The sequence below is a fragment of the Adiantum capillus-veneris genome, chromosome 6 (genome assembly GCF_014529385.1).
Source record: "Adiantum capillus-veneris isolate H3 chromosome 6, ASM1452938v2, whole genome shotgun sequence".
In the NCBI taxonomy this organism is placed as follows: Eukaryota; Viridiplantae; Streptophyta; class Polypodiopsida; order Polypodiales; family Pteridaceae; genus Adiantum; species Adiantum capillus-veneris.
The window spans coordinates 172,107,903-172,179,991 of NC_140936.1; the positions used below are offsets into that span (position 1 = coordinate 172,107,903).

At 41.7% G+C, this 72,089-nt stretch overlaps 1 protein-coding gene and 2 non-coding genes across 3 annotated transcripts; all 3 read left to right on the forward strand.

The window, feature by feature from the left end:
- The first annotated feature begins 36,878 nt into the window (after positions 1 to 36,878).
- On the forward strand, positions 36,879 to 38,716 carry LOC147456713 (protein trichome berefringence-like 7). The gene is made up of 3 exons (XM_086513881.1): positions 36,879 to 37,011; positions 37,568 to 37,775; positions 37,849 to 38,716. Exons 1-3 carry the CDS (start codon positions 36,879 to 36,881, stop codon positions 38,297 to 38,299), a joined length of 792 nt encoding a protein of 263 aa, XP_086370007.1. The 3' UTR covers positions 38,300 to 38,716.
- LOC147456714 (small nucleolar RNA Z157/R69/R10) lies at positions 37,155 to 37,255 on the forward strand. The gene has a single exon (XR_015188529.1). It is a non-coding gene; the product is annotated as a small nucleolar RNA Z157/R69/R10 (small nucleolar RNA).
- Positions 37,303 to 37,431, forward strand: LOC147456715 (small nucleolar RNA snoR80). The gene has a single exon (XR_015188527.1). It is a non-coding gene; the product is annotated as a small nucleolar RNA snoR80 (small nucleolar RNA).
- Positions 38,717 to 72,089: the final 33,373 nt, after the last annotated feature.

The following is a 72,089-nucleotide window of genomic DNA, read 5'->3' on the forward strand; positions in this document are numbered from 1 at the left end:
TGATGTTGTTGTAGGCCTCTGTTGATCGTTGACATTTGACTTGACTAGGAGCATTGGAAGACTTATGAATCCAAATCTCTTGATGACCTTTGTATTTCCTTTGTTGACTTTGTTGAGATTTAGGTTTTGTTGAGCTCTTGAGATCCTCATGCAGGTTTGGTGTAGTTGCATTTGTCTTGTGGTTGACTGGTAGCCAAATCTTTGTATACCTTGCATAAAATCCTTGTCGAAGAGGAACATTCTTTGAGATCCATTTTTGTTCTATATCCTCTTGAAAGTTGTGGTAGACTTTAGTATCTTTCAATATTGTTTTGTTGCATACCTACTTCTTAGGTATCTTAGGATATTGTCGAGGTTGATACCTTGTGGGACTTCTTTCTTGGGAGGGACTTGAAGTTTCTTCATATGCTCTAACCTGCAGTTTTGGCACCCATATCTATCTATTACCTCCATAGTACTTCTGTTCTTTTAAGCTCCATTGTGATGCTATCCATCCCATGTGTTTGTCTTTCTGTGTTGATTTCCTATCTTTAATCCAAACCGGATCATTGACTTTAACTAAACTGCTCGGAACAAGCACTTGCTTGACTTTCCTTTGCTTTCGTGAGTACTTTGGTTGATATATCTTTGCTTTTCTCGGTGTCTCCTTAGAGGTTTCAATTTGGTAAGCAATGGATTTAAAGCTTTGAAAGCCTGACTTACTTGAAGAAGCTGATCCATGAGGGTTCTTTGATGTAGAGGCATATAATGTCACACCTTCTTTTCTAGTTGGTGAAAGTTCCACTTTAGCTTTACCTTTGTCTGCAAAATTTTTCTTCTTTACCTCTTGTCTCGGTGGCATTCTATGCTCAATAGCTTTCGTGGTTGCTCTTTGCTCTGTTTAATCTACACTTGCTATTGCCTGATTTGCTTTAAGCTCTTTTGAAGTTCTGATTGATGGAGAAGAATCATCTTCAATAAGATCTGCTTTGACATAAGTCTCCATTTGAACTATGCTTGAGAACCTTGTGATGTCGTCCGCGGGTGGCCAGTCTTGGTCTCTATTGTTTGTTGTCTGTGAAGACTGCATCTTGTTTGATTTCTGTATCTCTGACATCTTTTGAGCCATTGGCATTCCCATTATGATGTCGTCTAGCATATCTTTTGCTGTGATCACATAGAATTGAGCTGTGATAATTTGTGAACCTAATTCAATGGTGGTGGAGATGATTCCCCAGCATTCAGTTCGTTTGTCTCGTGATATTTTCACAAATTCAGGAGCATCTTCCAGTTGTGGTTGGCCACATCTTTTCCAAGTGCGAAAGGACATGAGGTTTTTGTCTAGTTAAAAATCTAACTTTACTTCTCTTGACATCTTTTCTTCGTTTTCACCAAAAATGTTGCACTTGATTGTCTTAGGATTTGTGTCTGAATTGAGTGTTTTTGTTGTGGCAGTGTCCTTTGGTTGAACTTTATCTACATTTTCTTTGCTTTGATCACATGCTTCAATTGATGTTTGTTGACTCGTATGACTGTGATACTGCACTTTTTTGCAATTGTTGAGCATTGTCCTCCTGCATCTGAGTAACCTTTGATCTTAGAAGATCCATTCTACTTTTTGGCAGAATCTGTCTCTTCGGAGGAGATTTTGGTGGTGACCTTTGTGTAGCTTTCTAGACTTTAGCTCCCATTGACTTTGACTTTTCTGTCACTTCTTCTGGTAGCTTGAGGCTTTGCATCATCTTCAGATAGTCTTTGACTCCAGTCGTACCATCCATAGGGGTTTGTACAAGGTCATGGCCTTGATGATATTCGTTACCATGTGCATCTTGATAAGCATATGTGAGCTTGATCCCATGTAACTGTTTGAACACTATTGGATGTCCGCTTTTGGCTTTGACTTGTGGAGATCAACTAAAACTTTTGTCCCTGATAATCTTCATATAAGCATTTGTCTTCAGATTCTGATGGAATCTGGGTCAATTGGAAACTTCCAACGACCATATGATCTTTCAGTGGTTTTTGTCTTGAAGAGGTCTGTTGGTTGGAAGCTCTAGGACTTCTAATTGGTGTAGCATTTCCTGGTAAGAGCTGATTTTGATGGATTTATAGCGCCCCCCTTCCTAGGGTGATCAGTATAGCCTGCTTCATTGTAAGAGTTTAAAACTTTTTGGCTCTGGTTTAGTCTCACCTTTTTGGATTGTGAAGGTACACTTTGGCTAGCATTGTTGACATTTGGTATCTGTAAACCTTCTGCATAGTTTCGTAAGTATCTCCTTGAAACATGACAAATTATTCCCCAAGTTAAGCTGTAGATAGCATTATCTTTGCCCTGATATTGTCTTTTCCATGGGTCTCCTATGATATGATCTTATGTGGTTTCAGGACCCAAGGTATCATAGATGCTAGACTCTCATCTATATCTACGACTATTTTGGTCAAAGTATATGTTCGTTTGGTCACAACATCGAAGCTTCATTTTCGATGGAGGAGAGTTTGGTTCTAAATAGATTTTTGGGTTCACTCGGGTAATATCCTTTAGCTCTAGAGAGGATGGGCTATAATAGATTATTTCCTTTGAAGTGAACCATCCTTTTTGATCTATCATTGCATGTACTTCTATAAGCTAGTAGGTGGGCCGTTCAAACACTGGCTGATCTTTTTTGTACAATTTTCCTTTTTGGTCTACATAGTGTGCATATGAATTATGTGTACCATACAATACTAACATCATTCTGTTTGATGTTTCCTTTAAACTCGTGAATGATTGCACACTTGTGGCAGTGGATGCAGAATCATTTGCAAACCGAACAGTCTTTTCAACCTTTGGTGAATATCTCCACACCTTGACTAAATTCATGCAAGAATTTGTTGTTCAAAGAATCAATTTTAAGCTTTTCAGGTGCCTGTGCATCTTTATGCTCATTTCGAACTTGCAGTGCTTTTACTGGTGCTTCTAATAGTAATGCAAAATCATCCGATTGCATTAAAAGCGATGAGTTAAATGCACTTATATTGAGATTTACCTTTCCAATTTTCTCTGTACCTTGCTTGGCAGTTGATGTGTCCCTGTTGTCAGGATTTCTCTGGACAATCTTCAGCAAAATTTGAGCAATATGCCATGACTGGTGGTATTTCATCTGGCTCTGTCATGTCAAGCTCTGGCTGAGAAGTTTCAGCTTCTGTACTTGTCGAGTTGTCGGCATCTTCATTTAAGACACAAATCATCAAGCTATAAACTGCTCCATCTTGACTTTTGTACCGTCTTTGGCTTGGTTCTCCAATTAGATTTGCTTCTATTGGTTGATCTGTTGAATCTTCCATCTCTGGCTCTCGATTATAGATCTGACCACTGTAATCCATGTACAATGACCCTGATTGCATATGCACTAAATGTATGTTTTGCAGACTTGTGCAGGTCTCTGGATAAACACTTGGGTTGACTGTTTGAACTTCTATCTGCACCTCATCTTTGAGCTTGCAATACCTGACTCCACTGAAGTCAGTGAACATATGGGAGTTCTCTAAATGTTGGTTTACTCTGATCAATAAGATCTTGGCTCCTGTGTTGCTTTTACTACTCATAAGATACCTATGGCCTTCTGAATCTGCATATAAGACTTTATCTCCATTGTAGCCATATAGCTGCAAAATTTGCTCTGTTGTAGTTGTGCATGTGTTGCCACTGCTAGTTGCTTGCTCTACTGTACGTGAATTCTTGGCTCGATTTGAGTCCATGTTGAAGGGTTTTGTAAAAACTATCCCCCTAGCAAATGCTAGTGTTGATTAGCAGAATTTCTCCTGCTCAGTTTTGATAAAACTGCTTGTGATAAAGCACCTTTCCAGTTGACTGCTCTTCAATCTCACAAGAGTTGATTAACTCTAGCTCGGTTGTGTCAGAATTGATTTGGTCTTTGAACTGATGAAAATCTAGGCCAACTTAATATGTAATCCACTATGATTTGTTCCTGTTCGTCCAATTGGAAGCTGATTTGTAGCGCAATTACTTGCACTAGTCAATTTCTAGCATGCAAACTTTTTGAAATTTATTTGCCTGACGCTCCACTGCTTGGAGTTGGTCTTTTTGCTCGTTTTTTTCGGCTGAACTCTGATTCGCATTTGAGCAGTTTGCCTGGTGTGATTTTCGGCTTACGGTGTTTGCTCGGTGTGCGGTACTCTTTTCCAGCTTTGTTTTTTGCTTTTTTGACGCTTTTTGGCTCGTTATGATTTTTTTGTCTTTTTCTAGCACTTTTGACGACTTTCTTTTTATTTTTTCTAATTATGTGTGAAATTTTAAATTTTCTAAATTTGTTTTGGTCTTTTTATGATTTTTTAACAATTTTTTGAGATTTTTTTTTGCGATCAATTTTGGAAATTTTAATGAATTTTTTGAGTTTTTACGGTTTATTGGATTTTTTCCAATCAGTTTTTGATTTTTTATGATTTATTTGTGAATTTTTTATTTTTTATGATTTTTATATGTGTTGTTTTATTTTTTTGTGAATTTTTTAATCCCTTTTATTGTTTTTTAATGAGTTTCTTAATTCTTTGTGAATTTTTTATTTAATTTTTAAAAAGAAATTTCTATGTTTTTTATGAAATTTTAGTTTCTTTTTTTGAATTTTTTTAAATGTTTTTTTTTCAAAAAAAATCTTTTATATTGAATTTTATTGATCTTTTATTTTATTTATTTATTTTTTTTAAATTTGATTTATTGGATTTTTTGAGAGCTTTTTATTGTTTTTTAAATTTTTTGATTTTTAAATGAAAATTGAAATTAACTAAAATAATACAAAAAATTAAATACAACTTACCTGGCTTACCTGCCGCCGCTGCGGGTTGACTTGCGTTGATGGCTCGTAGGAGAAGACGGGAGTCATGGGACTGCACTGATTGTGGGGAAGAGCACACGAGGCAGGGGCATCGGCGCAGTGCGTCAACAGGCGCGCAGAGTACGAGAGAGAGAAGGAGAGGCTGCCTGTTGCCGACTGGAGAGGGAGAATGGGTTAAAGGGAGTTAAGAGAGAGAGAGAGAATAAGACAAAGGAGAGAGTGGAAGCGTGGAGAGAGAGAAAGGAAGTGAGAGAGATGGTGTTCTCACCGGGCTAGAAAAAAACATTTTCCCTAACCAAAGAAAATAAGGGCAAACTTGAAACTCTCCCGGTTTTCAGGTCAAAATTTGAAGCTTTTGCCGGTAATTACACTAAAACTTGTGAAAATTTCTTCAAGGCAAGCTCAAAATCTAACCAGGATTTTATGAATTCGGTCGGTTAAAATACATTGTACCCCGGGAAGAGAGAATAAGAGAGAGAGAGAGTGAGTGGATGGCAATGTGGGCGAGAGAGTTCACACGGAGCGGGAAGAAGAAGAAGAGAAGTATTTTATGCATCGCAAGGCACGGTACCGAAGCCCGAAACCCGCTTTTTATTAATTTTGTATTTTCAAATATCCAAAAATGACAAAAATTAGCTCGAACATTAACCGAAAACGCTAAAATTCACCAAAAATTTCCAAAATTTGCCAAAAAAGTCCAGAAAATTCTAAGAATCTTAAAAAATCATCGTCATTCACAACCGAGCATTTTCGGCATGCAAAAGCACACAAAAATAGCAGATTTTACCCAAAAATTATAATTCTGACAAAATTGTCCACCCGGTCCCCGAAAATAGCAAAACGCTCAAAACTCGACCACGGAGGGTACGAATGCGAACAAAATGATGGCGTAAATACGCACACACAAAATAGCTCGTAAAGATCGCAAAATCAAAACTTTTATGGAATTATCCAAAAATTAATGAAAAAATTGCAAAAATTATCTGAAAAATACCCAAAAATTTCTAGAAATTCTCCACAGATTGGGGAATAGAGCAGCTAGATAAAATTTCAGAAATCACATCAATTCAATTGCCAATAATTTTATCGATAAAATCAAGACTAGGCAATTAAATCGACAAAATTATCGATAAAATTAGGTAAAAAATTGACGCAATTAGAGTGTGTAAATCCCCGTTTTGAGCACAAAAACGCAGCATTGAATCATTACACACATCATTTATAAAACCAAAACATTGAATTAACCATGTAAATGAAACACTTTAGGCACACACACACTAAAAAATTGGCAGTTTTTACCAATCTTTAAGTGCGCACACAAAAGGGTTAAATTTGTCGGATTTGCAATGTGACTTCACAAATCATTAGTTGGGCATGGGCACTACACAAATCAATCATCAAAATTCAATAATCATAACGCACACATTAATTTTTAGGTGCTCAAACATGGGCAAAATAGTGCACACACCTAAAATTGGCATACACACACTCAATTAGAATGCACACACACTTGATTTTAGTGCACACATACTTGAAATTGACCATCCTAGCATGCAATTAACTCAATTAGGCACCCAATTAGCAATCCCCAATCACCAATTAGCAATTGAAACTTATCAAATTCATGCACCATCAATTCTTCAAAATTTCGGCATTACGACGGCGTGAAAATGAATAATCGCAAAATTTTCCATCCAACATTGCATTACATTGCATCACCATAGCATTACATTGCATCATGGTGGGATTTCTACACAATTCTACAGATCTCTAGATTCTAGGGAGGTTGAGAATACCACCTTGATTATCTTTCATGAAGATCAATTGAATGGTCAAATGCTCTAATCCTTCATAGCAAATTAGTAAATTAAAAAAAGTTAGTCAAATTAGCAAAGGGTTAGTGTCAATTTAGAGTGTGTAAACACACAATTGGTAAGATATGGTCACACATTAGGGAATTATGAACACAATGCTTCATGCACACACATTCAAAATCCACAAAAACATAAACACACAAGTGAAATTAGTGAGGGAACGCATTCGTTTATGCCACAATTACACTAGCGTAGGCCATCGTCCCCGGAAACAGCGCCAAATGTTGGAGATCCCATCGATGCAATGCTCCAATGAGCAACAAAATTTTCAATACGAAGGGATGAGCTACTCGGCTAGGGCATGGGAACACTCACAGGGTTAATGAGCTAATCGTGGCAACACAAATGGTGAACTCTACGAGGTGAGCTTCTCGGCCTATGGAGGAGCTAAGCCGCAATGAAGGGCAATCTCCATATCCACTTCTCTTCACCTCTAATCAATCCAATCACACACACTACGGTTGCAAGACGCACACAACACTAATCCTATCATGTAACACACTAATTGCAAGCACACACACATAGATCTATTGAGCACCACACTCCAATCAAACCTACATGCAAGACGCACACAACACTAATCCTATCATGTAACGCACTAATTGCAAGCACACACACATAGATCTATTGAGCACCACACTCCAATCAAATCTACATGCACATACAAGCAAAAGAGGGCAATCACACAAGATAAGTGAGGGATTAACCACTAATTAGCTAAGATCTAGTTAATCTAAGCATCATAGGTAATCATAAGAAGTAAGAGAGAATGAATCATTGATTAGTGTTAATCAAGTCTCATGAGCAAGGAGAAGCTCAAGGACTCCATAGCCACACACCTCAAGAGCTCTCACCAAAGAGCGCTCTCCACAAATGACTTGAGAACCCTAATTTCCTTTACACACTGCCTTATACACCTAAGTTAAAAATATGCAATGTCTGGCCGCCCAAGGCCTTTAGGGCTCACCACTTACTGAATCTGCAACCTAGTCACAGTAAGTGATCTATTATTTACAACTTGGAACTCCCATTGAGCCCGTAACACATTAAAATATTACAATGGCTTGAAATAATTCGAGAATTTACAATACGTGACCATTTTGGGAAAACGTGAAAAATGTGTAACTCCAATCTTTACTACTTCTTCACTTTGATCTTCGATGTGCATTTGTACATCTTCGGTCTTTAGCAGCTTTCGTTAATTGACGTTGACTCAGTTAACATTCCCCCCTAGTTGACTCAGTTAACAGAAGGTGTGTGAGGTTTTGGATCTGAGACCGTATGGGAATTGATGTTGTGTTTTCAAGTGTAAGCTTGGTACTTGAAGCTTCCGTCTTCATTGCACCAACAAGTTATTGAAGGAACACAAAGTATTGTATTGTAAAATGTCTCCCTTGATGGGGGAAACCTATAATACAAAGCCTTTTGGAGGGGGGACTGGATCCATGTAAATATGGTCCTCAACTGTTGTCAATAGCTTAATTTCTCTCTCTTTTTGAAGTATTGTTTATGCCTATCTAACGACGTGTTATGATTTTGTTACTCTCTCCAACCAAGCACTCTTGCTATGCTCATTAGAAATCTATTCTTAATGAAATGCTCACTATGTCTATATTATAGTCCGCTACACACAAGTTACTAGACCATTAAATGTTACATTGGTATCATAGCTATTGGTTTCTCTTTTCTTGCTCAAGAAGAGAGATCCTCAATCTAACTATAAATGGTTGGTATTATTAATCGCAATTGAGTAAGTAGAATAGGGATTTTTCAGCCTTGTAGTACGCCTGCTTCGTGCAGATAACGGGCATCACCGTCGAGAGCTATGGTCTTAATAGTGGAGTCCTACGGGGCTTTAGCCACTCTTGAGCTATTAGAAGCTTGACAGGAGCCGATGTTGTTTTGGTGTTGAAAGACCCTCTCTTCTATTCCTTGCAATTAATGATATTCAAGCCACGGATACAGGAGCTTGAGTTCTTTTCTAAAGGGTTAAGAGGAGTAGCAACTAGGGCTTGAAGTGCCAAAGTAGACTTAAAAAATTTTCACCTAAAATTTGTTAGAATGGTTGACAATAGGAAAGAGAGTGATATTAATGTTGATAGCTTTGATTTTGCTAATGAACAGGCTACTAATGATGTCCCTATGCTTGTTAATTACCTTGTTACTAGGCTTCAACAAGCCATGGGCAATCCATTCCTCCAACGTGAAGTGCAACGACAACTACGTACTCATGGGATTCTCCAAACTCCCCACCAAGAAGAGAGAGTACCTAGGAAGCCTCCTTGTGAGACTTCCAAAAGAGGACTCTCTCCAATAAGGGAAGAAGAAGAGGATCCATACGAAGGGCTCAAAAATCTACTAGTCGATGAAGCATCTCCTTCCCAAAGGAGAACTCAAGTTTCAACGGTAGAGCCCCAACTGAAAGAATGAGAAATAAGTGAGTCTCCTGCCACATGGTGGAGATGGCTCCATGAAGACGGCATGCAAACTCTCTCCAACACCCCCTAAACGGAGAAGACCATCACATACTTCTCTACACCATAATTCAGAGAGGGACGAGAGAAAACAAGAGAAGAAAAAGGCAAGAAAGAGGTCACCCTCTTCTCCATCTTCTTCATCCTCTTCCTCTTCTGAAGAAAGTGATGGTGCAGACAAGGAAGAACAAGGGAAGAAAAAAGTGAGAAAGAGGTCACCCTCTTCTCCATCCTCCTCATACTCTTCCTCTTCTGAAGAAAGTGATGGTGCAGCTCCTGAACCACCTAAAATAAGAGGCCATAGGAAATCCTATGCCGCATGGAAGAGGTCATCCAAGCTCAAAAATTTCAAAGAGGGAGGAAAGAACATCTCTTTCCTTACCTACGATGGCACTTTTGGTGCTACAGACAAAGTCTTGGCCTTTATCCAACAATTCGATGTGGCGTTTGGAGACGAGGGCTTCATGGAGTCCTCTAAGCTACGTCATGTAGCCATGCATTTTCAAAAGTCCGCCAGGCAATGGTGGTCTAGCCTACGAGCAAACGGTGAAGCTCCACAAACATGGAAATCTTTAAGAGCTTCCATCATGAAGCAGCTTTTGGCTTGGCCTTTATCCAACAATTCGATGTGGCGTTTGGAGACGAGGGCTTCATGGAGTCCTCTAAGCTACGTCATGTAGCCATGCATTTTCAAAAGTCCGCCAGGCAATGGTGGTCTAGCCTACGAGCAAACGGTGAAGCTCCACAAACATGGAAATCTTTAAGAGCTTCCATCATGAAGCAGCTTTTGGCTATCGATGCCAAAGACAAAGTACTCACCGAATGGTGAAGCTTGAAGCTCTCTCCCAACAAATCTATTCACAAATATATAGACAAGTTTTGGGACTTACATCTCAAAGCCAATGTCTTCAAAAAGATGGATTTTAAAGAGCAAAAACAAAAATTTTGTGCGGGTTAACTGAGGATATGGCAGAGTATGCTAACTCCCAAAGGCCACGCACCATATCTGCAGTCATACACCATACCATGGTGGCTTCACGAATCAATTTCCAACAAGGGGCTAAGAGAAATCCTAAGCCCACAGAAAACAAGGACCGTAACCAGCCTAAGGGGATGGACAATGCCCAAAAGTCTCCTAAAGGCAATGCCAACAACAACAAAGCTAAGGAGAAGGGAGTTTCTAAAGGCAAAAATAAACTCTCTCTTGAAGAGCTAGAGTGTTATCATAAAGATAACCGCTGTTTCAAGTGTGGGGAGCAAGAGCATGCCTATCGTGCTTGTCCCCACAAGAATACACAAAATGAGCCTCCTAGAGCAACCTTGGTCGAATCCAAGAAGAGGATGCTCACCACAAAGGATCTCCTCAATGATGCCATGCTTGGGGAAAGGTAAGAGAACATGATGCTTTCATTCTCGTTCTACTCACGATTTCATATCCACAATGTTGGCCACCAAGCTAGACATCCAAGCCTACGAGATGGGAGATGTCCTATCTGTCGATGGTGCTTTCAAGGGGCAAGAAGCCTGAGTCACTCCCTTAATTGGGAAATTGAGGCTCCATGTCCAAATATATGTGAACAAGGAGGAAATTCTTTATCTCTCCTCTCAAGCACAAGGATATAATCCTAGGGGCACCATGGTTTGATTGCATGGCTGCCAATGTTAAATTCCCTGAAAGGCAAATCTACTTTAGGTTTAGGGAAAAAGATATGTACATAGATGCTAAGGAGTTGGGTAACACCATACCCATTGCACTAAGCAAGCTTTCAATAAGTCAATAAAGAGCTCTATTTCCATGTACATGATTTTTGTTAAAGATTCTCAAAATGAACCTAATGCTTTAGCAAAAGAAAATATAAACAATCACAAGGAATTAGAGTTATCAAATTTTCTCAAGGGATTTCAAGACGTTTTTATTGACAACATCCCTTGTGAACTACCTCCTAAACGAGGCAATGATGAGCATGCAATTGAACTTCTTCCAGGAAGTTCACCACCTAATAAACCTCTTTATAGAGTTTCCCAAGCTCAATAAGAGGAGATTATGTGGCAAGTGCATGAGTTAGTTGAGAAGTCCATGGTTAGGCCTAGCTCATCTCCATTTTGTTCACCGGTGTTATTAGTGAAAAAGAAAGACGGCACATATCATATGTGTGTCGACTATAGAGTGCTAAATAGGATCATTATCAAAAATAGGTTTTCCGTTCCACGGGTAGAAGACCTATTTGATAAGCTATAGGGGTCGACCTACTTTAGTAGGATTGACCTAAAAAGTGGCTACCATCAAATAAGGATAGTTGATCAAGACATTGTAAAGACCACATTTTGTATTACGTTTGGTCTTTACGAGTACATTGTCATGCCTTTTGGCTTGACCAATGCACCAGCCACATTTAACCACTTGATGGAGAAGCTATTCAGGCCTCACCAAACCTATATTGGAGTGTTCTTTGATGATATAATCATCTACTCTAATTTGCTAGACGAACACAAGCAACATCTCTAGGTTATATTTCAAGTTTTACAAGAGAATAAACTTTATATTAATCAAAAGAAAAGTGAGTTTTTCTTACAAGAGATTCAATATTTAGGTCACATTATCTCTCAAGATGGCATCCAAATGGATACATCAAAACTAGAGGTAATAAAAGGATGGCCTAATCCAAGAAATCTACATGAGCTAAGAAGCTTTATAGGGATGTGTGCATACTATAGATGCTTCATAGAAAAGTTCTCAAAAATCACGGGACCATTACATGACCTAACAAAGAAAAACATTAGGTATATATGGTCCACCAAGGAGAACAATGCTTTCAAAAAGCTTATCTCTCAAGTTGTGCTTACACTTCCGGATCTCTCAAAGCCATTTGAGTTTCAATGCGATGCTTGTGGTGATTGCCTTGGAGCTGTTTTGCTCCAAGAAGGGCACGCCATAGCCTACAAAAGTTGAAGGCTTGAACCTGTTGAGCAAGCTCTAGGCATATATGAGAAGGAACTCTTAGCAGTTCTACATGCTCTAGACTCATGGAAGCACTACTTATTGGGGACTCCTTTCATTCTGCGGACGGATCACCAAAGCCTTAAGTACATCATGACGCAGACCAAGCTCTTCGATAAACAAATGAGGTGGGAAAATTTCCTTTTGCAATTTCATTTTCATATTTCTGGCAAGCATAATCAAGTAGCCGATGCACTCTCAAGATGACCAAGAGTGAATGCGTTTTCCATAGCAACTCACAATGATCTATCTTCTATAATAGGTGAGTACGCTATTGATCCCAATTTTAGAGATGTTATTTCAACCTTTGCACTAGGGAAGAAAGAAGAACCATTTACCCTACAAGATGGTTATCTTCTCTATGCAATAGACTATGCGTTACTTAACTCACTATGTGAGAAAGTAATGTATGAATCTCATGCTCCTCCTTATGCGGGGCATAGAGGGATTTAGTCTACCCCAAAAGGGATAGAAACATATTTCTATTGGCCTACCATGAAAGCAAACATACAAGAGTATGTTTCAAAATGTGTGGTATGCCAAAAGACAAAGTTTGATAGAGGGAAGCAACTTGGATTTTTTTGACCCTTGCCAATCCCTAATTCACCATGGGAGAGCATATCCATGGATTTTATCTTTGGATTGTCTAAGTCTATCCATGGGAATACAGGAATATGGACGATAGTAGACAGGTTTAGCAAACAAACACATTTCATACTTGTCAAAAAGACTATCAAAGCCCATCAAATGGCAACCCTCTTTATATCACAAATATTCAAGTACCATGGCTTGCCAATGTCCATAGTGTCGGATAGAGATCCTAGAATTAATAAGCACAGAAGAGCTCAAGGCTTTAAACAAAATGATCGGGTCTTGCTTAAATTTCCAAAGGCTCGATTAAGACACACAACGGGCAAGAATCCTACTGGACACCAAAAGTAGTATGCTAAGTTAGCAAAAAGGTACTATGGTCCCTTCCAGATTCTTAGACCAATCAATGAGATGACCTATCAACTCAAACTGCACAGTCATTGGCTCATACACAATGCTTTCCATGTGAGCCTACTAAAGCCTTACAAAGGAGAGCCACCTTAAGAACCAACTATTGAAGACCCACCGGAGATCGAGGACCAAGAAGAGGTACTGCAGCCCGAGTCCATTCTCCGACATGAAGACAAGGTATTGAGAGGCGGTAAGATTATCCGACGGTATCTTATTAAGTCTAAGAACTATCCTTTTGAAGATGCTAGATGGATGCAAGGCATACAATTAAAGGATAACCTAAACCTTGTCAATGCTTAAAATGCTTCCCTAAAGTAAGCAAATGTAAAAATGTTTTAATGAACATAGTTTTTGTCTTATAAGACTCTCTTTTTCTTTATTGTGCACAAATGTTAGAAGTATGCATGCTTAGGATCATGTTTGCGGAGACGACGTCTCCCGAACACCAAGTAGAGCTTGTCACTCTACTATGGAAGATTGATAGGATTGATGTGCAGACATGATTGCGGCAGCTTAGGCCCTCAAGTGCCAAATGGATTAGTCATCCATTATGGAAGGATGTCGTAGGGTAAAATAGGGATCCTCTACCCGCTAGAAAAAGGACTAATGACTAGGCTTTTCGTCTCTACTCCATAGTCGAGGATGACTATGATTTCAAGAGAGAGGTAATGTCATCATAACTAATATCTTATTCTCCTAAATGATTTTTTCATGTTAAACTGATCATTTAATATGGGGAAGTACGAGGAGAGAAAAAGTTAGAATATTGGTAAGGCTGGCAGACTGGTCATAGTAGGGATCCAAAGGGGGGCCATCTGCAAAAGAGCAATCTGTATGAATGGTGCTTCAAAGACCTTAGGGTTAAGACTTCCAAAATGCTAAGGTTCCAAAATTCAAAGGTAAAGTCCAAATGGTCAAGCTTAGCAGAATTGGATGCTTTTGTGAAGACCATAAAGTCTTCACATATCCCTAGATGGGAGGGGGCAAGCCCTAAAGGTAGGGGAATAGAGAGAAGCACACACTCAAGGCTTCCCTTTACACAAAGGGCATAGTGGACACATGTCAGGTTCCTAGCCCAGTTGCCCCCAAGGTGCATGAAGATCCTATTGGATGGCCATAGAGGTGGACCAATGATAATTAGGCTAGATTAAATTTAGTTTAATTCATTTCAAAACACTTGATAAAAGAACCAATAGAAATTAAGGGGCCATCAAGAGGAATAGAAAGAGGGGTCAACCAAGAGAGAGAGGGGCTGATTTTTGCAAGGCATTATTGCACACACACTCACACAAACTCATGTGTGAAGTAAATTAAGAAGACTATCTCCTTCTCAAGCTTTAATGGAAAGCTCATCATCTACTCCAAGCTTGTGAGAAGGGAGGCCTACACCAACAACTCTTGGCTTTGTGATGCAAATCCAACCAAGAGCCAAGCTCCAATACATGCTCATCTCCTCTACCATGCTAATTACTAAGCTATGCTAAGCTATTAAGAGTGATTATGTGAGGAGAAATACTTCTTTCTCGTAAGAATACTTCTTATTCCTCTAGATCTACTCTCATACCCCGCTAACTCTCACCATCTTCAAAGGTGTGTGAGGTCTTGGGTGTGAAACCGTGAGGAAATTGATGTGTTTTCAAGTGTAAGCTTGGTACTTGAAGCTTCCATCTTCATTGCACCAGCAAGTTATTAAAGGAACACAAAGTATTGTATTGTAAAATGTCCCCCTTGATGGGGGAAACCTATAATACAAAGCCTTTTGGAGGGGAGACTAGCTCCATGTAAATCCGGTCCTCAATTGTTGTCAATAGCTTAATTTCTCTCTCTTTTTGAAGTATTGTTTATGCCTATCTAACGAGGTGTTATGCTTTTGTTGCTCTCTCCAACCAAGCACTCTTGCTATGCTCATTAGGAATAGATTCTTAATGAAATGCTCACTATGTCTATATTATTTTCCGCTACACACAAGTTACAAGACCATTAAATGTTACAGGGGGGAAAGCATTGAGTACCCCAATGGCTGCATACAAAAAGCTCAGCAAGCATGATTGTCACTAATCGGATGCTCAAAAGGCAGAAATGGAAAAGGTGCCATATTTCTTAACAATTGCAGTCTTATGTTCGCCATGGTTAGCACACGGCTAGACATTGCATATGCAGTGGGAGTGGTCAACAAGTTTATGGAAAATCAAGGTAGAAAGCATTGGGAAGCAGTGAAGCACATCTTGAGATACATCAAGGGCTCAACTAGCAAGTGCTTATGCTTTGGAAACAATGACGCATCCATAGTTGGATACACTGATTCGGATTATGCGGGTTGTGTGGACATTAGGCGATCCACATCTGGCTACATTTTCTTGTTTGCTGGAGCGGCAGTTTCTTGGAGATCATGTATCCATAACTGCACTTTGTCTTCCACCATTGAGGCAGAGCATGTTGCAGTTTCTAGTTCCAGTAAGGAAGTTGTGTGGTTATCTCGTCTAGTGGGAGACCTTGGTATACACCAGACTCTAGGGCTACATTGCAACAATCAGAGTGCAATTGCATTAGCAAAGAACCCCATGTTTCACTCTAAGTCAAAACACATAGAGGTCATGTATCATGTGGTACGAGATATTTTGAGTTAGTCAAAGTTCACACGGATGAAAACCTAGCGGATGCTCTTATGAAGAGCCTAGCCTCAGAGCGGTTTGCACAATGCATAGAGATGATGGGTGTAGGGCAAAGCTGCAATCATGCTTCACGGTGTTGTACATTTGTACATAATAGCCCCTACATTCTTTAGCCACGTGGGCCACATTTGCCTTCAAGTGGGAGATTGTTAGGTTTCAGGCACGAGGCCGGGCGCCCACCCATTACTATTGGTTATAATGAAGAATATGGAGAAGAGAGGAGACTCTCAATAGATCCACCAAACACCTCTGTGTCATGCTCATCCCCTTCCTCCTTTCTCTCCATCCCTCTCTTGCACGCCGCATCCGCATCTACAAGCATCTTAAGCAATGGTGTCCCATAACTATGATGTCTGTGGCATAGAAAATCATTGGTGAGGGAGTCACTCTTAGAATTTCCCCGCTCGTGGACAGAGTCATCTCTCCTCATTAGCACGGGTTTATGAAGGGAAGGTCAATATATGACAACATCTTGGCAGCAATGGTTGGAATCGAGTATGGAAGCAAGAGTGTATTTTCTTCAGCTAGACCTGGACAAGGCATATGATAGGATTAAGTGGTGGTCCTTTATTGAAGATTTCATGAAAGCATTAGGCTTTGGGCCCAACCTTTGTTATCTTATACACACTCTGGGTGCAGGCAGTCAATCTAAGCTCTTGTTCAATGATAGAATTGTGGGCTCCTTTGAAGCTAGAAGATCTATAAAAACAAGGATGCCCCCTGGACCCTCTTCTCTTTGCCATTGCAAATGACTCCCTCCTCTTTTTGAAAGATTGCCCTTAGGTGCTCAGGAAGGCGTTAGAGATTTTGCAAACATTTGTTGTGGCTTTGGGAGTATTGAGAAGTCTAGATTAATCTCCTTGATGAAAAAACAACTCGTTTGACCTATCAGTCTGGTCTGGGGAGATTGTATCTAAAGGAAGGGTATTTCGGTATCTAGGCGTCCCCTTGGAGGTGGATCTAACACACAAGCAAAGGTTTTCGTGGGTCTTGGAAAATATCTAGAGAAAAACAAGAAGGTGGGAGTATGTGTTTCTTCCCTTCCCAAGTCGGGTAAAAGTGATCAACTCATTTTTGCTTCCTTATATTGCCTTCACTAGCCTGCTCCTCAAAATAGCCAAGTGTAACTGGAAGGAGTTTGTGAAACCTGTCAAAAGATTTCTACAGAGAAACAACACCAAAGCCTCGTCTCCATGGCAATGGGCAAAGTGGAAAGTTATCGCTTGTTCGATACTCCAAGGTGGCCTCGGAATTCTCAACCCTGTTGTTCATGATGAGGCTTGTGTGCCATGTTTGTGGTTGCATTTGCGAAACAAGACTAGTCTTGGGCTATCATGACCAAGGATGCGATGGAAAAGGAAACACTTTTCTCTGAAGGTGGTTAGTGGAATGGGATAGAGGTGCACGACAAGCTACTTGCCTTGTGGTGGTCTTGGTTGAGGCTGGGTGGTATCACGGGTGAGTTGGTGCGAAAGTGCAATAGAGAAACAAGGGTACTGGAATGGGGTGAACTAACGATATACTTCTAGAACTTCATTTTGCATTGGTCCCCTTGGCTGTCCAAAGATGCTGATGTAATTTCGAATCCTTACTAGAGAGAAATTACAAGGAAGATGAACAATAAAGGAATCTAGCGGTTGATTCACTTCTGGGATAAAAGTGTTGGAAATCCTCTGACCAATTGGCTGACCAATTTCAACTCAATGGCATTGAGAAGCTACTTGTTAAACAAAGTAGTAGAAGGCTTGGACAATATTTTGATATGGATGTTGGAATCTATTTTTGAATGGAAAGCTTGGATAGCCAATTCTTTAAACCTCACAAGTAAAACGGCGCCGCCTTCGGCAGCGGCATGGCTCCTCTTTACCCCCTTGTCGGTGAGTCGCACTCGCCACCAACTTACTCCTAAAAGCCTCCCAAATTGGATTTTGCTACTCTGTAGGGATTTACAGCTCCCAGAAAGCTACACTAATAATTAATATCCCCAGAGAGAGAGAGAGAGAGAGAGAGAGAGAGAGAGAGAGAGAGAGAGAGAGAGAGAGAGAGAGAGAGAGAGAGAGAGAGAGAGAGAGAGAGAGGTATATGCACTACCACCAGCCAGCTCTCAGCAAGCTTGCTTTGCGGCTTGTTAGCGCCATGGCTACCCTTCGTAAGCTCAACATTCTACATTGCCTCCTAGCCACCCACTTAGTCTTGGCACCTAATATGGTGGCTCTCATGCGTGTAGCCAAGGCTGCAAGCTTGTCCTACTTCTAGCACCTTGAGCTCCCTCACACCAGCATACCAGATGTCCTCTAGAAGCTGGTTGCCCCCTTTCCAGCCTGCCGCATGCACCATTACGTTACTTAGCTCAAAGCAGGTCCTCTACAGGCATCCAAAGTGGGCTTCTCTTTGCATATTTACCTCTCTGGCTCTTGATACCCACCTTTTAAAACTCTAGTAGTCTCACGTCTGCAATAAGCAAGATAGTGCTCTCTCTCTCTCTCTCTCTCTCTCTCTCTCTCTCTCTCTCTCTCTCTCTCTCTCTCTCTCTCTCTCTCTCTCTCTCTCTCTCTCTCTCTCTCGCGCTCTCTAACTGTGTTTGCGCTAACTCTTGCGAGCGGCTAGCAGAGAGCGAAGGCGAGGCGGGAGAGAATACTGGTAGGGCATAGCGAGCGAGCACGCCAGGGGATCTCTCTCTCTCTCTCTTTCTCTTTTTAGGTCAATACAGCATTTAGAAGAGGTTAACATAACATTTCATTTCAATTCAATTCTTTCTCTCTCTACCCTCCTGCGAGATTTCTCTCTCTCTCTCTCTCTCTCTCTCTCTCTCTCTCTCTCTCTCTCTCTCTCTCTCTCTCTCTCTCTCTCTCTGTGTGTGTGTCTCTCTCTCTCTCTGTGCGACGAAGGTGAAGGCGAGGCGAGCAGGTCATCGAATTCAGTGGCTGGTTGGGGCTCTCTTTCTCTCTCTCTCTCTCTCTCTCTCTCTCTCTCTCTCTCTCTCTGTGCATAGACCGGCTGCCACCATTCCATTACTCATTGGATGCACCATCTCTCACCCTTACACAGTCAGAGATCACCAAGCTCATACGCCAAGACCTGACCCAGCTAGACACCAGAAGGACATGGATACAACCAGCACAGGAATTGTGCACGAAGATGGCTTTTTACAAAGATCACCTTCTCCAGCTTACAGAAGATGGTTTTGTGGCGAGACCCAGATACATGGATACCCACTTGTCTCATGGGATACGATGTGCTATTGGCCAGTTACGCACATCTTCTCACCAGTTGCGGATTGAGACTAGGAGATACAGCGGAGTACCAGCAGAGGACAGGACATGCCCCTTGTGTAACATGGAACCTGAGACAAAGCTACACTATACATGTCACTGCCCCATCTACTACGAGATACGAGGCCGCTTCCATTGCTTGTTCAGAGAGGGGTTTGGACCACTCTCAAGAGTCATGGGATACGAAGATCAGAGATGTCTGGGTTTGTTCTTGCTCGAGCTGCGCAGACACAGAGATAGCCTGATGAATGGCGAGGCTAGCCAGTCTCAAAGACGGATCACAGACTTCTTTAGAGCAGACACGAGACAGCTGCAAGAGCCACTCCCACAGCAGAGCTCCCCCTTGTCTCACACCAGAGGCACACTGATTGATCGAACGATTGAACTGGGGAAATCCAGGTGCCTGCGACTGCGAAGAACTACACAGCATCGACGGAGGCTAAGCCAGAAAATTCGGAGCACGCTGGCCAGGCATGCATGACGCGCGGTCAGACTACTAACCATGGAGGAAATTGATGAGATTCGCCAAGGACCGATGCTAGATCTCTTGTGATTCAGCTATCCCAACAAGCCGCCCATTTTTTGCTTAGTCTTTTGCTTGGTTCACATAGATCAACTTAGGACCCCAGGGTATATATCTTTGTTTTGTACTGCTCTTAGGTTTAGGTTATTTTGTTACTCTAACTTTGTATCAGATCCACCACTTTGTAACTTTCGGGTCTCATAGGTCATTATGGCCTTTTGAAGACGTTAATATAACATTTCATTTCATTTCATTTCTGCGGCGAAGGCGAAGGCTAGCAAGGTAGCGAAGGTGAAGGCGAGGCGAGCAGGTCATCGGATTGGCTGGTTGGGGCTCTCTCTCTCTCTCTCTCTCTCTCTCTCTCTCTCTCTCTCTCTCTCTCCCCCCCCCCCCCCCCCCCCCCCCCTCTCTCCGGTCGTTCGAGGCAGGCTGCACTTGCATCCGCGATTTTGTGCACTTGGCTGTTGTGCGACATAAAGGCAGAAGGCCATCTACAGCGACGGCAACCAATCCCCCCACCCCCCCCCCCCAACCTGGGATCTCCTCGCCAGTGCTCGAAAAAAACTTTTTTCCAAAAACTTGGCAAACCTACACATGTGAAACAACAAAGGTAAATTGACAAAATTTGAAGGTTTTCTTACCTTCAAATAAAACATTTAGAGGTAAATTTCAAAATTTGTAGGTGGGACTACACTACACCTAGGTTTTTTCGAGCACTGTTCCTCGCTCTCTCTCTCTCTCTCTCTCTCTCTCTCTCTCTCTCTCTCTCTCTCTCTCTCTCTCTGTCCAAGTCGTTCGAGGCAGGTTGCACTTGCATCCGTGATTTTGTTCACTGGCCGCCGTGCACCTTGGTTGTTGTGTGGCATAAAGGCAGAAGGCCATCTCTAGCAACGACAACCCCCCCCCCCCCCCGGGGCCTCCTCGCCAGTGCTCGAAAAAAACTCTGTGTGTGTGTGTGTGTGTGTGTGTGTGTGTGTGTGTGTGTGTGTGTGTGTGTGGCGAGGTAACGAAGACGAAGGCGAGGTGAGCAGGCCATCGGATTTAGTGGTACTCTCTCTATAGCTACGTTTGCGCTAACGATTGCGAGCGGACAACATGTAGCGAAGGCGAGGGGGGAGAGAATACTGGTCGAACATAGCGAGCGAGCAAGGTTGGGGCTCTCTCTCTCTCTCTCTCTCTCTAGATCAATATGGCATTTAGAAGAGGTTAACGTAACTCTCAAACAGCTTGAACTCATTCGGAGTCATCCCCTAACTTAAATGCAGGCTGTTTCACTTCAATTCAATTCTCTCTCTCTCTCTCTCTCTCTCTCTCTCTCTCTCTCTCTCTCTCGCATAAAGAGTTTTATGTTTGGTCAATGGACCCCGGAATCCGACCATCGCACCTTATGTATTGACCTTTCATGTGGAGAAGCAACTAAGCATGATAATCTCAGCCAAAGGAAAGAGAAGTTATCACTATGTATGGATTTCAAACGGGCACCAATGTACATTGAAATGGTTGAGCAAAAATTATGGATGACAAAGCTTCAATGTGATGCACCATTGGAAACTAAATGGGAAGCTTTCAAAAAAGCTATTTGTTCTTGTGCGGAAGAATGCTTTGCCATAAAGCATCTCCATGGTATCAACAAAGATAGATCACGCAAAAGGTGGTTTGATAAAGAATGTCAAGATGCTCGAAAGTCCTTGATAAAGCTTGATGCAACTATGGACAAAGACAACTATCAAAGTCATTTGCATACATACAAGGCATTGATTCAAAAGAAGAGAAGAAGATGGGAAGTAAAGCAACAAGAATTTCAAGTCCAAGAAAAGGCACATGCATGTGGAAGATTTTGGAGAAACTTGAGAGGCAAGCGGATTGAGAATTTTGGTAACTTGAGTCTAGTGGATATGTACACACATTGTAGGCAATTATATGAGCAAGAAAATACTGAAAAAATGCCATTTTATGGTTCACTCCCATGTATGCCGTCTTTTTTTACTATTGAGGATGTATGCGGTGGGCTTGAAAAGTTGGCCACTCGCAAAGCGGGAGATCTTCAAGGTATCAAGCCGGAGATGATCAAATGGACGGGAGATTTTACCCATGAGTGGATGTGTGATATGTTCAACCTTGCACTTCAACATGCTATGCCTTATGATTGGAGTACTAATTGGGTTAAGCCTTTGCATAAAGGAGGGGATGTAAAGAATGTAAGCAACTACCGGACTATAATGATTGGGTCTCTTATGGCAAAGTTGTTTGGGTGCATAATGGAAATGAAATTGAGTGATTGGGCTGAAGAGAATGACAAGCGTGCAAAGGGACAAGCGGGTTTTCGTCGATGCCATAGCACCATTGATCATCTTGTCACTCTTCGTGTTCTCATGGAGGAAAGTCGGTTGAAAGGCAAGCGATTGTATTGTTGTTTTGTGGACTTTAAGAAAGCCTTTGATATGATTCCACGTAACAATTTGTGGAGAAGGATGGAAGAACTCCAAGTGCCAAGTGAGTTTATGCTTGCAGTTTTTCGAATCTATGAGAAGGTGATTTGTCAATTGCGCATGGGAAGAGAAATTTCAGAAATTTTTGTAAGCACTATTGGGGTTAAACAAGGATGTCCATTGTCACCAACTCTCTTTGGTCTATGCATCGATCAATTGGAACAAATGGTACTTGACTTTATGCAAGAAGAAGGCATTGAAGAGGTCACTATTTGCAATGCGGTAATCATGCTTTTGTTGTATGCGGATGATGTAGTGCTTCTAGCACACACTTTAGAAGATGCACAAAAGCTTATGGTTGTCCTTGAGAACTTTTGCTTGCATAGTGGGCTGATTGTAAATGAATCCAAAACAAAGGTTATGCTTGTGAAAACCAACCATAAGGAGAAGCCATGCATTGTGTACAACAACGAGACACTTGAAGTTGTTGAGAGCTTTAAGTACCTTGGCCTTGAGGTTCCATCCAATCACAAGTGGCATGAATGTGCTATGCGTCGTTTGGAAGCGGGAAAGAGAGCATATTATGCATTTGAGAACATGTGTAATGCGGGAAACATCAAGTGTTGGGTTCTCAAGAAGTTTCTTTTTGATGCATTGGTGACACCGGTTCTTCTTTATGGAGTTGAAGTGTGGGGCGGGAGCATCTCAAAGTCTACTTGGAAAGAGTTTGAGAATGTCCAAAAGCGTTTTCTTACAAACTTTCTCCAAGTTAAGACACAAACACCATATATGCTCCTACTTCTTGAGTCGGGATCTCTTCCAATTGAGGTTATGGGCATGGAAAGGGTTGTGGAGTACATGATAAAGATGCGTCAAAACCCCTCACATCGACTTCCTACAATTGCATGGGAAGCAAGCAAAAAAGTTCAAAAGACGCATAAAAGCAAGATCTTGAGCACGGGATGGATGCAAGACATAAAGAAGTGGTTTGGGAGATGGGATGCATTACACTTGCTACATGATGCTTCAATTGACTCTCAAGTGAATGAAGCTTTTCTACAACGCCAATGTATTACAGCTTGGGAGAAATCCGGTGGGTCACGCTTCATACATTACACCACCTATATTGCCCCCAACTACAAAACCATGTTCTTCGCTGAGAGAGGAAATCGTACTCACACTTACATGCTTGAGCCTATTCCCTTGTCCGCGATACGCACTATCGCAGCAATTCGGCTTAGCTCCCATTTCCTTCGATGCGAGATAGGGCGTTGGGGCAATGGAGAAGAGTCAAATCGATTGTGCACATTATGCTCACTGCAAGTTCGAGAGTCTGAGTACCACACACTACTAGAGTGCTCAGCTTTTGATCACATCCGAACTTGCTTCTCTCACATTTTCAGCCATAACTTAGACCTACACACTTTCCTCTCCCAGCCAAAGTGTGGGCTCTCCATTGCGACTCTCATCACTACAATTTTGGAGCATCGAGAGTCACTCATCAGCCATACACATACTACATCACATGTAACTTTGGTCCCATAGGTCATATTTGACCTCCGAGGACGATAATAAAATCTATCTATCTCTCTCTCTCTCTCTCTCTCTCTCTCTCTCTCTCTCTCTCTCTCTCTCTCTCTCTCTCTCTCTCTCTCTCTCTCTCTCTCTCTCTCTCTCTCTCTCTCTCGACGTGGCGAAGGCGAAGGCGAGCAAGGTAGCGAAGGTGAAGGCGAGGCGTGCAGGTCATTGGATTCATTGGCTGGCTGTGTCTCTCCCTCTCTCTCTCTCTCTCTTTCTCTTTCTGTCCCTCTCTCTCTCTCTCTCTTTCTCTCTGTCGTTTTCTTTCTTGCTGTGTAGAGAACACCACCGGAATTCGACCTCTGAGTCTGCTCTCTCTCTCTCTCTCTCTCTCTCTCTCTCTCTCTCTCTCTCTCTCTCTCTCTCTCTCTCTCTCTCTCTCTCTCCATCTCCCCACGCTCAGAGAGCACTGTCCGGAAGCTCAGCTGTCAACAGCCGGCCGTCTCTCTCTCTCTCTCCTCTCTCTCTCTCTCTCTCTCTCTCTCTCTTCTCTCTCTCTCTCTCTCTCTCTCTCTCTCTCTCTCTCTCTCTCTCTCTTTCTGAGCGCGTAGGTGCAGGAAATCCCTGTGACCTGTCTCTCTCTTTCCGAGCGCGCAAGTGTAGGATACACTGAGTTTGCTCTCTCTCTCTCTCTCTCTCTCTCTCTCTCTCTCTCTCTCTCTCTCTCTCTCTCTCTCTCTCTCTCTCTCTTCTCTCTCTCTCTCTCTCTCTCTCTCTCTCTCTCTCTCTCTCTCTCTCTCTCTCTCTGCGCGCAGCCCACCTCTGAGTCTGTCGGATGAACGTCGTGCTGCCATATGTCAGGGCCCCCCAGAATTCCCTCCCCCATTATCCTTAGTGTATATATATATATAGCTCTCTTTCTCGCTCTCTCTCTCTCTCACACACACACACACAACCGCCTCTCTCTTCTTTCTCTCTCCCCCTTTATCAGGTGCACCTACACCCCCCGCCTCGCTTTTGGCTCTTGTTGTGTGTCGTTGTTTCACAGTGCTACAGAGGAGATCCCCATACTTTTCTCTTTTGGGAGGCAGGTGCAAGGAGTTGCTTTGAGCCTTTGAGGCCTTAAATGCTCCCCCCCCCCCCCCCCCCCCCCCCTCTCTCTCTCTCTCTCTCTCTCTCTCTCTTTTTGTGGACCTCCCCATCGCCAACTGTCAACAGGGCAGCGTGCGCTCTTGCCTGGTGTGCTTCCCACCGAGTGCCACACCGATGTCTTGTACCATGATGGCTTCTCTGTAATGCCCTGCTTGCTGCGTGTTGTCCATCGACAAATCACAACCTCGTGCCCATGTGGAAATTGGATGCCCTCTTCGGCTTGCACCTATGCGGGACGTCTCTCTCTCCCCTTCCTTGTTTTCCCTATATTTATCCCCTCCTCGATCCTTGCGCATTTTGGAGTTTGATCTCCACTCTGTAGTGCTTGGTGCTCTTTGCTCTGGGCTCTTTGCACTTGCTACTGCGACGACCACTCTTTGGCTACCTATGATCTGCATGCACGGCTACCCAATCCTCCTTGCTCAAGCTACCAAAACTACACAGGTTGTCATGCCGACAACAATCCGACCCTGCTCGGTGCCAATCTGCTGAAATCATTCGAGTGGCCCGATAGCATCTTCCTCAAAGACCCCATGAAGTCATGCTTAATGTCTATCTCTTCTTAGCACAACGATAACAGCTTGCTCGGTTGCACCTTGATAAGTGTCACACAATGCTCGAAAAAAACCTAGGTTTAGTGAAATCCCATCTACAAATTTTGAGATTTACCTCTAAATTTTAAATGTAAAGGTGGGAACGCAGAAATCTTGCAAAATTTAGAGAAATCTAGTGTAAAAACCCTTTCAATAATCAAATTACGTCTGCATTATTTCTCACCTTGCCAAGTTTTCCCCTCTCTCTCTCTCTCTCTCTCTCACAGACACACACATCGACCTCACTCCCTCTCTCTCTCTCTCTCTCTCTCTCTCTCTCTCTCACACACACACACACACACACACACACACACACACACACACACACACACACACACACACACACACACACACACACACACACACACACACACACACACACACACACACACACACACACACACACACACAGGTGGTTGCATTCGAATATCCAGGATTCGACTTTGTGCAGTCCGTGGCAGTGTCCAAAGATAGACTTCCACTCCTCTCTTTCTCGCCTGCAAACCCAATCAGGCTGCGTAGATTGAGGCCATAGCAAGGGCCTGGAGGTGGGTGGCACTACGTGCTCTAAGTGTTACCATATACATGTGGTAGTGATGTGTGTGAACACACTAGGACCGCCAGGGCATTTTTTCCCTCTTTAGGAGGTTTTTTCCCCCGTGCATTATATATACGCCCATCACTCTAGGGCTATCTATCTTTCCATTGCACACTAAGTAACACTCTCTCTATAGTGTGCCTTGAGCTCCTTCGTCTTCTCCAAGCTGTGTGTGTTTCTCTGCAACCCTAATTCCAACAATTGGTATCAGAGCAGGTCACGTCCTCCCGGGCTTAGTCGCCAGCTGCTCCAGCACACGCCTACTCACTTTCTCCGATTTCAGTGAGCTTTGGCTAGTGTTCGCAGGTCGACAAAAATTTTGGGAGAACTCGAAGAGCTCGGTCTGCTCAGAATTTTGATTTGGGCTCATTTCGGCCTCCGATTCCACTACAGGCTACTAGTACTGCACAGGCTATTTCGTCATTTTGTGCAGAATTTCTGTCAGTGCCGTTTTCTGCATAACAGGTGCCTTATAGTCTTCTACGGTTTATGCTATATAGCACAGGTTGTTCCCGCTCCATTTCTCCTATTTTCGGGCAGTTTTCACATCAGGTGCAGCATTCACCATGGATGACAACAACAACATAGATGTGTTCAAGATGTTTGCTGCTGAGGATAGGTTGGATGGGGACAACTACCCTATGTGGGCTTATATGATGCAACATGTTCTTGTGTCAAAGGGTGTCTGGAATATTGTGCAGGGCATTGATGTACGTCCTGGTTCTAAGGATGTAGGCGATGTTGAGGATGTTGCAGGTCTTGCTGCAAGGATTGCAGCTGTTAGAGTTGTTTTGCCTACGGCATAACAAGCGCGTTGGGATGTTAAGGATGCGCAGGCTCATGCATTGATTGCGTTGTCTATGAAGCGCACCATTGTTCCTCACATCCGTTCAGCAAAATTTGCAAAACATGCTTGGGATATTTTAGCAGATCTTTATGCAAGCCGCAATGAGGCTAAAATTGCTTTGCTACGTAAAGAGCTGGAGTCGAAGATTATGCATGAGGAAGATGATATGGACACTTTCCTTGCTAGTGTCAAGGATATCAATGAGTAGCTTATTTCTGCAGGTGAAGTCATTTCAGACAGTTACCTTGTGCAGACTGTTCTTGATGCCTTACCAGATTCCTACCAGACTTTTGCTAGTACTTGGAGACTGATGACCCAAGGAAATCCAGAAGTTGTCAAGTTTGATGCATTATGCACATTGCTATTGCAAGAGTCACTGTCCAGAAAAAACAGGACTAGACAGCGTGCAGTTGAAGAGGCTTTTATTGCTTCTCAAAGAAAGGGTGGTAACAGCAATGCAGCCACTTCTTATGGTTCTGCTGCGAGTGGCAAAAATTATGTTCCTAATGCTTCTGCTGGCAGTACTTCGTCTGGTAATTCTGGTGATAAGGGCAAAAAGAAGATGCGTTGCCATTATTGTAAAGCCAATGATCACTTGATCAAGTCGTGTCCTAAGTTGAAGGCCAAAGAGGCTAAGAAGAAGGAGGGTGGTTCCACTGCAATAGCTGGTTCCACTACAAATGCAGCCATTGTGTTGCTGATGTTGATGCAGAATGGGCTTTTAGCGCAGAGTGCACTTACAATCCTGCTGTCCATGATGCATGCTTGTCAGTTGCTGCAGATTCACATGTGTGGTATTTCGACAGTGGTGCTACAAAGCACATTACCTCACATCGTGAATTGTTTACTTCTCTCGAGTCAGTCCCTCATGGGAATTCAGTCACTTGTGCCAACAACGCCTCTTATCCAGTTCAGGGAGTTGGAAAGATTGTGCTCACTGCTGCTAATGGAAGTTCCTTCACACTTGTTGATGCACTTTATGTACCTGGGATCAAGAAGAATCTCTTGTCTGTATCCGCACTTGCTAGACTTGGACTTGTAGTCAAATTTGTGGATGACAGATGTACAGTTCATGATCTCAGTTTTGGTGATGAAATTGTTGCATCCAGGCTTTTGTGCCATGGGCTATATAAGCTCACTTTGTATGACAAGTGTGGAAAAATTTTTGCAAATGCTGTTGCAGATTCAAGGGCTATTTAAGATGCAAAACTTTGGCATGCACGTTTTGGTCATCTGAATTTTGCCAGTTTGCTGCGTTTGCAGAAATCTGATATGGTTGCTTCTTTGCCACCTCTTGAAGCACCTGTCAAACATGTTTGTGAAGGCTGTATTTTGGGTAATATGCAGCGTTCTAAGTTTCCAAAGGATGGTTTAGTTCGGGCCACATGTAGGTTGCAACTTGTGCATAGTGATGTTTATGGGCCCATGCAAACTCCGTCCTTGGGCAATTACCTGTACTTCGTGACTTTCATTGATGATTACTCCAGGCATGCATGGGTATTTCCGCTTAAAGCGAATTCCGAAGTTTTTATGTGCTTCAAACAATTTCTTGCTATGGCTGAAAATGTCTCGAAATGTACTATGGGCACCCTCCATTCCGATCGAGGGGGGGAGTATATGTCTCATGAATTTAATGCATTTCTGGCTAGTCGTGGGATAAAACACCAATGTACAGTGCCTTATACGCCTCAGCAAAATGGTGTTGCTGAGAGAAAAAACAGGTCACTGACGGAAATGGCACGATGTATGGTCAAAAGTCAAGCTTTACCACATTCTTTTTGGCTTGAGGCCATCATGTGTGCCACTTATGTACTTAATAGGTGTCCTACGAAAGCTTTGCAGTCTATTACTCCATATGAAGCATGGCATGATAGAAAGCCTTCTATTGAGCACATGCTTGTTTTTGGATGTTTGGCATATGCTTTGGTGCCACAAGTGCAGCGCAGAAAATTGGATGATAAGGCTGTCAAATGTATTTTTGTTGGTTATAGTGATGAAAGAAAAGGTTACAGGTTGTATCATCCGCAAACAAAACGTATTCTGGTTTCTCGGGATGTAGTGTTTGTGGAAGATTCTGTTCAGCCCTTGCTGTCATGTACTAGAGACAATAATGTAAGCTCACAGGACATTTATGACACATTGTTGCCTCTTTTCAGTGGTGGAAATACGAATGTAAGTTCCAATGAGGCAAATGTACAGCCTATGGGGGTTTCTGAAAATGTTTTAGATCAGCCTATTACTGATGCAGATGTACATGATGTACTTGATGAGGAAAGGGCTGAAAATGAGCAGGCTAGAGGTATGCCAAAATGGCTGGTGTACACTTTGCGTGACAGTAAATTGGATGCACCTTTGTCTAGTCGTACTTGTTCAGGCTGTCGCCATGCATCTTATGCATCAGATTGTTATGCTTTGGCTGTGTCTAGTTTACATGATGTTGAGGAGCCTCTGTCTTTTGATGAAGCACAGAATTCAGAAAATTGGATGGCTGCCATGCAATCAGAATATGATGCACTCATAGAAAATGACACATGGACTTTATGTGATTTGCCTCCTGGCAAAAAGGCCATTGGTACGAAGTGGGTTTACAAGTTAAAATGCAAGCCAGATGGTGAGATCGATCGCCATAAGGCTCAACTTGTTGCAAAGGGTTATGCACAACAAAAAGGCATAGATTATGAAGAGACTTTTTCTCCCACTTGTCGTATGACTACTGTGCGTTTTCTATGTGCATTGGCAGCTCATTTTGGTTGGGATATACATCAATCAGACATTGTTACTGCTTTCTTGAATGGTGACATATTTGAGGAAGTTTATGTAACGCAGCCTCGCGGTTTTGTCATAAAAGGACAAGAGGACAAAGTGTGCAAATGTAACAAGGCTTTGTATGGGTTGAAGCAATCTCCTCGTGCTTGGTATGAGAAAGATGACACTCATTTGGTCAAACAAGGCTTTCGTAACAGTCCAACAGAAAGCACATTGTATGTAAAGCGTGAGGGTGATGTATTTCTCATCGTGGTTCTTTATGTTGATGATTTGCTGATCACTGGACCAAATGAGAGACATATTGCTGAATTTAAGGCTGATTTGAATGCTACTTTCAAGATGAAAGATTTGGGGCTGTTGCATCATTACTTGGGTATACAGTTTAAGCACTTTGATGGTGGTATTGCCTTGTGTCAGAAAAGTTACATAGAGACATTGCTATGTAAGTTTGGACTTGAGGATTGCAAACCTATTGCCACTCCCATGGAAACAGGTTTGAAGTTGAGTCTACATGATGCTGGTGATCCTGCTGATGTCACTCTTTACCAAACTGCTATTGGCTGCCTCATTTATGTATGCAACACGAGGCCGGATATTCAGTTTGCAGTCTCATAGGTCAGCAGATTTATGCATAGCCCAGGGTCTAAGCATTGGCAGGCTGTTAAGAGGATTTTCCGCTACCTTAGTGGCACTTTACATCTTGGCTTGTTTTATCCCAAGAGGGGATCATTGCCGCCAGACTTACATGCTTTTTCGGACTCAGATTGGGCTGGTTGTTTTGACACGCGAGTGTCCACATAAGGTTTTTGTTTCATGCTTGGAAGTTCATGTATATCATGGTTGAGCAAGAAGCAACCCAATGTGGCCACTTCGAGTTGTGAGGCTGAGTACAGGGCAGTCTTCACAGCTACGGTTGAGTGTGTATGGCTCAGACGCCTTATGGCTGATTTGGGTGTTGGACAGGACACTGCCAACACTATCTACATTGACAGTCAGAGCGCATTGGCAGTTGCGAGGAACCTAGTTTTTCATGCTCGCACAAAGCACATTGAGGTGCATTACCACTATGTCAGGGAGAGGCTCTCAGTAGGAGAGATCAGCTTGGCTTATGTGCCAACACAGGACAACCTTGGAGATCTTTTCACAAAGGCATTGTCTCGTGAGAAGCTTGAAGCTTTCCGCAAAGCTTTGGGCTTACTCCCCTTTGTGGACTGATCCTGTCCTCAGGGCATGGCACTTCCCTTTACTCATGTGCCAGCTCTCGTTCACCGCATCACTCCAGGGGGGATTTGTTACCATATACATGTGGTAGTGATGTGTGTGAACACACTAGCACCGCCGGGGCATTTTTTCCCTCTTTAGGAGGTTTTTTCCCACGTGCATTGTATATACGCCCATCACTCTAGGGCTATCTATCTTTCCATTGCACACTAAGTAACACTCTCTCTATAGTGTTCCTTGAGCTTCCTTCGTCTTCTCCAAGCTGTGTGTTTTTCTCTGCAACCCTAATTCCAACACTAAGGAGAAATATCAAGGGCGAGGAGGGGCAAGAACGCGGCGACACAGGGCCTGAAAGGGGTTGGCGTTCTACATTTCTCTCTCTCTCTCTCTCTCTCTCTCTATATATATATATATATATATATATATAAATATATATATATATATGTGTGTGTGTGTGTGTGTGTGTCTGCGTTGTCTTCTGCTATGAGGCTGGACTGCTGCAGAGCACACTCATTAAGGGCTATCGGACGCTGTCTCCTGTGTCCTGTGTTCCTGTTTTGCTCAGTCCACACCAACCGGATGAATTTCCTTCAGACACGTGTGAGGGGGAGGGGGGGGGGCGGAATTCCCTCCCCCATTATCCTTAGTATAGATTAAGATCCGGATTTGAGTGCTTAGCATGTAAATAGTCACAAATTACCTCGCAAAAAAGGGTGAATATCTATGTCTAAAAATAATAAACAATTCATCTCCAAAGAGACTCAAATTCTAGCTTTAGCATCTTGTATTCTAGTTTTAGTTTTAGCTACAAAAGTTTTTTAATTTAATCTCACGACCACGGGTATTTTGGGAATTGAAGGATCAAAATATTGGGGGTGTTTTGGGAATTTTTGAAATTTGAAGGGTATTTTGGGAATTTCCACGAACATTGCAGGTCGCAGAGAGGCCACGATGGCGAGCAATGCGAGGTTAGGCTGCAGATTCGGACCGATTTGTCTGCGCATGAGAGAGAGACAATGGAGAGAGAGAATGCTTCGATGGAGAGGGAGATCCGATGGCGAGTCCTTCTCCTTCTGAGGAGGGTAGCCCTACCCACCTTGCCTGCCTTTCAACCCGCCATCGCCCCTTTTTTGTAGGGCAAGGGTGAGCTGAGGATGGGAGCGCGCGACAGAGAGGCTCTCTCTCTCTCTCTCTCTCTCTCTCTCTCTCTCTCTCTGTGTGTGTGTGTGTGTGTGTGTGTGCGAGGAAGCTGGGGTGTGCGCGCGCGACAAAGAGGGACTCTCTCTCTCTTACTGTGTGAGTTGTGACTACTCTTCAGTGTCACCTGCACATTGTGTCGCGTCGTGCACATTGGCCTGACACTGCCGGATCAACCTTGTGTTGACACGTGTGTCCTGGGGAGGGGACTGGAATCCCTTCCCCCATTATCTATTAGTATAGATACCAAGGATGTCACCAAAAGTTATTTCACGAGGATGATTGGTTCACCCCTTTAAACAAACAATGGAAAAAAATTTGGCCAGACGGTGGATGGGTTGAGGTTACAAAGAACATTGGGAAACCGCATTGGCCTCATTTTATGAAGATATTTTTGTGGAAGGTACTCTAGCCTCGTTAATAGGTGACACGGGGTTGATTCAAGGGATCAACGGCGAGCAACGGATCCATCGTCGATTCATTTCGAGGAAGCGCAAAAGGGAATGGTCCCCCTCCGTCGTCGGGGTTCAACCCTGCAACCTGTCCCTTCACACACCCACGCTCAATCCATCTCGCCTAGCGCGCCACGTTGAAAGCTATGCGAGGCCTGCGCTATATAAGTCTAGCCCCCCCCTTTGCGTTGATCCGACGGCCCAAAGTTCTCCGCCTCGCCGAAAATACGCCCCTGCCGTTGATCCCTTGAGTGACACCCCGTGTCACTTATAAACGAGGGTACTCTAGGGGGGCTTTTGCCAACATGCGTAAAGATTCAGGCCCACCTACAAAATGGGACGCCATGGAGCTCTCACGACCATCACACATGCATGCACTTGCTGACCTCAACCATCACCATCGACACACAGGTGCCTGCCCGTTGCACTTGTGAATGCTCCCCACCCTTGCAGAGTACGTCCATCTTCTCGCTTCTATTCGTTCGTGCTATACGCCTTGTATGCTGCTTCACGTGTCCTCATTTCCTATTGGGCCATGTTTCTTCCCTTCAGTAGACGGTCTTCGATGGCCTAGACGTGTATCAGAGAGAAAGAGAGACACAGAGAGAGTTGCTGCATCCTAGCCTTGCCCTACACAATCGCTGCCCTACCCTCCTCAGATCTCTGCCTACCTCTCTCGCCCAATCCACCCTTACTCTGCCCATTTCCCTTGATTCATCTTTACCTCCAACATGCAAGAGCGAGACTCTGCCCATTTCCCTCTTTTCCTCCCATGCTGCCTCTTGGCATTCGCATCGTTCTGCGCCTCATTGCTTTCCATTTAAACTCAAGGCAAATCTGTGCATCGTGTCAGTTCCGAAATCAAAGACAGAGACCGATCCTGTTAAAACACAGACAATGGTTCAGCCAAGAATTCAGGAGGCTGCCGCAGAAGCCCCTTCACGCACATGATGTACGTCGACTCCATGGAAATCACTCTCTCCGTATGTTGCTTAGCGACTAAGAGCGCCTTCTCATAGACCCTCTCAAAAAGGGCCTTTGAGAGCGCCTCCCAATCAAAAAGCCATGTCCGTAGGGCTGTGGTTGCACTGCCGAAACGAAAAGTGCCCCTCTTTTGGCGGGTGGTTGAACCACCCTCGAGAAGGGCCTTCCACCTCCGAAACGGGCAGCTGCCAGTGCACAAAGCCAACTCACCGAGCGACAAGCCCTGGAAATGGCAGCGCCTATACATATCGCCATTTCTCCCTCTCAACCCTCTTGCAAAAATGGCATTGCCATGCCACCTGGGATGCTGAAATGCAAGCGACTGCTTCTCTCCCCTGCCATCATCTGCATATCCTTACTCATTAAAAACCTGCGAGGACTATTGGGAGAGTGGGAGAGAACGAGGACAAAAGAGATGGGCAGAGGAGGCTGATGAGCATGCAGGAGGTGCGGAAGGGGGGACTTGATGGAGCTAACGCTGGCTGCAGCTGGTTAAAATGAGTGGTATGGGACCGCTACGTTGACTCGAGAGGGCCTTCCAGCTCGATAGGCCAGCCACCCAAAAGGCATCTTTAGAAGGAGGCGCTCTAAATTTCCCAGGCCGCAGCGGCTAACTGTGTAGCAAGCCCTACTTAAACGCATTTGACGTAGCGGTGTTAAGATTCCTGCCACGTCACTGTTTTTAGCCGCAGCGGTGGACTTTGAGGCTCATGTGCGCACCTAGAGAGAGAGAGAGAGAGAGAGAGAGAGAGAGAGAGAGAGAGAGAGAGAGAGAGAGAGTTGCTAATATGGCACTTCCTCTCACTTAACTTATCAAAAAGCATACTCACTAAAGAAACTGCACTCTCTCATCCCTACGCAGTGCGCACCCTCTTAAAAATTCCTTCATCAATGCGTCCTAATTTCTAAGGTCTCTCTGACTATCCTGTGTTGGCATCGTCCCCCTGCTTGCTTCCTCACCTCCCACACAGAGAGACATAGAGAGTGAGAGATAGGCTACATGTCTTCCTCTCCTAATGTGAGAGAGAGAGAGAGAGAGAGAGAGAGAGAGAGAGAGAAACAAAGGGAGAAACGGACTGCTCCGAGGTTCATACACAAGAGACATAGATAGCCTGCGCACATGCATCACCACGGTGGCTACTCCCGGCAAAAAAGGCTTGAGAGCCCGCCAATGGCCCGCCACGCCCTTGTAGCTAAGCACCGAGAGAGTCACCGGCAGTGTACCGGCAGCATCGGAACTTCAACAGCTCTGCGTAAACAGTAACCCCCGGTGCTAACCGTTCACATGGAGGGAGCAAGCCTCATTGGCCGTGACATAGGGACAGTGTGCCAGGAGAGGTTGACTTTTGACTTGAATGGCCCATCGACGGTAGTGCTGCAGCATGTGCGCAAGGTGCCGATTGGTAGTGCAGCTGGGGTGTCAACCGGCCAGCCATCGGAGACCACTGCATGTGCGCAGGCTAAGAGAGACCTGCCTCACCTTCGCGACACAAAAAGAGCGGGCAAAAATTGGGTCCCCCCCCTTTTCTGCTTGCGCGAATCTTCCAGCTAGCCTTGGCTCATTGCCGCCATCTGCGGAGCCCCTGCTTCCTCCACATACGGACTTTGTTTTCCTTCCCTAGCACAAGAACTTTTAGACAATTCTTGTGTCTAAAAAAAGCACACATTTTTTCCAACATTTAAGCAAAGAAAAATAGAGAGAAAAAACAACGTTGTAATTTACGTGAGAATAGTTCCTTAGATAAGAAAAATTTTGTCCTTTTTCCAACATTTGAAAACTAGTATGAATCTTTTTCGTATATGAGAATAAAAGACTCTCACAGTATTTCTTTTCTCATATGGGATATATTCCGGTTTTCACATGTTAGAGAAAATTCTGATGTAAATTTTTTTTAACCCTAGAGATTTCTTCGTTAATATAATAAACTTTACCCTTTGTACACTCTATAATATGATAGTCTTTCTTTTAGTTAATCGTTTGTTTTGGTCTTGCATGCATTTAGTTTGTTCTGATAAGTGCACATTTTCACAAACCCCTTTCAATTTCCTCTTCTAATGTATAACCTATGACACATTCTTAATCTCTTGGATTTACACATAAGCATTCTATATCCAAGATGGAGGCAATGTGGCATATTCACGACAACACGGAGTGTACCGATCTTGTAAGCATAGCAAGAACAGAGCCCAAGCTCATCCCTTGTTTCAAGCCAAGGTGTGAAGTGGTGGGTATCTAGCACTGGGTGGTGGAGTATTGGAAGGTGGATCGTGGTAGAGCAAGAAAGGGACTTATGGAAAATACTGATTACTATACAAGAACTAGTCACAAGAAGCTATGGTAAGTCTATTTTTTGCAGCTTAGATCAAGATTTTGATTAGGTCGTCTCTCTCTCTCTCTCTCTCTCTCTCTCTCTCTCTCACACACACACACACACACACACACACACACACACACACACACACACTCCCTCTAGTAGCAAGTGTGTGTGTGTGTGTGTGTGAGAGAGAGAGAGAGAGAGAGAGAGAGAGAGAGAGAGAGATTTAATTATCGTCCGCGAAGGTCAGATATGACCTATGGGACCAAAACAAAACATTACATCAATTCTGTGAGGTGCAGGCAATAGATACATATCTGTTAGGGACTAAGGGTCTATCAAGGGGTAGAAGGAAGAAGGGAAAGAATAAGAAACAAAATCTATGGGGGGTCAGGTGCAGGGGGAGTTGGTTATCAACTCATATATATATTCTCTCCCTTGATCAAAACATTTTTGCAACAACTCGTTTATGTAGAGTCTCTCTCTCTCTCTCTCTCTCTCTCTCTCTCTCTCTCTCTCTCTAGCAACACGCTTCCCGTGTTCCAATACCATCGAGTTGTGATTCAAAATGTGATACTTTTCACACACAAATTCAAAACCAATACAAACTAGGCTACTTCTAGGTCACGGTTACGAACAACCCATGTGACATAACATTGTAAAAGATAAGCAGGGTATGATTTCAAAGAGCACTCTTTAAAGAGTGTCTTATTTGTACTTTTCACTTCCCTCCATACATCTAGTCCACATCATGTATATACATAGCCTCCAGAGCAATAGCTTCCATTCCATCGATCTCTTTTTCCACCAATGTGATCTCCTACAAACATAAGTGCGGTTTTTACATGATTGCAAACATAAAAAATGATCAAATTTAGTAACATAAAAAAAAACCACAAAAATAGCACAATTGTTCTTGTATCCATATTCTAATGAGAATTGAAGATGAATTGAGCTCTACTTATAAAAAAATTTGCATAATGATGTGGAATTGGCAATAGATAGGCACAATATCTACTTTTTCCCAAGCTTTTATATGTTAGGCACACACATAGAAACGTGGAGGCAACCTTTCTCTGTTTTTGTCCATCCAATAGCCCCAATCTGAAACCGTAAACGCTAGGGTTGGTTTTTGTTTTTTTGGCGTTTATTGCAGAGCATGCGAGTCTGAGAAATTGGCATGTCGAGGAGGCGGATGAGGCCGGGGAAACCAAGTGATGAAGCTGAAGAAGGCTTGTTTCTCAAAACATTCGCAGTGGCCGCCCAAGAGCTTTCGCCCACCGTCGCTTTGCCTTCGCTGGGCTTGAGAGCTGGTGCTGTTTTTTCTTGCTTGGATATCTGATGGTTTCCCCTCGCCTTTTCTTATGTCGTCATGGTCATTTTGAGAGAGAGAGAGAGAGAGAGAGAGAGAGAGAGAGAGAGAGAGAGAGAGAGAGAGAGAGAGAGAGAGAGAGACGGTGGTGCAGTGATGAGAGTATATTTGGACTAGAGTTTCTGAACAACGGCTCGTCTTGGGCTGTTGCTTTGAAGATAACCCTTGGCTGTCTGAGCACCATCCATCATGTATATAGACCCGGAAGACTCATCTTATTTGTGCGCCAGTTACCAATGTCTTAGGCTTGGATATGCAGTGCCTGGCATGATAATGGCTTTGGCGCTACAGTGCCATGTGGTTATTTTGATCGAGAGAATTTTTCGTCGTATCTTGCGATCGGGAAACGCTACAGACATCTAGATTTCTACACTTTCTCTTGAGTGGTGAATGTAGTTTTGGATAGCGTTTACGCGAATGACTTGAATCAAACGGTGGCAAGCTTTAAGTATCCTTCAATGGTTAAGAGCTCTAGTCGTAGTTATAGTAAAGGTAAGTTCTCCCCAAAGGCTCCAACAGTAGGCGATCTCTGGCTGCTTGTGACATCTACACAGGAACATGGATTCCTCATAATACCTCTTCTGTCTATAATTCGACTACTTGCCCATATGCGGAGGCTGGATTCAGCTGTCAAGAAGATAATGGGCGGCCTGATTCAGACTACTTAAAGTGGAGATGGCAGCCGACAGGATGTGACATTCCGAAGTCAGTTTAGTTAACTTGATTGTAATGCAAGCAATGGTTTTCTGTCGGAATCTTACACAACTGAATTCTGCAGGTTCAATGCAGAAGAAATTCGACAAAGGCTCCGGGGACTTCGCATTGCTACTCTTATGGGAAGAACACAATGGGAATCATTCATTTGCCTTCTCATGGCAGACATCAGAAATAACAGTTCTGTTTATGAAGTGCATGGGAACACTATAACCAAGCAAAGGCCTTACTTAGCTGTGAGGGTTAGTGCTTCAAATTTTATAGTAGAGTATAACCGCTCACCATACCTAGTACAGGAGGGGCCACCTCCTAAACCTGCTCCCAAAAGAACCAAAGAGTCAAATTGTCAAAGCAACGAGTTAAATCATATAAACCACGGTCTCAGAGAATCAAATTGTCAAAGCAGCGAGTTAAATCATCTTGGGTGTGGAAAACAGTCAAATTGTCAAAGCAACAAGTTAAATCATATAAACCACGGTCTGTCGGAAAATCAAATTGTCAAAGCAGCGAGATAAATCATCTTGGGTGTGGAAAACATTAACGGTTTAGGGTTCAATAAACATCATGGCCATAAGCTCACTAGCAATTGACTCACGTTTGAGCTAAGGTATGCAGTACTTATAGCTTGGGTGTGACATTTTAACTTTGTACTTAAGCAAGACACAAACAATCCATTCAAAAATAAAAGAACCCAACTTAGTGCTAAGACGCAAACAATCCATTTAAAAATAGAATAGCTCGACGTAAGTGCTCAAAACACATCACCAGAAACATGCTGTTCAAAACAGAGAGTTTACAATCTTCTTTGTTTTTAGCAAAACTCATAGAATGTGAGTGAGATTTTCTTCTAGGGAATTCACAATCTTAGCCATTAGATGGAATATTACAAGTTATGCTTTTTTATATCTTCCCTTGTAGACAAAATAGCACAAGCTATGCTTTTTTTTAACATCCAATATACCCACTGACTTAGTCTTCATAGGAATGGCCTTGGACTTTTTGTAGAGATTCACTTGATTTTCCTCAAGTAAGAAACCAAAGCACAACAAAGGTAACTTTCTTAAACAAGTAAATTTGAAAACATTACACATTACACCTAATTTATATTTAATACCTTGTTGAAAGTACTTTCAATGTACCGCTTGGGTCTCTTTATGACTCTAGAAGACCTTGAGAATAAGAGAGTCTATGAACCCACTAAAACATTAGATAATGACAACATGGCACATATCAAGAAGTGCTAGCATAAATCTCTAATAGTTTGGTAACTACTTAAACATTCTACTTATTGTCATTTTATTAAAAAAAGGGGCCTCACAAGGTTAGAAGCATCTTTTGTTGTAGTTGTGGCCGATTTTCTCTCATTAAGCACATCTATCAAAGCCTCTAAACAATAAAAAATAGTGCCATCAGGACATAGCTACCTACTTAAACAAGAGAATGTGTAAATAAACGAGAAAGATAGGATGCAATACCATTCTTTTGTTTGGCTTTCCTCTCTTGTAGCACTTTCCCATATTTGGTTCTTTTTCCATATTCTACAACTCAAAGCATAGACAAAAGGGTAAATAGTTTAAAATATTACTTGAGTCTCCTTACCATCATCTTATTTAGGCTAACATATTTCTTTGTCTTGTCGCTTCTTAGAAAAGAGTTCTTCACCATATCCTCCTATACATAACACCATTAATTCATACCATTTGTTTACAAAAGCGGACTATCCATATCAAACATGAGTAAAAAATGTGGTATTCATAGGTATACATTTTTCACTACTTCAAAATGACAATGGGTGGGACATGTTGTTGTAGATATGTTATTATTGGTGGAGAGGTCCAATGTATATTCTTTATCGTTTATGTTCCTATCAACATGTAAATCCTACTCTTGACCAACATAAAGCAAAGAGTTATCGAAAATCTCATTGAAGATAAAAGAAACCTGAAAGAACACCATATTAGAGAGTTTGAGACTTTAGAGCTAATTTGGGAATCACCAATGTATTAAAGATTTGGCCATATGGCCAAACTCCTTTCACAAGGTAGTACTTGAAGAGTTCTTTCGAGCCATGCTCTCAAAACTTTGGCTAAGATTTAGCCATGTGGTCAAATCTTAAATTCATTTTGAAAGTGGTAATTGAGAAATTCACTAATATGGTGTTAAAGAGAAAATAACATTTACCACCATAGGTGGCAGTGTCACTCCCTCTGTGATAAACTCTACCAAGGAACCCGTGCCAAGGGAAATGGCTTCATCTTCTTCCTCTTGGTCCAAAGATTCATTTTTGACGTAATTTGGGCTCTTAGAGAAATGGAAGCAATGTATTATTAAATTCGAGCATGTAATGCTAAAGACTAATAGTAAATATATAAGAATGCGAGAAATAAACTTGTATAAGTATTTATTATAACGACCTCCTTACCACATGATAGCTTGTCTCTATTGTCTCTACTTGAAAATAGTTGTCCTCGTAGATCTGAAAATAAAGAAGGTTAGAAAAACACCAATTTAGGCTAATGGATATTGGCCAATGCATGCAAAGTGTCTTTTTACCCCATGACCTAATTTGGAGTTACAAGCACTTATGCTGGAATAGTTTTGCTTGGCAATATTTGAAAGTATATTTTTCTAATTAAAACATAAGAAAACCTTCTTATCCATGCAAATAGAGGTAGGTTTATGATTATTACTTCATTGTTTTTAACAATAGAGGAAGTTGAGTCTCCTTGTGGATTTGGGTATTGTGTCATGTATTCCCTGTTCTAAGAAACACACACACACACACACACACACACACACACACACACACACACACACGAATGCAATTGCGAGATAAAAAAGAAAGATACATCATTACTATATAAAAATGATGTTTACAATGCAATATAAAAATTACATGGTATTGAGTGCCTTCTTCTTGAGCATGATGGTCTTTCACAGTGTGGTCCTCTTGGCTTTGATAGCCTCTTTGAACAAAAAATCTCCCTCCATATACTCTTCATCCTATAAAGCAACACATAAATATAATAGTCAACAAAGAGATAACCCATTCAATAAAAAAGACAATGAAGAAAGCTTCATGCAATTATAAAGTACTCACATGATGTGAAATGTCCACTTCTTGAATCATGTGGTCTGCCACCACCACAAAGCTTTTATCCTAAAAACCAAACATATGTTAGAAGCTCACTAATAACTTCAAAAACATATTGTATATGGGCATAACATGTTTTGTGGTGACTCACATGATTTTGAGTAATGATTTCTTCAATGGCATAGCATCTATGTCGCATTGCATTGATTTTTGGTTCTTCTTCATGAGAATCCCCAAGAGCCTTGGGAGATTTGTACCTTTTGTAATTTTGCCAACCTATGATCTTTAAGTATCTATCTCAAACTTTCCAATGAATGGGTGGGATATTCGCAAAATGCAATGAGGGTAAGCTAGATATATTTGACTCTATCAACACCTCAAGTTCTCTTTTAGCTTGCTTTTCTTTCCGTAGATTTAGCCGTGAGAACTCCATTACCCCCATCTCTTTAAAGGGACATTCTTTGATCCATTTTTCTAATTTTATCCATGTCCTTACAATAAGTCGCATGTTAAACACTGTAGAAATTTTTCAAAAAGGGCTTTCCCACTATAGGAAACAAATGCTTAGTTTCATTGGGTTTGAAAATCTGCTCATACGTGACTGGAAGAGCATCGACGGGAGTATGGACGTCATTGTTTACATCAATGTTGTGTATTTCAATTAAAGCGTAATCGATATTTGTAGATGTGTGATTACAAAGATTTTCTAATAAAGCAAAGGGCCAACCTTGGCATGCCACAACTGCTCGATGTTCAAACCAAAGGAAGAAACCCTTTGAAAGGCAAGCCTAGCGTTGAGGACGTTGGGTTGCTCCTAGGGTGTGTTGTGTTTTGGAGCTTGTGTATTAAATAATCTCCTCAATGAGGATAAAAGAAGAATCCAGTGATGAGGTTACCATAGCTCTGTGAAGGAAGCAATGGATTAGTTAGTATGGGCTCTCTCTCGCTCTCTCCTGCACACACAAAGTGTGGAGGAACTCTCTCTCTCTCTCTCTCTCTCTCTCTCTCTCTCTCTCTCTCTCTCTCTCTCTCTCTCTCTCCCCAGACTAGCGATAGTTCAATAGCAAGCAGCTAGGTTGCGCCAATCTCTCTCTCTCACACGAGCACACACACACCATCTTACTGGAGTTCGTCCTTTGGCTGTTGGAGTGATGAGGAATCAATGACCCATCATCAGTGCTCTGGAGTTGGGTATTGAGAGAGAGAGAGGAGGGGGGGGGGGGGGGGGGGGGGGGGTTGTATCTGTATTGTGAGAGGGAGGGAGGGAGAGAGAGAGAGAGAGAGAGAGAGAGAGAGAGAGAGAGAGAGAGAGAGAGAGAGAGAGAGAGAGATATTGAGAAAGAGAGAGAGTGCACGAGCAAGTCATCTACTCTGCGAGGTCCAATTCTGCGCTCTGCGTCTCTCTCTCTCTCTCTCTCTCTCTCTCTCTCTCTCTCACACACACACACACACACACACACACACACACACACACACACACACACACACACACACACACACACACGCACGCACGCACACACACACACACACACACACTCTACGATGGTCTGTGTAGGATGATTTACTAGCGGTTAGAACTTAGCGCCGTTGGAAGTCAGCCATGACTATGCTCGGCCCCACCTGTCGCCATGCCCATTCTCTCTCCCCCTCTCTCTCTCTCTCTCTTCTGGTTCGCTGTCAGGATAGCAGGGCTATTTTGGGCATGGCAAATTAGTCTTAAATTTTTCTCAAAGTAAAGCGGGCTCCAAATTAATGTTTTAATTGTGCATGGAAGTTTTCAAGAAGTAAAATTAAGAGGTACACGAAGGCTTTTACACCAGTTCCATAAACATTTTGTAGGCTTTCTGATATTTAAATTTAACATTTGTAGGTAAATGGGGAAGAAAAGGAGGACGAGACAACTCTTAATCGAAGGGAATGCTCTAGTGTTCGGGAAAAACCATCTTCCCAAACATACAAAATTCCTTTTCTTGAATTTTCCAAGAGGAATTTTTTAAAAATTAGGTTATTTTTCCAAATTTTACACTATTTTTCTTTATTTATGGGGGGAATTTATCCTTTTGCGCTTGCCCTCAACCGTTATTTTTGAAGTTGAAAACAGCATGCTATTAAATTGAGACACATTTTTCCGGATCATTGGACTGCTCTATCCCTTCATAGATATTAGCATGCTTATGTCGTTTGCATCATCCAACCCAAACACACACTAAGACCTTGCTCTTGTACCCCTCATCTCCAATGATGACCTCAACTTTTCACTATACCTTTGTACATCCCACACCACCCACAAAGAGGCTATCTTGCTTGTGATCCCTATACCTCCTCCTCCTCCTCCTCCTCCTCCTCCCCATCCTCTCTCTCTCTCTCTCTCTCTCTCTCTCTCTCTCTCTCTCTCTCTCTCTCTCTCTCTCTCTCTCTCTCTCTCTCTCTCACATGTGGGCCGCTAGTTGCCCGACAAGTCCTACACAACTTATAGGGGCTTCGAGAAGTGTTACGGCAAGTTATTGATCATTCCCAAGTAGTAGCATGTGAACTACTTATGCCCTAGATATGGATATCAAGATTGATTATTAATAAGGATTGTATTGCTGAGATGTGTATTGATGGTTTAAGATGTATATTAAGATCGGCCTGGTCTCATACCCCTCATCTCCAACGGTGACCTGTGTTTTTCGTTATACCTTTCTACCCACACCACCCTGAGAGAGGCTTATCTTGCTCGTGAGCCCTTCTCTCTCTCTCTCTCTCTCTCTCTCTCTCTCTCTCTCTCTCTCTCTCTCTCTCTCTCATTCATGTGGGTCGCTAGCTGGCCCTTCAAGTTTTAAACAACTTATAAGAGCTTCGGTTCACCATGATACCACCACAAACTGCAGTGAAGTTAAAGGATAATTTTTATACATTGGGTAAGACCGATTGGACAAGGTATGATACATGTAGAAGTCACATCTAATTGAGAGGTATATTTGCGATAAGGCTCGTATAGATTGTCTCCATAGGGATTATTGCTCATCGTGCTATAAATAACTAGTAAGTCATATCATTATTGTTATCCACACTAGTAATAAGCAATAGTTACTACTAATGAAAATTATTCCTAGGCAGTATAACATACGCATAAGTAGTATATAATTATAGCACAGGGAAGTGTCATGGCAAGTGATTCATCCTTCCTAGGTAGTAGCAGCCTCATGGGATCATAAATACCCAGGGCAGTGGTATCAAGATTTATTGGTATATATTGGGGGAGACCTATTTGACAAGGTATCATACATGTAGAAGTGACAAAACTAACTAAGAGGTATATTTGTGATAAGGTCCGTATTGCTTGTCTCCATAGGGACTATTGCCCACCGTGTTATACATAAATAGTAAGTTGGTCGATCATTGTGCACCATGCTAGTAATAATGAATAAAAAGTGTTAACGAAAATTATTCCTAGGTTGTACATACGTATAAGTAGTAAAGGAGTAGTAAATAGTTATACCACATGGAAGTGTTATGGCGTGGTTATTGATCATTCCCGCGATGTAGTAACATGGGATCTTCTTATGCCTTGGATAGTGATATGAGTATTGATCATTTTTTAAAAGGACTATATTGATTGTCTCCATAGGGATTATTGCCCTCCGTGTTATACATAACTAGTAAAATAGTGGATTAATGCACACCAGGCTAGTAATAGGCAATAATATTAAATGTTAATGATAGTTATTCCCAAGTAGTACGTACATATAAGCAGTAAAGGAGAAGTTATAGCATATGGAAGTGTTATGGTGAGCGATCGATCATTCACAGGTAGTAGCTTTGGATCATAAGTAATGCCCTGGATAGTGAGATCATGATTGATTATTGGTCAAGAGATATGATAAAAAAAGGACAACTAATTGAGAGATATATTTATGATAAGGACTCTATTGCTTGTCTTCATAGGGATTATTGTTATCCATGCTAGTAATATATGGTGGGATCTCAGAAAGGCTCAGCCCAAGAATCTCATAGTAAATGTGGGGGACTGGTCTGAAGGTCATTCTGTTAAACTTTGGCACCTTCTTTGGGGCGTGTTTCAAGTGTAACAAATTTGGACATTTTGCTAGGGCGTGTCCAGCCACGTCAACAGTGATCCCAGGCCATGGGATGAGGATAAAGTTGATTCTGCTATGAGACATATGGAAACTGAAGAGAAGACTCCAGAGGAAGGTACAGTAAAGACACGTGGAAATAAGCAGCTGACCGTCGACCTAGCGACCAAAGGGAATGAAGAGATACCCACTAAGGCCCAATCTAGCAACAGTAAGGCCACCCCCAATTACTGGTTCACGTCCACTGCACAGAGAAAACAGTCATCCCCACTGGTACAGAAGATTGTTATGTCTCCCACATTTATAAAGCAAGAAGAAGGCTAGCACCAATTGTCCAACATTTCTTGCAAGCGTTTCAAATCCCAGGCATGGGCAGTCGGGCAGCTGAAAGAAGCCCCATCAGACACTCCCAAATCCCCCTTCCTATATGATAACATATTTGAGATTCTTCGAGATAATAACCCCGAAAATTTCAAAATCACTGAGGAGCATGGGATTGAGCTGACATAAGAGAGAAGCAGGAAAGAGGGCACTGAAGATGAATGCCTAGAAGTTGTGGAATCCGTACCCCTATCTCAATAAATGGAAGAGCTGAGATGCAATTCTTGGAACGTGAAGGGGATTAAGACCCAAAAGAAGAGCGCACTATTTTGGAAGGAAGTCATAAGAGGTAAGGGAATCAACTTTTGGGCTATCCAGGAGCATAACCTAGATGCCACTAGCAAAAGAAAGCAAACATTCGGTAAGAAATTGGCCTTCTACGGAGAGGGAGCCGATGGATACAGTGGGGTCCCCTATTATGGACAGGGATCTTGAGCCTAAGGTAGTCTTCAATCATCCCTCTGGGAGGGCTCTGGGAATTAAAATCAAATGGGATGAACAAATTGTCACTATAATCAACGTGTATGGGCCTTGTGTAGCGAAGGATAGGGCCAAACTGTGGGATCACCTGAAAGATATCCATGTTGAAGGAGAATGGCTCTTGGTAGGTGATTTTAATATGGTGGAGAAAAGAAGGGACATAAGTGGCACATCGAGCATGCTAGCTGGATCTGAACAATCCAAATGGCTAAGCCTATGTGAGAAGTGGGCATTGGTGGACATGTGGGAGTTAGGCCCATGGAGCAACACGACGGGGTTCACACACACTAGCCTGCAATATACCAATAGAGCTTCCCGACTGGACCGTTGCTACTTTTCTCATCAGGCTGATTGGCTACCTTCAAGCTTGGAAATGAAGGTGATAACGTCACATAGCTTATCAGATCACCTTCCGGTAAGCATAAAATTGAAAAAAAACAAAGGAGCGGATCATTGCCCTCAAGGTTCTAAAAAGCTACTTTCAACAGGGACGCACCTACTCAATGACTCTCTCTTTAGAAGCCTCACTCTCAAAGCTATAAGCAAGCTTAGGAAAGATGTGGACTCAGGAAGCCCTAGGACCTGGGACATTTTTGCCAAGAGTATCCAAAAAGCCATCAAAATTGTGGGTCCTAAAAGAAAGAAAAAACAAGAGGAACAACTCAATCAGCTCATTGAAAATTTTGAAATCCTTACCACCAAAAAACGGGAAGGGTTCGCTTCAGAGACAGAGCACAGAAGATGGCTAGAAGCGAAAGCAAAAATAATCGTTCTTCAACTTGAGGAGGTGAGGAAGGCCATAATCCTATCCAAAGAAACTTTCCTCCAGCCGGAGGAGGCTAACTGTACCCACTTCTTCAGGGCCCTCAAATTTAAAAGAAATCGGGGCCTAGTCCACTCTCTCACATATACGGATGGAAATATTATTGAAAAGCCTGATGAAATGGCTGCATTAATGCTCAACCACTTGCAACAGATCATAGGTCAGAGGATCGCTCCCCTGAAATAGATGCCGCCAGAACAACTCTTCTTGGGAGCGTAGAAAGAGCGATTTCCCTCTATGAAGCCATTCTCTTGGAGAAGGTGTTCACCGAGGATGAATGCTCCCTTGCGCTGCATGCTCTAGGTAAAGAAAGATCCCCTGGTTGGGATGGGTTGACTACTGAGTTCTTCATGGAATTTTGGGAAGATCTAAAGTCCCCCATCACGAGAATGGAGAATCAAGCCTTCGGGAATGGGGTCATGGACTTAAGCATTAAAAGAGGCCTCGTTAAGCCTATCCCCAAACAAGTATGCAGCTCCCGACTTAAGCATTGGCACCCCATAACGATGGTGTGAGTTACCTATAAAATTATTGCCAAAACTGTAGCCCTCAGGCTATCCCCCCTCCTTGACAAAGTTCTCACTCCCCACCAGCATGGATTCATCAAGGGAAGGTCAATCTATGACAACATTTTGGCTGCAATGGTCGGCATTGAATATGCCGCTTTCTCAAAGCAAGAGTGTATCTTGTTGCAGCTGGATTTGGATAAAGCCTATGATAGAATAACATGGTCATTCATTGAAGATGTCATGAAGTCATTAGGCTTTAGGCCACGGATGTGTCGCCTAGTCAGCACCCTGGGTGCTGAAAGCCAATCGAAGCTCCTGTTCAATGAGAGGATTGTGGGATCTTTTGAGGTTAGAAGGTCCATAAAACAAGGATGCCCACTTGCCCCTCTTATGTTCTCCATTGGTTCCCACCCTCTGGTTACATTACTGGAAAACAATGCTGCTAAAGGAGAGATTCAAGGATTGGCACTTCCGAATAACGACCAGTTTGCTGGCAAAGCTTTTCACGGATGATTCCCTGCTCTTTCTTAAAGCTTGCCCTCAGGTACTTAGAAAAGATTTGGAAATTGTGCAACCTTCTGCCTTAGCCTTATGATCAAAGTGTAGTGTGGAAAAAATCAAGATTGATCTCTCTCTCCGAGAATGACTCGTTTGATCCATCTATGTGGACCGGGGAGATAGTGTCAAAAGGTTGGAGTTACTCACAAGCAGAGATTCTTATGGGTTTTGGAGAAGGTCAAGTTTAAGATGCGCAGGTGGGAGTTCGTGCTTCTCCCCTTCCCGAGCAGAATAAAGGCTATCAACTCTTTCATGTTACCCTATATAGCCTTCAATGGTCCGTTGCTTAAGCTGGCTAAATGCAACTGGAAAGAGTTCTTGAAACCGCTGAAGAGATTTCTTTGGAAGAACAACACTAAAAGCACAGTACCCTGGCAATGGGCAAAGTGGGAGGCGGTTGCGAGACCTTTGGAGCAAGGTGGCCTTGGGATTATTAACCCCAGCAACCACGTGGAGGCTCAATGTGCCAAGTTTGTAAGGAACACCAGACTTGGGCTATTATAGCTAAAGATATGATGGACAACTCCAAAATTTTCTCGCAAGGCGGTCAGTGGAAAGAGGTCGATGTGCACAACAAGCTGTTGGTCCCGCAATGGCTCTTCCTAAAACTCAGGGGAACGACAGGTGAGCTTACCCGCAAATGCAATAGAGTAACAGGGTCTTTGGAATGGGGAGAGTTATCAAGGTACTTCCACAACTCTATATCTCATTGGTCCCTTGGCTCCCTAAGGCTGGAGGCATCCTTTTGACCCCCGTTTTGGAGGGAAGTGGCCAGAAAAGTTAATAACAAAGGTATTAGGCGTATAATCCAGCTGTGGGACTATAGTAGAGGTTGTTGGAAAGGAGTTGATCAAATGCATTCCGAGTTTACCCTCTGTGGTCTAGAAAGATTGCTGATCAGCAGAGCCCTCGAACAACTCACTTTGCTGTATCTGCTAGACTGTGAGTCCAAGCTCGAGTAGAAAGCTTGGGAATGGCCGAGGAAAAGACATTTCCTCAAACCCCAAAGAAAGAGTGTATATCTCACTCTAATGAAATCACAGGATTGGTTCTCCCCGCTCAATAAACAATGGGGAAAGAATTGGCCAGAGTCAAGGTGGGAAACAACCGTCATTTGGTGCCCTCAATGGCCGGATAGGATGAAGGTTTTTTTATGGAAGGTACTATGGGGAGCCTTACCAACTGGAGTGAGGGTCCTTGCTAGGGGAATTGGTCCAAATAGATGCTCGCAATGTAGAACGGCTTCTGAAGATCTTTCCCACATGTTTATGGAGTGTCCGTCAATCTGTGGACTTGCAGGCAAGATTTGCAAATGGATCCAAAAAACCTGGAAAATAGGATTCTTCAAGAACGATCTCTTCTTGGGAGGAAAGATGTTCAAGAGTCATACTCTACTCATTGCTACACAAATAGTGAGGTATTGCTACTTTAAACACATTTGGAAGGCAAGGAACAATCAAATTTTTGAGAACTCTCTGGAGGTAGCTAAGTTTGTGGAGATAGTCCAAGAAAGCAGGGTAACGATCATCACCATTGGGAAGCAAAAGAACTCAAAAGAGTGGAGTAAGACCCTCAGGGATGTTGAGAATGTGTGAGATCATCCATTGTCAAGGGGTGGCTCCCCCATCAGCCGATGTATCTAGAATCCAGTGAAGTGGTCATGGCTCATCATGAGCATGACAAAAATTTGTAATTTTTAGATATGGTAATATAATCCACTCACCATTGTGACTTTTGCAAAAAAAAAAAAAAAAAAGTTTGGATTGGTTATATAGGTTTTGGAGACCAATAGCTTCATTACTTTTACACATAATTGCTTTTCTTTGCAAGGTAATTGGTGATAAATTACGTTCTAAGAACTCAAAAAACGGTTCTCAATTGTCAAAAAGGAATAAAGATTAGAAGGGTATCTTTGGAATTTTTGAAATTTGAGGGGTATTTTGGGCATTTCCATAAAGTAGAGGGTATTTTGGAGAGTCCCTTGTTTTTTTCTAACATTGCGGAAACTAGATCCTTGCTCCTCGTCGAACCGAGTTGCACCTTGGTGACATTTTAGAAGGAGGGTGCGAAAAGTTAGCGAGAGCCAGAGAGGGAGATTGTTTAAACTTGAACAGGGCGCGGTGCATAGAGAATCGAGGCCAAAGCCCGTGAATTGATGGTGCACAGAGAAACCAGAGATCGTGAGATGGGGCAAGAGAGAATTAGTTGATCAGGGAGCCAACTCAGAGTGTAAGATGGGGTGAGAGAGAAGACCTTGATGATGTTCAGAGAGGGACACTGCTTAGAGAGATAAGGCCTTCATGGATTGGAATGGAAAGCTTAATGACGTTGTGAGCGAGATGGAAACACACAAAACGCCTCTATAATCACCCGACACAATCTCTTGGGATGATACACACACACACACACACACACTATGGGGCACCACTCGGCTTACCCAACCCTCCTGGCCGAGATAGCGAACACATCGATGGAGTGAGAGGAGAGAGACTATCCATTTGCGCACTCAACACAGAGAGAGAGACACACACACACCCAAATAACTCAGCTTAAAAGAGGATAATTTCTGATTTTTAGATACAATTGATCTTGGGCCAACACTAATGGGACAAATAGCTCACACAATATGGATGAAATATGCCAAATACAATCACAAATTTGAAGAGAGACTTCGCTCACAGGAGAAACTTACACAACCAAAAATAGAAGGAAAAAGTGAGGAATTTGGCAAAATGGACAGCACCATTGCATACGGACCCTCAGATGAGCAGTTTATGGCCAAAACAAGCTCCAAAAATAGCAAAAATTGAGTTGTGTTTGTTCCTCCTCTTCTCTCCACGTTTTTCTGGTCTTTTTCTCAGGTTTTTTAATGTCCACACTTCACTTTATCCCTTGGGAACCTTTGGACTTTTAGTTAACCTCAAATGGACCCCAAACATGCCAAAAACTGGCCACACAATGCATTTTTGTCACCCTTCTACATCCATCTGCACACCTGGCACTCAACTTTTTCCAATAATTCATCCCACAATCATGTGAAGTGGCCCCCAAATACAGTTCTCATGATTACCTTTTTGACGATTCATCACAAGAAAACACCCATGTTGTGTCCGTACTTATCCACATGCAAGGATTGACCCCATTCGACCTCCTGACGCCACTGGACGTCATCTGATGCACCTGCTTACCTCATGTCGTCGGCCCGTGGATAGCTTCCTCAAGAAGTTTTACGTGCTACCAACTCCTCATTATTATAGAAAAAATACACTGGCAATGGTGATAATGAAAATCGATGTACTATGTACACGTTGTCCTACCTGTACACATGTGGGCCCCACCTAACCACCTGGCTATGGAAAATGGGCAATCCTTTATTTGATGCACCATGCATGTGTATGTACATATGTGCAATCACTTATTCCGAAAAACTCCTAACATAATTTGCCCATCTCCTAGCCTGCTAGATCATTCATGATCAGCAACAACAAAAAGAGATATGAGACTCGTCGCATCACAGGTCTCCTCATCCCTCACATACATTACTTTTCTGTAGACAACTCATCTTGCTCCACCATCATCAATGTAGTATGATACAATTTAAGTCGCAATCCATTTACCCTTGACTTATGTAGAATCCCATCCAGGTTAGCCAACTGATATGTACCATTCGGAAAACACTCCACTACCTTGAAAGGGCCTTCCCACTTAATTTGAAACTTCTTTTGGAATGTCTTGTCCAACTTACTGTTGTAGCGCAAAACCAAGTCATGTTTCTTGATACCCTTACCTTTTTATTTATCTTTTATAAAGCTTTATCTTCAATCTGCCCATAATGTTCCAATGCGCTCATCCTATCCAGTTGAACCTCTTGTAATTGTAAGAGCCTCTCTTTGAATGCATCATTGGACTGCCCAAGCAACTTCTCTAACATCTTGACCGCATGAAACTCTACTTCCATAGGCAATAGTACTTCCTTTCCATATACCAAATGAAATGGAGTAATTTCTGTACTTGTCTTCACCGAAGTACGGTAAGCCCATAATGCACTAGGCAATTCTAAATCCCAATTCTTTCCTTGGTGCTCTATAGCTTTTGAAAGAATTTGTACCAGCTCACCATTGAATCTTTCATTTAAGCCATTACATTGTGGGTAATAAGGAGTGGTATGTTGGTGCCTAATCTTCATCTTTGCGCATAAAAAGTCTAAAAGCTTAGCTCTGAATCCTGGCCCCTTATCCAAAAGTAGCTTTAGTGTCACCCCAAACTTGCAACATATTTCATCGTACACAAATTTTGCCACATTTTTGTTTTACTGCTATAGCCTCTGTCCATCTAGAGAGATAGTCTATTGCAGTCAAAAGATAACTTTTGCCCCTGCTTGTGATAGGTAACGGGCCTATTGCATCAACACCCACGTTTCAAACACATCAAATTCCATAATGGTTTTTCGTAGCTCTCGCTTCAACACTCTCTTCCCAAATGCTTGACACCTACTGCAAGACCTACACCAATGGTGAGCATCCTTGTGCAAACTAGGCCATACATACCCTTATGCAAGGTGATCTTTAGAGGAAAATGTCCGCCACATGCGCCTTCATGATTCTATTCCAACACTCTATAAAGCTCCTCCCGCCAAGGTACACGTCTCAACATGAGATCAATCCCTTTAATATACAAGAAATCACCAATCAATTTGTACTTGGATGCTCTACGCACAAAACCATACTTCTCAGACTTGTGAATGTCCTTCGGAATGATTCCTGTTAGCAAAAACTCCTCTTCTTGAGCCAAACTTTCCCGGCCATGATAAAGTGGTAAATTGGTCCTCCACAAATAGCCTCCCCAATCATGCTTTTAGTTGCTTCATGTGCCTCTCCATTTAGAGCACATTCAATGTGTCTGATGATCCATGCTTTGAACTTTTTTAACAGGCCTTTAATTCTGAAACACATTTCCTTCAATGAGGTGTTCTTGATTTTCCACCTAACCAACACTTGCTTCACAACTAACAAGGCATCACCTTTTATGCTCAACCTTCTAATCCCATGCTTCAAACAAATGTGTAATCCGGCTTCCAAAGTAGCATATTCAGCCTCATTGTTACTATGAGCATCCATTTTGAACCCTCTCTTGCATACTAGCTTCCCCTCTGGATCATAAAGTGCTATACCCCCTGAAGCCGCACCATGGTTCTTTCTGTATGAGCCATCAAAGAACAAAACATGTGCATTGCTGGCCTGTGGCACTTCTTCAACTACCCTTTTCACCACCGCTTCCTTAACAAGAAGGGGATTCTCCTTGTAAGTCAACAAATCACCTAGGGTAGCTGTTGTACTCTCTTCCACTAGAAAAGAGAACTCAAACTCTTGCAGCTAAATTACCCATTTCTTGACCACATTTGACATGTTAGTGCCATTAATTAACTGTGGCAAAAAGGTGTAACTCGTTAAGAAACAAAACATTGTGGTAGCAAGTAATGACAAAATCATCGACATGCAAATATTACACTGACCATCACTAGCTCTACTTCCAACAATTTTCTTTCTGCTACCAACTTCACTCGGCTTGCACAATACACTGGACTCATATAATGGTTGCCCTCCCCTTTTTCAATACCATGGCTCCAGTGGCATCATCCCCTATTGATGGATTTACATAAAACACTGGCCCCCAATCAGGAGCCTGCATGGCTAATAGCCCCCCTAACACCTCTTTCACCTCTTGAAACACTTCTTCACACTTGTCATCCCATTGCAATGGATCTGCTTTCGAGAGAGAGAGATAGATTGCTTCACCTTCTCCCCTCGAGCTCACGGCTCTCCCTCCTTCAATTCCCCCATGTTCTCCTGTTCTTAATTCTTCTTGTTGCTTTCATAGCCATGGACAAGAGTGAGAGAGAGCTTCTCCCTTTCTTATTCCTCCTCTCCTTCTTGCCCTCCCTTTTGATGCATACCCCGTTCACTTTCCCTATTATTAGCCCTCCCTAAGCAACGATGGCACCATCGTTGCTAGGGGCATAAAAATCCTCTCAATGACGTGGCAATTGACGGGGATGAGCATCAAAATTTCTATTCGAAAGGGTTCTGAATGGGAGCACCCTAGCATACTCATCATCTTCCTCTCCTTGCTCGGCATCATCTGGTGCTTCTCCCTTGCCGGTGCGAGCACATCTCCTACTTCATGCACCTCCCTCAGTGCCTATCCACACTATCCATCTCCTTTTTCCTTTTGTTCACACCCTCTTGCATTTAGGGTGGCCATTCAATGGGTTAATTTTAAGGGCGGCCATTTAGCATGTCCCCTTGGGCGTCTATTGCTACTGGGCCCTTGGGCACCATAGTGTCCTTGGGCGGGTGGCCCTCGTAAGGGCATCACATTTGGGCATACATGCCGGTCATAGCCCTTGGGTGGCCACGCTTGGTATACATATCGGCAAAGCATTGTCAAGCACAACATTTTTCTCACCAGTACAAAAGTAAATCCTGCAATCAACACGCTCTAGGTGACAAAATTCCAAATGCGAAGCTCTTCAAGCATTTTTTGTGCTTATGAGAAGTACATCACATTTGGCGTACATGTAGACTATCGTAATGCTGTTGCTGGCAGTATACCTTTCTATCAATGCATTGCAAGAGATAACATTTTGGACATGATTCTCCTCGAGCACTTACTCTCTTGCATTCCAAAATCCGATTGAGAGCCAAAAACTCCCAGATGGAACTCCGACCAAGCCGACTAGACTGTCGGCCCCCGGTGAATCTTTAACGACCAATAACTACCACACGATCCGGGTTTGTGTTGTGTTGTGTGTGTGTGTGTATGCGTTGTCTGGTAGCATGCCTTTTGTCCAAGTGCACGGCAGTAATAAGGTACCTTACCACACAATGGGAGTGTGTGTATAAGCTGTTCTACGGAACAGTGCTTATAACAGGGGCATCACCTCGGTGACGCGGGGAAGATGGTGTCCTTGTGGTAAGTATTGGCTTATTGTCTTGGTACTACGTCGGTAATATGGCGAATCTAGTATCCTTATGGTAAGTCAACTTCCCTTCCCCTTTTCCAAAAAACAGATGGGCATCGATCGGTAACGTGGCTATATGATCTTCGTATGTAGGCCATTGTTTTTCCTTAGATTTAGGCGGCACTCGATCGGTAACGCGGCTAATAGAGTGTCGTTTGTTAGAAGCATATGTTTTTGCATAAATGTGGCATTCAGGTCATTAACTCGGCCGTACGAACATCATATAATTTGTATGTGCATGTGCAGTTAATTTTTTAAGTATTAAGTATATGAAATACTTGGTCGGTAACGCGGCTGTGAAGAGTATTTCATATACAAAATGTATGAATTGTTTGATTTTGTTGTTTTTAACTGTCCATTTGAAATTATATACTAGCTAATCATATTCAAAAGAATACTTTATTCATCAATCATCGCTATTTTAAATGTTCCATTTATATAGAATACTTTAAATGTTTCATTTATATAGAACACTTTATTTATCAATCATCGCTATTTTAAATGTTCCATTTATATAATTAGATGTAAAAAAATATTTGCACACAAATGGCATGTTTAATATTCGTTTTTAATCTTTTTAACGGACTCTCAACCATTATCGCTATTTTTAATGCTTCACTTATATAAATTCTCTGCAAAAAATCTAAATGTACAAAATTTGCATGTTAAATATTCTTTTGTATCTTTTTAAAGAGCATCCATATCATCGCTTTTTGATTGCTACATTTACATAAATTCTATGTAAAAAAGTGTGTGAACACAGTTTGCTAGTCCAATTTGTATACTTCCAATGTTTTAAATGTTTTTGAAGATTTTAAGTCGGTGTGTGCTTTGTTTGAATTAGTATGTGCGCACAGAGAAAATATAAGTTAAAAATTCAATATATGCTGAAATGTTAAAGACCGTTAACATGTATTTTTTGATATGAATTAAGTTCTTATAAACCACTTTTTTGAACTGCTTTTTACACGTGTAACAGATTGCAATTTTAAGTGAAGATTATATTCAATTTTTATCAATATTTCCTTGCACATTTGTTAAAGTCTTCAAGTGGTGGTTAAGAGTTTACCTGAGATAGTGTGAGAGTGGTAGTGTCATTCACAACCATGAATTTGTATTTGATATGCTATTTTTGTATTGTCTAGTGAAAATATGACGCCAGATCAAAATAAATGTATTATGCATGCCATTCGTAAAGAATGTATTTTGGAAATCTCATCATGTGCAGCTAATCGCATACAACAGATTAGTGAAAGCGATGTCTACATCAAAGACATCACTAGTGCTATATGGGAGAACACAGAGTGCAAGTTGCGACTTGAAGGCCAATACGAGTTGTTGAGTCCAGCTAGGATACGAGAATTTGACCCCCACCACAAGGTCAGGACAATGTTGGGCAATATGAAAGTATGTTGCAGAGACTTAAAGGAATATATCCCATCTGCTTGCGACATGTCAAAGTTAGAGCTCTGGGATAAATTGTGGGAAGAACAAAAGATAAAGATGAAGCGTGTGAAAGCGCAGAACCAAGCAGTCTTACCCAAGAGATTGAAGATGGCCCAAGATGCGCAAGCAGCTTTGGTCGATCCGATGCCAGCGGCACCGACACAATCATGCACATTGCTTTGAATGCAATGTGCGCTCATCTTGTCGGCATCCCTGATGAAGCCTTGGTAGAAGGTATGAGGATTGGAGCAGACTCCTTCGGTGTGTGCACATTGTACACTATCAAAGGCATCTCATTTTTTCAGACCACATTACATATGTGGGAAAATGTTACAAGGGAGGGAGTGAGGCAAAATTTGACAGCTTTCACACAGAGCAAGGAATGCAAACACTTCACCCCTCCATTGTAAGGTGCATTTGGTTTACTACAGAAGCTCCTTGGATCACGATATTCCCATACTATAATGGGGGTACTGTGGGCGACATAATGTGCCGCTTACCATTCGCTCACGGATTGTTCAGATGACACGTGCACAGGCTACAACATGGCTGCAAGTCATTGCCTGTAGCAAACAACCCTGTAAGCGAGATAGACACGGTGCAGATCAAAGTAGTGGTCGAGCAGATGCCGACAATTTGTCATGCCTTAATTGACGGCGTTGCGGCTGCCCACTCGGTCTGTATAGTGCACATTGACCTGCACCCATTCAACGTAATGTTGGACTGTACTCGCGCTAATAAACCCCGCGTCGATATCATTGATTGGGATATGATGCTGAGAACACCTGCTAAGCGCGTAGCAAACAATTATCTGTCTCCAAGCGCACAGTCGGACGAAGTAGTTTTGAATGCATAGAGAGCAGGGAATGCCGAGATGGCTCAACGACCATGGATTGCTCCCGAACTATACGATCCATGGTGCGCAGATGCATACACAAAAGCGAGAGACATTTATGCATTGGGCTAGCTGTTCGACATGTTGGCAGATTTTTGGAGTGCAGCCAAAAAATTTTAGTTTCCAGAAGAAGTTTTTTACCACCTGGACGAAGATGTTATGAAGGCTATTCGAATTAAAGTAGATTTTTGGATGAAGTTAAAAGAGTGAGACCAAAGAAGGAATGCTTCTGACGTGTTGATATTTTTCAAAGTAAATTTAAAGACAGACCCTAACCCCGTCAACGTCCACTTGTTGAACTTTCACCATCATCTTATCCGATTTAAACATTTCTATGATATACATGTCTTGTCAAGTGTATTCTTTTTTTTATTTAATTGAGTCAATTATCTTTAGTCATTTCAAATTTGTCATTTAACTGTCAGTATTTCAAATTTGCCTTGTGGTTCAATTAGTCGCATTTGTTGTGGTTTGATTTAGTGGATTCCGCGCAATGTCCCAATGAGTGAGAATATATATTTTCCAATGATATTGAATATTTTCCACTCTGTTGAATGCAGCTCTAAGAGAAAATGGCCGATCAAGAACAAGATATTGGCAGCCAATCATTGTCTGATGATCAACAACAAGCGGTTGTTAATGCATTTCAACGCATGAAGTCTCTGGCACACGGCATGTCGGCACAACAAGAGACGCGTACTGCTCGTGGACTCTCAAAGTTGGAAAATCCAAACCATATGCAGTGGGAAGAGATCAATAAAGAAGTGACAAAGGACATGATCAAGACAATATGGCCATGTGAGAACGCAGAGATCAAGAAAGGAAGGTGGAAGGTTTTGAAGTGCAACCATGATGGTATCAAAGATAACGCTGAGAGGATTTATTTGGAGGTTTATGGCCATCCCCTGCACAATGTAGATTTTGCGCTATATTTTGCAAAAATGTTATATGTTCACTTTGTGCAACAGCAACCAGTAGACTTCTCGTCAAAGGAGACAACTGTTTCCACTGATGATTTAAGAGAGAGTTGTGTCACTTTCACCCGAGATGAGCTGGCATTGATAGTGGAAGGCGCTGACCTACAATTAAGAGAGAGAAGGATATTTACACGACACAGTTGGTAGAGAAAGATGCAGAAATAACACGTCTTTCTATAGCCACCTTGACACCGCAACCCTCACAAGTCCGGATGGAGAAAAGTATTCACCACTTAAGTCAGGACGTTCAAAACCTGACACAGCGAGTGAATCCAACACCTATACAAGGGACACACATTAGCCACCTTGTCTTGCATTCGGAGTTGGTCGCCTCGTCTACTTCAGATGCATCCTCATCTTCCCAATGTCCAGTTTGCTACAAGAATTTTGATGGATGGAGTGGATACTATACATGGACATGTGGTAACTATTATCATTTAGTTTGTCTTATTTGTTTAATGCAAAACAGTTGTTGATGTGCAATCTGTTCACAAGATATTCCACAAGGAATATATATTATGTTTGGCATGGCAAACGAATATAAATTCAAGCAAGCACGCCCAGATACCTCTAGACAATTAGAAATCTGTTTGATGAGCAAGATGCTGCTTCAGGGCAACACAATTGAGATCAACAACCTATGTAATATTGCGACAAACTATGTACTATCGAGAATATGAAGCATTGTAATTACTCAAAACACAATTGAATACAAGGTCTTTTACAATGGTTTTTGACATTTACTCATTCACTCTCAAGCTATGTTGAATCAGTTGAGTTGTTATCTGGTTCTAAGTCTGAGTGTTGTGGTTCTCCTTGTAATTCAACCTCCACATCTATTATCAAATTCTCTTCTATTTCGTCTGCAGTGCATTGAGATACACCAACATTGAAATCTTCTTCATCTTTGTTTTGACAATCATACAACCAGGTTGGAATTTCCTCCTCGTAGCCAACACTTTCGATGTGATTCAGTATCTCTTTGTTGCAATACATATACACTAATTTCTCTACTCTGTCTGCTAATAGTCTGTTGCGAATAGTGCTGTGAACATACTTGTACATACTCTAGCTTCTCTCTGAGCTTGAATTTGCTGCACATTGTGCGAGTACTTTCATTGCAAGAGGATGTAAGGTAGAGTAATGCTCTCCACCATTCATCATCCACCACTTCCATGCAGGTTGCTCTTTTGCCATTAGCTGTTAAAATCATTCGCAAAAGGACCTTCTTTTAATCTAAATGCACTCATTTCTTTGATGCAATCAATTCGGTCCTAAACGTTGGAGTAGAACGTGTTGACCACGTGATAGAAATCGCCTACCACCTCTGTATTGGACATCAGATCTAAATTCCAATACTCTAGATCGAGCATGTAAGCCACGCTATGGAGTGGACTATGAGCGCTCTTCCAGCTTGCATGAAAATACTTAGCCAAAATTTTTCGTTGTTTGCCAGAGAATGGTAACTGCCACTCCTTCTCTACTACAGACTCTTTCAACTCTTCAGGATTTTCAAGACTCTGTTGGACTGACCACCATGTCATCCACACTTTGCCCAGTTTGGCGCCCTTTGATCAAGATTGCGGATCGCGAACATAACGGGCATCATTACATGGTATGCATCCATTACACTCCTCCACCAAGCAACCTTGTTTACATTGCCACGTAGACATGTAATTTTATCTTTCACTATTTCTTTCTGCTCAAGCTGCCATTCATCAAAGGCCACGCAATTGAATGTGTCAATCACAATACATTTATTACAGAGAAGTGATTCCAAGGTATAAAAGTGTGTGCAAAACCGAGTTTCAGCAGGAAGTTTCATCATCACTGACATGTACATCTTATACAAATCGAGCACTCTTTGTCGTTTCAAGATAAATTTCACAACCTGACGTGCTGTATCAATTATTTTGGCGAACCATGTGGTTTCTTCGCTAGTGTACCAATATTTCAGTACCAAGTTCAAGCTATGCGTATTACAACCATTGGCAAAAATGTGTGGAAAGCACTTCTTTATTAATTTACTGGCATTTTTACAACTCTTTGCGTTGTCCATCACAACTTGAACGACATGTTCAACACCAATTTCTTTAATTACATTAATCAAGACCTCAGAAATGTATTTGCCACTTTTAATTGCACCAGAACTATCAATCGCCTTTATAAACATTTCTCCCCTTGGACAAACCAGCATGACATTGATCACCGGTCTTCTCTAAACATTTGACCAGCCATCACTCACAATCATACATCCTGAAAGCAAAATATTCCCAAGTATTATTTTGCCAACACGCTCTTTGACTTCGGTGTAAAATTTGTCCAAGAAAACATTTCTTATCGTGTGATAAGTAGGAGCTGAAAATCCTGGACCAAACTCACCGATTTCTTCCAAGCAGTCTTCCAATGATAGTTGTCTACCATGACCAAAGCACTTCCAGTAAAGAATATTGCTTTTGCGAGTGCTGTTTGTACTTCTTCTAGAGACTGCACTCGAAAGATTTGATGTAATAATTTTTAACGCATTTGACAAGGCCCACCTTCATTGTGACGTTTAAAAGGACCACTGCCTGGAATTTCCTCTGCTTGTGCAGGTTGTTCTCCAAGGTTAGTTGGCATCACTACAAGATCCGCGGAGTTAATATTTGGCTCTGAGAACTCTTGATTTGAAGGCACAGAGCTATATATCTGCCGTCTCTTGCCACCCTTTTTGGCGATCTCTTCTCTCAAGCGCTTTGCAACTGCAGGTGTCTGAGAATGTTCACATTTTTTACAAAACTGTTTTTGGTGATACCCAAAAAATGATCCCTTATACGTGGTGCACAGCCAGATTTTGTTGTGTGATAAAATTTACATTGCCACTCCATATATTGGCCCCATAGGTTGTGAGCATAATCCCACTCTTTGCCAGGAGCTTTTTTATTCTTTGGCTTCTTCGTACCACTTGTGCCCACATTTTTCTCCATTGCTTTTAAATTAAAAATGAAGAGAAAAGAACAAGATGTTCAGTTTTGAAAACAATATTTTTATTTTTAAAATATATAATAATTTAGAAACCATTCAATATGAAAGGCGCCATGATGCACAATATGAGATTTTCAATGCACGCTAGTCAATCCACATATCGATCACCTATATTGTGAGCAACCGTACACATTGCAATGTAGTCTATACATGGCATAATAACCATAAAAATGCTATGAATCTCTCTATGCAACTATTATTATAATGATTATTTATATAATAAGACACATCTAATTTCATTTGCTACAAAAAAACAAACGAAAGCAATAAAATATATGATTGGTCATTTCATGCACTAATAATCTATCGTAATACATAATGCACTCTCTGTATAAACCAATGCATGAACTAATGCAAATAAATCTTCAATATAATCACCCAATTGGAGACTACTTGTATCCAGTGAAGGATTGTAGCCCACCCATGCAACCAATTCAATATATAAAAGCTATTTTAACCCAATCAAAGATTATAGATCTTATATTGTAAATCAACTCAAATGCAAGACTTCAAGGATCTTTATATGCCCGGTACACTAGTAGAGGACATTCGACCCTTGACTATCGACTTGTCATTTACATATGCTGTTCTTCTAAAACCAATTACAGCCCTCATTTGGACCAATGGCTTCTTCGCAATGAGCATGATTCTCCAAGTTTTCAATTGTTTTGGTTTTGTACTTTTATTTTGGTAAATGAATTAATTTTTTTTTGAAGTGGTTACCGAATTAAGAATCACGTTCGGCCCAAAAAAGAACCCGTGACTCTGTAACCTTAGGTCAATTCACAAGGAGATGACAATACCCGACACTCGGATACACTCCCCAAGGATTTTCCTAGCTAAAAGACCGGGGTTAGCACACTATTTACTATATATAATTACGTCTGCTGGGCTATTGCATTTACCCGGCGGGCCCGCCGGGTAAATGAAAAAGCCCGGCGGGCCCCGCAGGGTAAATGAAAAAACCCGAAGGGCTAACCGGCTCTATAAGTTTTTGCAGGTCAAAATCAAAGTCACGTTAACAATTAATGTGATCACGTGATTTTTTAGTGTAAATACTATAGTTATTTACATAATCACCCGATCGTGATTACGTTAATGAAAACCCTGGTACTACTCAAGTTTCTGTAAATATTTTATGCATTGAGAGTAACTACAAATAGATTTGGTAATTATGGTGTAGACTGACTTGCACACTTATGCACAATGTAAGGTCGCTCCTCTTTACTTTGTAAACATCTAGGTTTTTAAGATTTGTTTGCCTCACTAGACTAGTTTCAAGGACAATAGACTAGTTTCAAGGATAATATTTGCTAGTATTTTATTCTTGTTAAGTGATTTCAAAACCTGCCTGCTCATTTGAATCCTGAGGTCTTTAGCAACATAGTAGCTGTTGCTTGGCAAGATTTCGCAAACTGCATGTGGCTTGATTAAGTTGTATTTCCAAAAAATGTTCATGTTGATACGGTATCGTTGTAGTTGTGGGGAACGAAGTAGCAGTCTTGAGAGGTCAAGACACGCTTCTTATCCTCTATACTCTATCCTAGGCCTCTTAACAACAATACAATCTTTGCCAATAAGTTCATGATCACCCTAATTTTGTTGAGGGGGGTTTTAGTACTAGTTTCTCCATGTATATGAAGATGGATTTGAGGAGGTGACAACAAACAATATAGTTCATCATCTATCCTATACTCATGACTGAATAAGTTGAAAAAGAGTAGCTAATTGTGGTTGATTATTCGTGTAAGAATTTGAGGTCAATTTTGACATGATTGGTAACATTTGAGGGAAGATTTCTTTGAATGCTAGTTATATACATACTTGTTTAATGTGTTGGGTAAAGATGTGTAGCATAACCATTACCAAAATTCGATGTAGGGGTTAGTGCTGCTCATTGTTCATGAGGAACTATTTTTGTGTCATTCGTATTGTAATTAAGTAATATAGATGAATAAAGTCATTTTCTATAGAGAAACATCAAAATTCTCATAAGGAATTATTTTTCTCAGATGCGAAAAGTTGGAGGTTGTTTTTCAGGTGTGATAATTTCAATAGAATTTTTTTTTCACATGTGAGTATTTGAACATGAGTGATTTTCACATGAAGGATTTTTTTTCTTACGTGAGAAAAAGGTTTTAGCACTTCTTTTCTCACAAAGGATTTTTTTTCTCATGTGTGAAATCAAATGTGATTTTTTTTGTCATGTGTGATTTTTGTAGCATCGCAAAGAAGTTATAGATGCTCTTATAGCTTCGATCCAAATTAGGCTAAAATAGTCATAATATTCTTTGCCCAATATAGCGTCCAGAGACGTTCTTATGTATGACCACAACTCTCCACAAGTTTACAGTTGCTTTTGGCTGCAATCATAGAGACACACCAACTTTTGTGCTTTATGTATAGCTTTTCTCATATGTATAAAAAAGATATTGGTTGTTCCTCTGAGCATGTATAATGTGAAACTAGCTATACTATGGCCAAATGGTAGACTTGGCTTTGATCGCTTTTCAATATCTACTTAGGTGGTTGTTCCTATGAGCATGTATAATCTGAAGCTAACTATTCTGTGGCCAAATGATAGACTTGAACTTGATCGCTTTTCAGTATCTATTGTACAAAAGTCAAAGTGAGGTGAATGCAAAAGTCAAATAGATGATACGATTCACCAATTAATATGAAAAACCAATATGTTTTGCATATATATGTCTTGAGAGAAGTGCTTAGATAGAGTTTGCAAATGTTATTTTGTCATCAACTTTTTTTTAATAGAATGTCAGGTAGTTTTTTTAATCAACAGTGATTACATGTCTTTAATTATTTGTTATCATCCATGGCCATGGTTCTTGATGATACAGGGTGATGTTGAATGATGCATCTTTATTCTCTTCACCCATGGCTACGGTTCCTGATAATGCAAGGAGATGTTATGTTATGTGTCTTTACTCTCTTGATTCTGTTTTTGATAATGCAAGGTGATGCTACGTTGTGCGTCTTTATTTTCTCAATTCAGTTCCCTATAATGCAAGGTGATGCTATGTTATGCATCTTTATTCTCCATTTGGTTCCTTATAATACAAGGTGATGTTACTTTATGCATCTTTATTCTCTTCATTCATGGCTATGGTTCTTAAAGCCATGACTCTTATCTTGTCCACTTTGATGATCAAAGAAGAAATTTAAAAGAGCATCTTTGATGCCACGGTACATGACACCATGATGATTACATAAAAAATTTAAACAGCATCTTTAATTCCATGGAGAGTTCCATGATGCCATGGTACATGGCATCATGATGAGTACTGTATTTGACATTGATCATCAAATAAGAAATTTGAAAGAGAATTTTTTATGCCATGGTACGTGACACCATGAATCATGATGATTATTGTATATGAATTTGTTTGGGTCCCATCACATTTGTTTTATGTCGACATTGTATGTATGTGCACACATGTGATTGTATCAGTACTCTGTATGTTTCTTTGTCGCCCAAAGCTCCTCACTATGCCCCAAATCTAGTGGTTGTCCCCTAAGGAGTCCAACACGCAAGGTGGGATGCTGAATGCACAACACACAAGAAGTGGCACAAGAAATACATGAGACGGATGTAGCTGCAATGTGTGATGAGCTGCAAGTGCATCCATGGATCCTCATCAAGATAGTGCAATGTAAGAGTGTCTCAGTATCTACAACTACCACCATAGTCCAATGGGTCCTTGGACTATGGATGTCGATAGCTGTGTGGGCCTCAACAACACAAGGGTGTCGTTATAAATGTTCCAACACCTGAGTGCGTGAGGAAAGATCAATGTCGTTGAAGTGGGTCTCTACAATGATGCCTGCATGATATCTGGCTCCAGACTCGCCGAGGGAGTGTACCATCTCCAAAGGACTAGGCTCTGAAGCTACCGTAGGGTCCACACATGCCTCCGTGCCAACTCTAGAGGGTGCTCCAAGAGCAAGCGAGGGAGATCCACTCAAAGAAATGAGACGTCTGTGTTGCATCAATGGACTGTTGAAATGCTCCAAGGCGGGTGATATCGGGTGAGACTCGCCAAAGGCACCCAATGTGGGGGGTGAGAGCTATTCAAAGGGTGACACCTCTCCTAGCAGTGTCATTCATTTTTTGGATGAGCATAAAGTCATTAGATAATGCCAAAAATCTTTCTAACTAGCCTCATGTATATATGTGTGCATAGTGCTTCAAGTCTTGGAAGTGACCATGTAAAAGTTCATGTACAAAGGTTTGGTTTTTCCATGCTTGATTGCTAATGTTTTGGGTTGTTCAAGTCCACAAGACATGGTTTCTAATAAATATTTTAAGCCGTGCTTTATAGCTCGTGAATCGGACTGGCACATCATGAGTTATGTGCATCCGAAGTGGGCGGTCTCAACTTAGAAAGTGATTGCAACTGCATGCGACAAGGGAAACTAGTCCAACTTGATAATTTGAATTATAAATGGTGAGATTTAATATTTCTAGAAGTAGCCAAGGTGATGGGTCCCAAGACGTACTACCAAAGATCACAATGCATGGCCGTCACCCTAAGTGGAATGGATACTTCGCATGGAGGTGATGGGCATGAAAGTAGTGAAGAAGAATTTCCTCACCATGGAGGTTTTCATGACCCTCCCCTTACGCCATCTACGCCCAGGATTGCACCAAATTCTATGGAGCTAATGGTCAAGTTGATGTTGGAGATGATGGCACAACAACAAGAAACGACTCGCATTGCGATGAAAACCGACTTACTTGCTCACAATGCTCGAGTAATACAAAAGTGTCTTAAAGGTCAATCCACTCTTTGATTGAGTCACCTGAACAAAATCCCACTCTCCTCTATGCAAAGTAGCATTGCGGCCCTCCACGTTTATCTTGAACCATTGATGTCAATGAAGTACACAAAAAATTCTTTGTAGTCTACCCTCAAAATTTTGCGTAGCGTGCCAAAGCAAAGAACTTCCGCTACCACAAGATCTGCATCGGAGGACTGTCATTGACTTGACTGTTCTAATTTTGTCATGAGTCCATGAGATTGTGTAAAATGTTTTTTGTCGATCTGTTGATCTTTACACCATGTTACCGTGTATGACTTATACTACAACCAACAACAATAAATACAAAAACATGCCACGGGTCTAAGATCATATGCATAGCTTGGTGCTCCATCCTCATTAGTACTCCCACTCCACCTTGGTCACCTATCCCAAAATTGTTGTGCGCTTTCCAAGGCATTGTGCAACCATCCTAAACTCATGAATGTTGGTAGGCTCTCAAGACCCGCTGGATAATACACCGATGTTCGCCTTCCCCATCTCCACTCAAGGCGTGCCCTTTGTCCCTCTTTCTTTTCATCCTTATATTGTGAAATCCTCTTTTGCATCACTCGGTTGTGAAGCGTGCAAAATTGATTGATCTTAGCCTCTAGATCCTTTGTCATGTTATTTTCCATACCGATATTGCATATCAGAATCCCAAAAATATGGTCATCATCAATGGTGTACCAAAGCATATCTCTTGCCAGAGAGCCACTCTCTAATGCACAAAAGGGACTCTAAAACTAGCCAAATTTCTGCCATGCTACCCTTTGAACGTTCCTTCTAATAGAGGAATGGAATGGAATTGCATTAGGACAGGAGTAATTGGAATGGTAATCCATCCTTACGGTTCACATGATATTTCTTGCATCCTCTCTAAAATCTAGCATGACATTATCAGTTGGTAATATGTGCTTCTTAAGCAATCTATACAAAGAAAAACAATAACATCTCTCAAAATTTGGGACATTATACATGTATAGTTTTTTATCGGTGTCAATATATTGCAAGATTTTGAGCTTCCCAAGAAAAATACGATCACGTGTTGTTAATATGTTTCCATTCCACACAATCTAGGGATGCATAGCCCACCATAAAACATGCTACTCTCATCATGCCATGTTGCTAGAGCCACCATGGACTTGCATTTGAAGAAATGCTTGAAGCGCAATAGCAGAGAAAAATGCCGTAGCACCTTCTATGGTACTTTTTGTATGTAGAGATACGTTTTATATCTCTCGTAATCACATTTTGGACACTTCTACATGTCCACATATTCCTGCTGAAAAGAATAAAGTCATTAGGACAAGAGTGAATGGAATTGTAATCCATCCCCAAGGTTCACATGATCTTTCTTGCATCCTCTTTGGAGTTTGGCATCACATTATCAGCTAGAAATATGTGCTCCTTTGGCAATCTACATAGACAAAAACAATAACCTCTCTTGTAATTTGGTACATCATATATGTATAGTTTTTTGTTGAAGTCAACCCATTGCAAGAGATTACCAAAAAAGTTTTGTGATGCTAGTGTCACTCCATCCAAACTTTACCTGCATGTTTAGAGGAACCAAGGGTTCCTTCAATCTATACACTTGTGCTCCATCAGACAAGGGTCTGTCAGCCTCACGCTTCTTGTCATTGTAGAATATCCTTTTGGAATCCATGATTGTCTCAATCATTTTGACAATATCGGGCTCAAACATAGCCTAGGTGGGGATGTGCTCTTCATGGTCACCCTTTGAGTTTGAAGAGGTTGCATTTTGCATCCTCACATATGTTGCTTGAGTAAAGCACTTACAAACACATCTATTAGGTTGTAGGATCACTACTTGTTGGCTAGTATCAGAGTTCAATGAGTTGTAATTGGAAAAAAAATTATCTATAATAAATGGGTCTAACTCATCAAACTTGTGAACGTCCTGCAAAGAAATGTGCCTTGTCTATTGCACAACATGTTTGGATTGATTACAAGGACATAAGATCCTTGTTGCGAGATAGACGTCTTGATTGGACAACCCCACTTATCTGTCACTACTCATAATGACTGTGAATACCTTGAACCCTAAATTAAACATAAACTTCACTACTCAGTGACTATATATTGTGAACCCTAAATTAAACATAAATGTATTATTCTCTATTCCTCTATTTCTTCTCTTGTCTCTCTCTCTCTCTCTCTTCCCTCCTTTGGTAGAAATCAAGAACCATAAATCATGTCGTAAACTACCTCATATTCTCTAACCATGCCCGATCCCTGCACACCTTGGTCTAGAGGTGCAGGAAGATCATGACCAACGGGTTATAATCTTGTCTTTATTGGTCAATGTCTACATTTTTGGGTGCAACAAATCTACACACCTAGGTGTTGAGAAGACACAGAAAGAGAAGAACAAAGAGATGATACACAGAGAGTGCAACCCCAAAGTGATACGCAGAGAGTGCAACCCCAAAGTGTGTAGAATACGCACACAAGATATCGTATATATAGAGGAGTGTGTTTTATTTGCGAGATTTTGATTTTGAGCTTTTTCAATCAAAACCAATTTTGTGAGCTTTTTGATTTTAGATTGAGAGCCTTTTCTAATGACACAAAAAATTAATCCAAAACAAAGACATGAGAATATTATACACAACAAAAAACATCTATCATCTCACAACAAATGGGCTTAAGATTTTGAGTCTCCTTTAACAATACACACCAAAAACATGTACAAGTTTCCAAAAGCCCTAGTTTTGAGCTTGTACAATCGTCTAGATAGATACCACAAAGCATGCTTCTCTCACTAAAAGGAATTAAAATCAAGTCTCATATGTATAGAAAAGCTTCTCCACATCTAATACATAAGAGAAATCTCCTTCAATGCATATCTCTACATCACATTCTCTAAGATTTAGGTTCACTACACCATAGGCTGTATCTTGCGGGTTTTCTCTAATACAAATGCAAGGTCTATGGGATGATGAATGACCATGTGTTCTTTTGGTTGAAGCCCTATAATATGCACATACACATAGTACATGTGCTTATATGCCAAAAACACTTTATGCGTAGATTCTCTCTTCTGAAAATTAGGATAGGCGCAACTAGGTTCTACCTTAATGTGTACATCATAACAACTCTTTGTCAATACCTAAAAAACTATGTGTTGTTCACTTTCTAGTTTTTCGTCCGAGAACGTTGCAATTATACTTGCAGTTGACTCCAATCTCTTTTGTGCTTCTTTGGAATTACCATGTCTCCACTTACGCTTCCTGATACTGGAGCCTCCTTGTGTAAGAGTAGCATTTTTATTGTTCATGCATCATAGTGGTGTTGCAAAATCTGCAAATTGAAATCCACTTTGTACCAAGGTCTCACTCTCTTCCTTTGATAAGTTGGTTCCAATATCCACTTGCCAAAAAGTAGGAATGACAGGTGAGGATTTAACTTGCCTCTGTACTTTTTGTGTGTGGCCTACTTCAAAATTGCAGACCCATATCCAATGTGCACTTGTATTGTCTTTAAAAGTTCTCTCATACCAAAAATAGGGAGCAACCATTCGCACTTGACGGCTCTGTAATTTGCTTCCACAACTTTTCTTCCTTACCATTCCAAAACATTTCCTCATGAAATTGGCTGGCATCCTTCGTAAAGCCCACTCTTCGCGGGCAACCTCGACCTCTTGAATACACCTTGCTTAATTCTCCCCAGGCTGCACTCGAATGCTCTCTTCTGCTTCGCTATTAATGACAACGTATACTTCTTCACTATCATCTCTATCAAAATGTATACTCCGTGGTCTCCCTCTGGTTTTGCAATGTCTTGCTTCCATTACATATCCAGGTTTATGTGAGCTTGTACCAACTGCATTTGTTTTCTTTTTTCATTGTATTATCTCTTTGTCACCTTCCATCACAGGCTCCTCATACAAAGGACTACCAGCAACCAAGACTTTTAATATACTCACAAAATGAGTTGGATTCGGAGATTCTTTGTGTTTGGAACTGGCCATCATTGCTTGTATGGAAGGGCCCATTCCGATGTATCTGCCTGTGGTGTATTCCAATCTTTTTGCACATTGAATATATGCATTCAAAACGTCACTCACACATGCATCATAAAGTGACATTTTACGTTTAACACCTTCACCTGCCAACCAACTAGCATGGATGCTCTCTGACAAGTTTATACTTGGAATTTGAGCTTTCTCCCATGGACTCTTACTGCCCTATAGATACAAAAGGATTAAAACCATATATACGTAAATCTCTGTTTTCATGTATTTAATAAGAACCAAAAAAACTATTGATATACCATTGTCTCAGCGCTTCCCCAAAGGGAAATCCGTTGCTCCCACCAATTAAACCATCTATCTAAAGCCTTTTTATTATCCCCGATCACATATTTCACCCACCATTCTCGTAGTGTGGAAGCTATAAAGGAGGCCTCATTTGTAGTCTTTGCTAAGCACCATGCTTCACACATTTTAATGTGATGCATTTGTCTATCTATAGTGACATGTTTTTTTGTGTGTTTGTGTCGATTCTGCCCCCAATGGAGAAGACAGCAGTGCTCCCTCCCCTCCATTACATTATGCCATCGTCCATTGTATACAGCTTGTATTGCCAGCCAATTAGTCTCGGCTTCATCTGACATAAATCCAGCATAGTCTGCTGGTTCATGCCCACACCTCTCGATAACTATGTTTAAATTTCTCCAGAATAAGATTTGTGTTTCTTTGTCTTCTTCTTTACATTCACATATTGCAATCACCTGCAATGCTTGCATGTTGTACACATAGAACAAATAAGTAATAAAAGGTGTCTTATATCAAAACATGCTATCTAACATATTTTTATAAATTCACTTACACAAGATCATAAATCGAGCAAGACATAGTTGCCCATCCTTTAATCCGATGAGTATGATCAAAGTGCACCCAAGCACTACTCAAATCTCCTATCCCTCCTCGCCTCATTCTATTGACTAGTTCAACTCCAAAAGTAGGTCCTTTTGTGGACATTTTGAATACGTAACATTTTTCGCGCGTTAGGTCCATCTTGGCCTAGAAAATGACTTCCATGAAATAGTGAAAAAACACACCGTTTGCGTAGAAATAGTACATTGTCGTATCCATCACCAAAAACCTAACCCTGTTTAGCTTTTTCATTTGACAAAATACTTTTTTATCCCCTATTTTGAACAAGGGGTATCATTTCCTCAAGAAACTGGTTAAGCTCTACATCAGTGGCTTCTTAATCATCTTCTTTAGTCAAATAATGGAATAGCATTTGATGAGCAACTAGAATCTATACTTTTCTAGGACCCACTATCTTCACAAGATTGCACACCTTTTCAAGAGCTGCCCTTCTAGTACATAGTTGTACATTGTGGTCATGCACTCCCAGATGGATCACCAAAAGTGTTATTGTTGTTTCCTTTTGCATCACATAATAGATCATACACTTGCAAACATTCAAAGAAGTGACTGTTCTGTCATAATAGTGGTAGGTTATTTTAGATTTACTTTCGCTAGCAGGATAGCCCATGCTAATTTTTTTGTCCAAATGTCCATGAAAGAAGACATCATTGTATTTACTTTCACCAAGGTAAAAAGGGCATGCCATTCTGCAACATTGAAGGCTTCCAAGACAATAACTCAACCGCACAGTGCAATCTATGGCCATGTTGGTCGATGCTAGGTGAGACCAAAGGTGACTGTCATACTTCTACTCCATACCGAGAAACCTTTTATTGTTGTGAATTGGAGGAAGCTCAAAACAAACATTGCCATTATAAAAATTTGGGAGCTCATCAACCTTTTTGGGAGGTCCAAAAATCTCTAAAAGTTTAGACAACCTACACGATTTACCTTTGCCTTTCATCCATGAAATGATGGATGTATCCTTTGAATACTCTTGCCTTGTATGCTCCACCCCATCTTGTGTGCCTTGGAAGGGTCCTGGTGACCTGGTTAGTTCCACTGTCTCCAAAACAACTATGTTTGTACCTTCATCAATATTACCATTTAAATGTGATGGAGTCGAACTTTTCTTACATGGTGTAGTGAACATAGAAGAATCACCGACTTCTTCACTTGTTTCTAAATTGTCATCCACATAAACATAGTCTTCCAAATGAAGAATGTGGTGAGTTGAGGACAAATTTAGTCAAGAAGGTAATTCTTTTGATCTCATGATCCCATCTTGGCAGCA

Excerpts from the sequence above, each read along its gene's own strand:
- LOC147456713 (XM_086513881.1), top strand. The coding sequence starts at position 36,879 with ATGTCGAGGAGGCGGATGAGGCCGGGGAAACCAAGTGATGAAGCTGAA. Across the intron at positions 37,012-37,567 it reads TTCGCTGGGCTTGAGAGCTG|TTCTCCCCAAAGGCTCCAAC; the intron begins GTGCTGTTTTTT and ends AGTAAAGGTAAG. Across the intron at positions 37,776-37,848 it reads ACAGGATGTGACATTCCGAA|GTTCAATGCAGAAGAAATTC; the intron begins GTCAGTTTAGTT and ends TGAATTCTGCAG.